General features: G+C 38.7%; 3 protein-coding genes and 1 long non-coding RNA gene across 4 annotated transcripts; 1 reads left to right on the forward strand and 3 right to left on the reverse strand.

Annotated features, from left to right (window-relative positions):
- Positions 1-9,516: 9,516 nt before the first annotated feature.
- LOC138899973 (uncharacterized) lies at positions 9,517-14,067 on the reverse strand. The gene is made up of 7 exons (XM_070186675.1): positions 13,903-14,067; positions 13,380-13,479; positions 12,893-13,120; positions 11,068-11,717; positions 10,627-10,770; positions 10,300-10,357; positions 9,517-9,758 (listed from the first exon to the last, which is right to left on the reverse strand). Exons 1-7 carry the CDS (start codon positions 14,065-14,067, stop codon positions 9,517-9,519), a joined length of 1,587 nt encoding a protein of 528 aa, XP_070042776.1.
- A 7,139-nt stretch (positions 14,068-21,206) lies between these two features.
- On the reverse strand, positions 21,207-28,811 carry LOC104113510 (uncharacterized). Its single transcript, XR_011411762.1, has 3 exons — positions 28,496-28,811; positions 22,167-22,407; positions 21,207-21,496 (listed from the first exon to the last, which is right to left on the reverse strand). It is a non-coding gene; the product is annotated as an uncharacterized lncRNA (long non-coding RNA).
- A 123-nt stretch (positions 28,812-28,934) lies between these two features.
- LOC104097949 (chloroplast sensor kinase, chloroplastic) lies at positions 28,935-35,609 on the forward strand. The gene is made up of 9 exons (XM_009604580.4): positions 28,935-29,465; positions 32,043-32,204; positions 32,284-32,580; positions 32,890-32,955; positions 33,069-33,137; positions 33,283-33,375; positions 33,780-33,973; positions 34,421-34,694; positions 34,930-35,609. The coding sequence occupies exons 1-9, from the start codon at positions 29,001-29,003 to the stop codon at positions 35,182-35,184; spliced, it is 1,875 nt and encodes a 624-aa protein (XP_009602875.4). The 5' UTR covers positions 28,935-29,000; the 3' UTR covers positions 35,185-35,609.
- Positions 35,610-36,941: 1,332 nt separating this feature from the next.
- Positions 36,942-46,370, reverse strand: LOC104097948 (protein PECTIC ARABINOGALACTAN SYNTHESIS-RELATED). Its single transcript, XM_009604579.4, has 11 exons — positions 45,901-46,370; positions 44,413-44,463; positions 44,243-44,333; positions 41,650-41,726; positions 41,357-41,445; positions 40,990-41,109; positions 38,674-38,790; positions 38,445-38,588; positions 38,233-38,356; positions 37,948-38,139; positions 36,942-37,658 (listed from the first exon to the last, which is right to left on the reverse strand). The coding sequence occupies exons 1-11, from the start codon at positions 46,228-46,230 to the stop codon at positions 37,299-37,301; spliced, it is 1,695 nt and encodes a 564-aa protein (XP_009602874.1). The 5' UTR covers positions 46,231-46,370; the 3' UTR covers positions 36,942-37,298.
- Between the last annotated feature and the right edge of the window lie 25,719 nt (positions 46,371-72,089).

Consider the following 72,089-nt stretch of genomic DNA (forward strand, 5'->3'; position numbering starts at 1 on the left):
TGTAAAAAATCCTCCAATAAGTGAAGAAAGTTATTTTTCTAATTTTTATCGAAAATGACTTCCATACAAAAAAAACTTTTCGTAAAAGAAAATTAATAACTCTTGTCGAGTTCGGATTTTTTCCTTCCGGTTTCAGTTTATTTGGTTCGGTAATTTTGGTTTATTCGGGTTGAATATTAACTAGTTCATAGAGTCATAGACTGTAATATTCTTAATTGAAGTACTCAATGAAAACGTTCTAAACTCACCTGACTGTTGACAAAATCTTTGTCCAAAATCATATATCAACTAAGAGAAAAAAGGTAAATAAAATAATACATTTAATCATTAAAAATATCATGTGTAACATCCCGTACCTTAACGTTAGGATTCATCAAAGTAATAACACATGAGTTGGAAGGTATTAAGGTTATACATAAAGATATGGACGTAAGACCCCGTAAGTTTGACGAATTTTGGAACTTCTATATATTGGCTTGATATGTATTTTCTTTGAAGTAAACCATTTTTGGTAAAAGTTGATAAATATGATTTTATATGGTTGTGATAAGTTTTAAGTTATATACATGACATGTAGGAGTTTATAAATGAGGTTTTATTTATTATAAGAGTAGATAGTATTTTATCATAAGAAACGTTATTCTTTTTCCGTTTTGAGAATTTATAGTACAAAAAAAAAATGTACTCTTGAGGTTAAAGTGGATTTTTTTTTGAATTTGATAAAGTATGTATTTTTCCGTAAATATTTTTATGAAATATTAGTGTGTGTATTAATTTTATAAGATACCCATAATTTATTTATATTTTAATGGATATATTTAAGTCCAGCCATATAGAGAAAAGAATTGAAAAATAAAAAAGGGAACCAATAGAAATGTTGACACCTAGAAAAGATTCGTGTTCATCCCTTTTTAGTTGACTACATTTTCCTTTATCCTTGTTGACACGTAGCAAACATATTTTATTTATCTTTTGTTAGGTGACACATGGCAAATATTCTTAGTTCTCCTTCGGTGACAATTCATGAATTATCACCGGCATATATGCACATGACAAACACATAGGGATGGGGTCCCTTACACTTTATTTTCAATCCATATCATGAATTTATTTGGGGGAGTTGTAGAAAGGGGAAAGGCAAGAATGAAAAGGTGAGGGGATTTGGGAATTTCACCACCGGTTAGGAGAAAGTAGAACTCAACCAACTTCCTTTTGCTAAGGAGAGTCTATTTTCACGAAAAAGAAAAAAGAAAGAAAGAAAGAAAGGGGAGAAGCGCTCTAAAAAAGAAACCATCCTTGAGCGATCGCATAGTGCAAGAATTGGTCATGGTTGTTAAAAGAAGAGGATTTACTTTAAGTTGCTAAGGACAGACTCAAGGTATGTTAAGGCTAATCCTTCCTTCATTTGGCATGATCCACGTAACGAAATATAAACGTAATGTTATTCCATAAATGCTTCTACTCTTAGTAGTTAAGGATGTCTACACTATTCATTCATGTAAAATGATATTCAAGCATGTCTAAGTATGTTCCTAAGTATCAATTGATGCATACGATAAAGATGTTAATGTTCATAATGTAGTGTTATATGCATCTTCATTTACCACTGAGCTACGGCCGGTCGGGCAGTCATGCATCTTTATTTACCACCGAGCTACGGCTGATCGGGCAGTCATGCATTTACCACCGAGCTACGGGCGGTCGGGCAGTCATGCATTTACCATCGAGTTACGACCGATTGGGCAGTTACGCATTTACCACCGTGCTACGGCCGATTGGGCAGTCATGCATTTACCACCGTGCTATGGCTGGTCGGGCAGTCATGCATTTACCACCAAGCTACGGCCGATCGAGTAGTCATGCATTTACCACCAAGCTACGGTTGGTTGGGCAGTTACGCATTTATCACCGTGCTACGGTCGGTCGGGCAGTCATGCATTTACCACCGTGCTACGGTCGGTCGGGCAGTCATGCATTTACCACTGAGCTATGGCCGGTCAGGCGGTCATGCATCTACCACCGAGCTATGGCCGGTTGGGCAGTTACGTATTTACCACCGTACTACCGCCGGTCGGGCAGTCATGCATTTACCACCGTGCTACGGTTGGTCGGGCAGTTACCACCAGTTGGGCAGTAATACATTTACCACTGAGCTATGGCCGGTCGGGCAGTTACCACTGATCAGTTGAGCAGTCATGTTACGATATAGATAATAGTCCCAAAGAGGCATTATATATGTAAGTATAATTAGTATGCATATACGGTGGCACTTCAAAGGTTCAGGTTGATTCTTATATCTCATTCATTAATATTGACTTATTGTTATGTTTCAAGTCTACCTTACATACTCGGTACATTATTCGTACTGACATCCTTTTTGTTATGGACGTTGTATTAATGCATGCAGGTGTAGGAAATCAGTTTAACGAGCCATCATAGTAGACGAGGTTAGCATTCAGCGAAAGATCAGTAAGACTCCACTTCATTTGTGTCACAACCCAAACCGATGGGCTATGACGAATGCGCGAGTCCTACCTGTCGAACACCTCTAAGCATGCGTCTAAGATATAAATATGAATTAAGGGTAGGTCATGAATAACATCTGTCAATAAACTGCCGAATCACATGAATAACATACGTGAGAAAAACATGTCCAAAAGATATATATACATATACATACGGAATACGGTAGGGCGAGCCGACAAGGCTGCTATAGACAATTATATATCCAAAACTAGAAGCTGACAAGGCCACATACTATCCAACTATACATGACTGTCTATAGACCTCTAATAGAGTGTACAACTGTACAAAGGACGGGACTGGGCCCCATCGTACCTGTCACGACCCAAATCGATGGGCCGCGACGGGCACCCGGTGCCTTACTCAATCGAGTACCAACATAACGTATCTTTTCGTATCATGCTATCATAGGTAAATGAGACGGAAGGGTTGCCGTGGGATAACTAGAATAAAACATGTAATACCAACTTATACATAAGACATATGGGCCTATAAGACCAAAATGACCACTCGTACACTGAACATAGGCCGACAAGGCCATACAATCTTTTACGTACATGACATATGTCTACAAGCCTCTAAGAGTAGATAAATGCTATAAAGGTTGGGACATGGCCCCTCCATACTAAACAATACACGTCCAAATCATACTAACCAAATAAGCAACTTCGGAGCAAATGAAGTGCACCAACATCTTCCGTTGAGCTGATAGCCTACTTGGAGGACTCTCGACCTATCTATCGGGACCTGCAGGCATGAAACACAGCGTCCCCAGGCAAAAGGGATGTCATTACAAATAATATACCGAGTATGTAAGGAATAAAAATCAATAAATAATAGACATAAGAGAAACATGGAATAAAAGACTCAACATGTATGCCTGAATAGCTCTGTGAATCATTTAATATTATAATGTCATGCATATGTGTATAAATGTCATACCATGCATAGGTATATGTGTTCATAACATCATCAAGCCTTTGAGGGCATCCCATCATATCATCTCGGCCACTGTGGGCAAAATCATCAACGTATACCAGCTAATCAGGTGGTGGTGCGTATATAACGCCATAATATTTTTCCATATCCCATATACATATAATATACGCGTATATAACACCATCTGGTCATAGGTCAATGTACATATATAAATGCATGAAATGCATAAGAAATACGTTAATAAGATTTCTCGGAATGTCATAAAATCAATATGCCTTTCGGATAAACTCTATCAACTACGTATTTTTCTGAGACCCATGAATATAAGATATAATAATAATTCACATGGGGAATCAAGAACATAGACACCCCTAGTATTTCTATGAATAGAGTCATTTAAGAAAGTTGCATATTTTGCTAGTTTCTTTTGTATCATTTGGATCATGCCAAAATGAAAGAAGGGATAGCCTTAACATACTTGAGCCGATTCTCTTGACAATCCCTCTAACACACGTCTTTTGTGAAAAACACGTAACGGCGGATCGAGGTAGGGGAAAATCCGTATGATATTCTTGAGAAAGATTGTACCGTATTTTCATAAAATTGCATCTCACGCATAATAGGATCTTGTATAAATTTGTTGAAGCCTCATCCGCACTTTGTAGTCATAAGCCTTCATTTTGTGAATTTAGAGAGCCTTTCTTAATAGCATCTTTCAACCAAAAATGAGATAAGAAATCTCTTAAATTTGTTGGTTTTTATGGGCCCTACTTGATAAGAATGACTTGGCCACAAAGTCCTCTAATTGTACCACTAAGTTACATGACTTAAGAGTCACATATTTGGGCTTTAATCAAGACCCCTTGGCCGCCACGTTAAAGTTCCTTAGGCTTTATCCAAAAGATCTTAATTAATTAACCACTAATTTTTTAATTAACTTGTTAATTTCCCATCAATCAATAATTAACCAATTACCCACATAATTAAGAATTATCTCAAATTACTTAAAATACTACTCACTTTTAACACGCTTTATACATCTTACTATCATGGTCATGTGGTACCTTGTATGGCACAAGTCCATAAATATCGGGTATTATAGCTCGGACCGTATTTTTATCCCAAAAGGTCAAACTTCGACGAAACTCATTTTCTTCGATTCGCTTACCCTCTCACCTTCACAAATTTACTCATAACTTATTTGAAATATCATAATGCTTATAATCTCAAAATAATCTCATTCCCTAGCTTACGTCGATTAACTTACGACGAAACTTTAACGTACGAAAATGCGGGATGTAACATCTCATTTTCGAGCTTTCATCAATTTACTTATGGCGTACTTTCACGTAAGAAAAGATGGGGTGTAACATCATTCCCCCCTTTGGAACATTCGTTCTCGAATGTTGACTTATGCACTAATCATTTTCATAATTTATGTCTTCCGAATAGTTGAGTACTCTCCTTGCCATATAGGAAACTATTCGGTGAATAATTATAAAGGCCAATGCATTCCCCCCTTTTAGGCCCCTTTCTCACACCACGACTTGTGGTCGGAATACTTCCAATCTAGTAACTGTTGCTACCTTCTATCATGCAGCCTGTACGACTCTGGCCTTGTTTGTGCGCCTATGCGAGTCTTCCCTCCAACTTTTAGCCAATCTCTAGGCCTCACTTTGTGAACATATGCATAACTATTCCAAGTTGTACCTCTGGACGTCTATGGCTTTACTACTTCTAGATAGGTCATACTATACATAACTCTTACTTCGGTTTATTGTTACTGAGGTTTGCTACCAAACTCCAGGTTACTCTTATTGCTTATCTCATATGTATAAATCTAAGTCCTTTAATGCTTCCTCATTACTGTTCATCTTAAGAATGACGACCTAATCTCATCTCATGCTTTGTAACTTTTATCCATCCATTGTTGATTCACCTTAGTATTGATCTATAATTTACCACTGATAACTTGAAACCTCTTACGTAATCACTAGGGCTCACGTTGCATCGAGGAACATTTGAAGTGATTTTCCTGATCCACCTGGGGGCGATACCATACTTCCATAACCGTATTTCATAGCATCCCAATGTGATTCACCTTATGCGGGTATTTTAATCCTGTACAATTCATGAAATCCCCCTTTTTTTCAAATCTTTACTCAATCGAAGGCCCAAGCGTCATCCTTTATCTATCACAATTACACCCTTATTCTACTACCAGGGTATCATCCCATCTTTTCTAAATGCTACTAGTCTTAGATTCCTTTGAGTTCTTTCAGGCTATACTGAGCTTTCTATATCTTAGAAAAAAGATCAACTCTCTTGTTTTCTTGGGCTAAATCCCGAGGACTTATCCATTTTTGTCACCTTCTCACTCACCCTTTCTTATCCTTACTCCTGTCTTCCTAAAACCTTGTCGCTTTACCATATTTTAGCTTGCGACCTACACATATCTATTTATATTATTCGCCACCTTCCTTCAACTTGCTTGCACCATAGATTTCCTTACGTTATTCTGGAACATCAAGCGAGATATCACATCGTCTCTAACTCCTCTTTACTATCTTAATTATACCTCTTGGTACCTAAAAACCATAGGCTGGAAGATATGCCACTAATGACACCGCTATCATTCCTGGATACTGAATCCCACTGCTTCTAGCCTTCTATCCGAAGTATGGACTATTCACAACCTTCTGCATTTGAGTATATTATACGTTGTTCACCTTTACCTTACTTACCTTAAAATCTCGCATCACATCTTCTATCTCTTTCATGACCTCCCTTCCACATAGGTATAATTCACATCCACAACTTGAAGCTTTATTACAATACTTGCACCTCTGGTGCATACGCAATTCGGTGGGAGCTTCATACTGAATTCTTATGAGGCTAGTACTTTTCTAACTAGCTTTATCGTAGAGCCGTTATAGAATATGGCTGTTGTACTATCTCTCTTGTACCTCTGATATTAAGAGTGATTCTGCAATGTTCTCAATCATGATGTCTATAATTTTCTGGGTCCAATAATCAGACTCTTGATTTACTTAGGTGAGGTAACTCTTTAGTTTCCTCTTCCTTCTGATCAGCCTTTATGTAGGCTTAAGCTATCTTCCGATCTGCAGCTCCTGGTATTAGTTATTACTTTAGCCTTTCATGGACGCTATGGAATATCCATGATACCATCATCTAACAATTCAATCCTTTGTCTATGACCTGTACTCAATTCTTTCTTTTAACTTATATCGGAGTCTTCTGCGGCTGTATGATTATCAACATATATGCTGCATGGATAATACTTTGAAAACTTAAGTTCGTTCATAACGTAACCAACTCTAGATCTTTGATCGAATAATTCCTTTCGTTCCATCTCAGCTTTCTTTAAACATAAGCTATTGCTTTTCTTGGTCTTTCTGCCCCTTGTTGTGTGCATACTTAGCTTATCTTAGTTCCCATGTATGTCGGAATTTTCGTGCAACTCATATGATCTCGAATATTACTTTTGATTTTACTTCCAGTTCATTAGTAACGATAAGTGCCACTTTCTTATGGAGTGCATACAATGTTATTGTGAGACTGTTGTTACCAGACCATTTCCTCTTTAGGTCACTGTGCTTAGGTTGAAGCCTTCTTCCTTATTTTCTCAGCTAGTCTTTCGTTGTAGTACTTAGGGAAGACCCTCTGACTCTTGTAAAGCTGCGAGCTTATTACATCGTATACCTAATAAAATTTTTGATATTCGTACTCACCTATAATTATCCTTAGTTACTTACCTCCACACTCATATGCTCGTACAGTTGCTTCTGAACTGAAGTTTTGACTGTCTTTCCAGTGAGACTCTCTTTTATTTCCGTAACATTCATACGATACCTTTAACTACCCCAACTCCTATCTGAATATTTGTCAAGGGTCACGATGTCGTACCTGCGAGACTGAATTTACTATATTGGGTTTTACTTTGTTTATCTTGCACGATCTGCTGATTTATCTATAACTTCTTGTCTATCCATAACTAGGCTCTTCTTGAATCAACTACTAACTACTCGTTGGCCCATTCTCACATCAATATTCTGCGTAATCTTTCTTGGGTTATTTACTTTGTCTTAACTTACCTCTCGCACTGGCTCCTTATTTATCCATAACATCCCGGGCAGGAACCCTTACTTCCTTTCCTTGACGTCGTGCTTGCATAATGTTCTGGAATTGTGGCCTATATGTAGGATTTGGATAAGTGCAATCTCCTTCCTTTCTCATTTTTTATCGCATTCTTCCTTTACCATTCCATAGTTATTAGAACCATTTAATTCTGACTTAACGCCACATCACTCCATATCCCTCCCCCTTTAGGGGAGTATTAAGATTTAGTGCTACGATGATCTACGTATAGATGTTTTACCTCTTCATCTTAGGCGTCTTTTACCTCTTCATCTTTGTGAATCCTAAAATATTTATAAAGTCATGCATGTACGTATAAATGTCGTATCATGCGTAGGTATATGTGTACATAACATCATCAAGCCTCTGAGGGCATCCCATCATATCATCTTGGCCTCTGTGGACGAAATCATCAATGTATACCAACTAATCAGGTGGTGGTGCGTATATAACGCCGTAACATTTTCCCATATCCCATTTACATATAATATACGTGTATATAACGACAACTGGTCATGGGTCAATGTACATGTATAAATGAATGAAATGTATAAGAAGTAAGTTAATAAGATTTTTCTAAATGTCATAAGATCAATAATCCTTCGGATAAACTTTATCAACTACGTATTTTTCTGAGACCCATGAACAGAAGATATAATAATAAAACACATGGGAATTCAAGAACATAGGCACCCCTAGTGCTTCCACGAATAGAGACATTTATGAAAGTTGTGCGTTTGCTCGTTTCGTTTGTATCATATGGATCATGCCAAAGGAAAGAAGGGATAGCCTTAACATACCTGAGCTGATTCTCTTGAAAATCCCTCTAACACATGTCAATTGTGACAAAACACGTTACGGCATATCGAAGTAGGGAAAATCCGTATGATATTTTTGAGAAAGATTGTACCGTACTCCCTTAGAGTCGCAATTTCACGCTGCTATAGTATTATGCAGTTTCATATGAATTGTTTTGAGGCTCCATCTGTTACTTAGCAAGCATAACACCACACTTTAATGAGGTAGGAAGATATCTTATCATTGTGGGTTCATAAGAACTTTTGGTGAAGCTACATCTATTACCTTACAACATATACCTTTCCCTTTAATGACATATGTAGGTATCTTTATCATAGGTGTGGGCCTCACTTTATGTGATGACTTAGCCAACAAATTCCCTAACTATGCCACCTAGCCCCTATCCAAAGAGTCATTGTTACCCAAATCCCTTGCTGCCACGTTAGGTCTCCATTAAGCGTATCCACAAATTCTAATTACTTTGTTAATCTCCCACTAAAAAATCAATAATTAATCAATTATCCACATAATTAATTCTAGCACACAATTTACTTAAATACTAATACACTTCATATAACTTACTATCATGGTCATGTGGTACCTTGTATGGCACTAGTCCATAAATATGGGGTATTATAGCTTGGACCATATTTTATCCCAAATTGACAAACTTCAACGAATACTCGTTCTTTGATTTGTTTACCCTCTAATCTTCACGACACTCACTTATCACCTGTTATAAATAGCATAAGTGCTTATAACCTCAAAAATAATCTCATTCCCGAGCCTACGTCGATTAACTTACGACGAAACTTTAATGTACGAAAACGCGAAATATAACATCCTTCCCCTCTTAAAAACATTCGTCCTTGAATGTTTAACTCCCCGGGACCTATATAAATTTTGGCAGAGTCGCCTTTGTAACAGTACTACTACCAACCCTTCCTGTAGAAACTCAATAACTCAATGCCATATAGGGCCACAATCATCAATAACGACAATGGCCTCATACGACCAATGACAATAACTAACACAAGAATCCATACACGCACCTTAAAGCTGTGATATCTAAGTCGGATCCTCCTTTGGAAGAGGAAACTAGTGAGGATACCTAGACTTTATGTCTTCTTCGGCTTCCCAAGTCATTGCTTCCACATTATTATTTCTCCAAAGTACTTCCATCGAAGCTACGTCTTTAGTCCTTAATCTCCGAACCTGTCTATCTAGTATAGCAATAGGAGTTTCCTCATATGATAGCTGCTCTGTGACCTGAACAACGTCAACTGACACAACTCTGGAAGGATCTCCGATACATTTACAGAGCATAGACACATGAAAGACTGGATGTACAGACTCCAAGTTAGAAGGCAAGTCTAACTCATATGCTACCTGGCCAACCTTGCGTATGATCTTATATGGTCCAATGTACCGAGGGCCAAGTTTTCCTTTCTTACCGAACCCCATAACGCCTTTTATTGGTGATACCTTTAGGAATACCTAGTCGTCAACCTGAAACTCCAAGTCTTGTTATCGATTATCCGCATAAGACTTCTGACGGTTTTGAGCTGCTAATAGCCTTTCCTGTATAAGCTTAATCTTCTCGATTGGTTGTTGTACCAGCTCTGGTCCTACTAACTTAGTTTCCCCAACATCGAATCATCCGATAGGTGACCTATACTTTCGTCCGTAAAGAGCTTCGTATGGATCCATCTGAATGCTGGAATGATAGTTATTATTATACGCAAACTCAAAAAGCGGTAGATGATCATCCCAGCTACCCCTGAAGTCTATCACATAAGCCCATAGCATATCCTCAAGTGTATGAATAGTACGCTCATCCTGTCCGTCTGTTTGGGGATGAAATATTGTACTAAGACTTACCTGAGTTCCCAATCTTTTTTGGAAGGACCTCCAGAAATTGGCTGTAAACTGAGCTCCTCTATTCGAGATAATAGATATAGGGACACCATGAAGTCGTACTATCTCCTTAATGTAAAGCCTTGCATAATCCTCTGCGGAATATGTAGTCCTAACAGGCAGAAAATGGGCTGATTTTGTAAGTCTATCAGCAATCACCCATATAGAATCAAACTTATGCTGGGTATGAGGTAAGCCTATGATGAAATCCATATTAATTACTTCCCATTTCCAAGTCGGAATCTCTATAGCCTGCAATAATCCACCGGATTTTTGATGCTCAATCTTAACCTGCTGGTAGTTAGGGCATTGAGCAACAAACTCTGCTATATCCTTTTTCATTCTGTCCCACCAATATATTTCCTTGATATCATGATACATCTTTGTTGCTCCTGGATGGACAGAATAACGAGAATAGTGAGTCTCTCCCATAACCTGTCGGTGCAGCTGTGCAACATTAGGGACACATAATCATCCTCGATATCTAAGGACTTCGTCTCCTGTAATCTTAAATGGTGTCTTCTCCTTCTGAGGGGTTGTATCTCTGTAATGAGCTAACACATGATCCTCGTACTGGCGTTCCTTCACTTCAGTTACTAAAGAGGATGTTGCCGTGTCCTGAATAGTAACTCCGGTATCACCTGAGTCCAGTAATCAAAATCCAAGACTAGCTAGCTGATAAATCTCATGGGCTATCCCCCTCTTCTCAGGCTGTAAATATGATAGGCTAACCATAGATCTACGGCTTAGGGCATCGGCTACTACATCCGCCTTCCCTAGATGGTATAAAATATCAACGTCGTAGTATTTCAGTAGCTCCAACCATCTCTTTTGACGTAAGTTCAATTCTTTTTGCTTGAAGATATACTGAAGGCTTTTATGATCCGTATAGATATCAACATGAATGCCATACAAATAGTGCCTCCACATCTTTAGTGCATGAATCACCACGGCTAACTCTAGATCGTGGGTCAAGTAATTCTTCTCGTGCTTTCTTAGTTGTCTAGAAGCATAAGCTACAATCTTACCATGATGCATCAATACACAACCCAATCCAACACTCGAAGCGTCACAATAGATAGCATAACCATCGGTTCCCTCTGAGAGTGTTAGAACCGGTGCTGAAGTTAGTCTGTCCTTTAATGCCTGAAAACTCTGTTCACAAGCATCGGTCCACTGCAACTTATCTCCCTTCTGAGTTAACTTTGTCAATGGTGTTGAAAGAGAAGAAAATCCCTCTACAAATCTCCTATAATAACCTGTCAAACCGAGAAAGCTATGAACCTCCATCGGTGTTGTAGGTCTAGGCCAAGTCTTTACTGCCTCAATCTTTTGTGTGTCAACCCCTATACCTTCACCTGAAATAATATGCCCAAGGAAAGCTACAGATTTCAAACAGAATTCACATTTAGAGAATTTTGCATACAACTTCCCTTTTTGTAGAACTCTGAGCACAATATGCAAATGATCTGCATGCTCAGTCTATGAACGAGAATACACCAATATATCATCAATAAATACAATCACGAACAGATCTAGAAAGGGCTTGAACATACGATTCATCTAATCCATGAATACTGTTGGGGCATTGGTCAAACCGAATGACATAACACGAAACTCAAAGTGTCCGTATCTGGTTTTGATTGTTGTCTTCGGAATATCTTTCTCCTTAACCCTTACCTAATGGTACCCGGACCTCAAGTCTATCTTCGAGAAATAATTGGCACCTTGCAACTGATTAAATAAATCATCAATCCTCGGGAGCGGGTACTTATTCTTGATCATCACCTTATTCAACTGTCTATAATCAATACACATCTGCAAGGAACCATATTTCTTCCTCACAAATAATATAGGTGCTCCCCACGGTGATATACTAAGTCTGATAAAGCCTTTTTCAAGCAAGTCCCTTAGTTGTTCCTTCAACTCTCTCAGCTCTGCAGGTGCCATTCTATAGGGAGGAATGGATATTGGCTGAGTATCTGGTAATATGTCAATAGAAAACTCAATTTCTCGCTTTGGCGGAAGATCCGGAAGCTCATCGAGAAAAACATCGGGAAACTCATTAACCACAGTGATAAATTGAATGGTTGGTGACTCTACTTTCACATCCCGTACCCGAACTAAGTGATAAATATAGCCCTTTCTAATCATCTTCCCTGCCTTGAGATAGGAAATAAACCTACCTCTCGGCGATGCCGTATTACCTTTCCACTCCAACATAGGCTCCCCTAGAAACTGAAATCGAACCATCTTTGATCTACAATCAACGTTGGCATAACAAGAAGCCAACCAATCCATACCTAGTATAACATCAAATTCTACCATATCTAACCCAATTAGGTTTGCTACTGTAGATCAACTATGAACTACTACTGTACAATCTTTATATACTCGCCTAGCTATCACTGGATCCCCAACTGGTGTGGACACCTCAAAAGGTTTAACCAACTCAGGTTCTATTCCTAACTTACTAGCAACCAACAGAGTGACATATGATAAGGTGGAACTTGGGTCAATCAATGCATATACATCATATGAGGAGATAATAATATACGTGTAACAACATCAGGTGACAACTCCTGATCATGTCGACCTGCTAATGCATAAATGCAGTTCTGAGGACCGCTCGAGCTAGATGCTCCACCTCTGCCTCTACCATGACCGATTGGTGCTTGTGAACCTTGCCTAGGGGGGCATATTGATGATGACGAACCAACTACAGATCTTGCTGGCTGAACTATGCTTGCACTACCTCTCGTTGAACAATCTCTCATAACGTGACCTGGATAACCACAAGTATAACAAACACCCAACCCCATACAACACTGCCCGGCATGCTGCTTACCACACTGGGCACATCATGGCAAGGTCGGCCTCATCTGACTTGACTCACCCCTATACTGAGAATTTGAGGCCCTGGAATTCTAACTAGGCCCTGAATATGTGGAACGATCAAATCTCCTACCGGCAAACTGAGGGGGTGCGCTAGCCGATGGCTGGATACCTCGAGTATTGTTGTCTCTGACCACCTCGAAACTCACCAGAAAGACCCGAAGATCTCGCTCTCTTACTCTGGCCCCTATTATGCTCACGATCGGCCATATGCTTCTGCTTATGCTCCTTTACACCCTGAGCGTATGCCTGAATACAAGAAATATCCATGCCTAGTTAAAGTGAGACTGACATACAGTCGTTAAGAAGGTGCGGCTCCAACCCCATAACGAACCGATGAACCCGATCCTCCATCTTAGCTACAATAGTGGGAGCATACCTATCCAAACAATCAAACTGAAGGTTGTACTCCCGAACACTCATATTACCCTACCGAAGGGTCAAGAACCTATCAGCTCTGGCGCGTCTAAGCTCTGGTGGCAGATAATGATGAATAAAAGCCTCTATAAACTCATGCCATACCGCTAGAGGGGCATCCTCACCTCTGCACAACTCCCAAGACTCGTACTAATTAACTGCAACATCCTGAAGTCTATAGGAAGCTAGCTTAACTGACTCAGTCGTAGTGGCCTTCATTAACCTCAAATTCCTCTGCATCCTATCGATAAATACCTGAGGTTCCTCGTTTGGATCTGCTCCAGTGAATACCGGAGGGTCCAAATTAATGAAATCACGAACCCTCACACTGATGGCCCTATATGCATTACCAATACCTACTTCCTGATGCCGAGATTGTGCGGCTACTAATCGAGTCAATAGCTGAATAGCATCTCTCATCTCCTGCCCCGGTTCATCTGGCTTAGGAGCTAGGTTTACAGAGGCAGGCGCTGGAGCTGGTGCCCCTCAGAGCTTCTCTGGAAAGGGCGAGGTATGTGAAGTTTGAGATGAAATATCACTATGAGACTCTCCCCGAGCCCTGGTAACTCGTGGCGCTCGACTAGTAGTCTCATCAGCCACGGATTTGCCCTTCTGGGCGTCTGTAGCCTTCTTAGGCATCACTGAAAACATAACATATCGTTAGGGAAATGAATCCTTATATCGCACGATCTAAGATAAGAAAGAAGGATAACATCCTATATGTCCTGTAGCCGCATGTTTATAAATATTGTGCACAACACACTCATAAACAAGACTCTACTAGACACAGTCTGTAGACAACCCTAGGACAGAACTGTTCTGATACCACTTTTGTCACGACCCAAACTGACGGGCCATGACGAGTGCCCGAATCCTACCTGTCGAACACCCCTACGCATGCGTCTAAGATATAAATATGAATTAAGGGTAGGTCATGAATAACATCTGTCAATAAACTGTTGAATCACGTGAATAACATACGTGAGGAAAACATGTCCAAAAGACATATATACATATACATGCGGAATACGGTAGGGCGAGCGGACAAGGCTGCTATAGATAACTATATATACAAAACTAGAAGCCGACAAGGCCACGTACTATCCAACTATACATGACTGTCTACAGACCTCTAATAGAGTATACAACTGTACAAAGGATGGGACTGGGCCCCTTCGTACCTATATCTACATACAAAAATAGCATACCAAAACTAATAACAACTCTGGATCAAGTGGAGAATACCAACTCTCGCTAATCAAGGATCCTAAAAAGGGGGACCGTCAGCCTGTCTACCTGCACCTGCAGGCATGAAATGCAGGCCTCAGAAAATAGGGGCGTAAGCATGAATAATGTACCGAGTATGTAAGGCATGAAATTCAGTACATAAAAGACATAAAAGAAACATGGAATAAAGGAATCCACTTGTAAGTCTAAATAACTTTGTGAATCCTGAAATATTTATAAAGTCATGCATGTGCGTATAAATGTTGTATCATATATAGGTATATGTGTACATAACATCATCAAGCCTCTGAGGGCATCCCATCATATCATCTCGCTCTCTGTGGGCGAAATCATCAATGTATATCAACTAATCAGGTGGTGGTGCGTATATAATGCCGTAACCTTTTACCATAGCTCATATACATATAATATACGCGTATATAATGCCACCTGATCATACATAAATGTACATGTATAAATGAATGAAATGCATAAGAAGTAAGTTAATAAGATTTCTCGAAATGTCATAAGATCAATATGCCTTCGGATAAATTTTATCAACTATGTATTTTTCTGAGACCCATGAACAGAAGATATAATAATAAAACACATGGGAATTCAAGAACATAGGCACCCCAAGTGCTTCTACGAATAGAGACATTTATGAAAGTTGTGCATTTGCTCGTTTCGTTTGTATCATATAGATCATGCCAAAAGGAAAGAAGGGATAACCTAAACATACCTGAGCCGATTCTCTTGACAATCCCTCTAACACATATCAATTATGACAAAACACGTAACGTCGGATCAAAGTAGGTAAATATCCGTATGATATTCTTGAGAAAGATTGTACTGTACTCCCTTAGAATCGCAACTTCACGTTGTTATAGTATTATGCAGTTTCATATGAATTGTTTTGAGGCTCCATCCATTACTTAGCAAGCATAACACCACACTTCAATGAGGTAGGAAGATATCTTATCCTTGTGGGTTCATAAGAATATTTGGTAAAGCTACATCTGTTACCTTACGACATATACCTTTCCCTTTAATGACATATGTAGGTGTCTTTATCATAGGTGTGGGCCCCACTTTATGTGATGACTTAGCCAACAAATTCTCTAACTATGCCACCTAGCCCCTATCCAAAGAGTCATTGATACCTAAATCCCTTGCTGCCACGTTGGGTCTCCATTAAGCTTATCCACAAATTCTAATTACTTTGTTAATCTCCCACTAAAAAATCAATAATTAATCAATTATCCACATAATTAATTCTAGCACACAATTTACTTAAATACTAATACACTTCATATACCTTACTATCATTGTCATGTGGTACCTTGTATGACACTAGTCCATAAATACAGGGTATTATAGTTTGGACCATATTTTATCCCAAATTGACAAACTTCAACGAATACTCATTCTTTGATTTGTTTACCCTCTAATCTTCACGGCACTCACTTATCACCTGTTATAAATAGCATAAGTGTTTATAACCTCAAAAATAATCTCATTCCCGAGCCTACGTCGATTAACTTACGATAAAATTTTAACGTACGAAAATGCGAAATGTAACAATTCGGAATGCAACCGAGACTATAAGTCATCGTGTTAGAATTTTACTGCAGACTTATGGATAGGTCGGTGCCCTATCCCATTTGATGTCAAATACTCTTAGAGGATTTGCAGACACATGTTCATTATGTATAGTATGTCAGAGGCCTTGACGGCCCGTTTGCATTCATATTGTGTGTACGATGGATCGCTGCTATAGCATTTGCCCACCTATAGTTATGCATTACGAGTTGTGACCATGTTTTCCCATGATGGTTATAGACAGAATAATTTTATCCAACTCGACCTATGTATGTTCTAGTTTTGGTCGAACGATCATGAGTTACAGAGTGGTTCGCTCGAGCCAGTAAGGCACCGGGTGCCAGCCACGCCCCCCAGGGTTGGGGGCGTGACAAAGTGGTATCAGAGCAGGTCGTGTCCTAGGAAGTCTACAAAGTCGTGTCTAGTAGAGTCTCAGTTATGAGTGTGTTGTGCGCTACACTTATAATTGGGAGGCTATAGGGAATTTAAGAAATTTTACCCTTCTCTCATATTCCAGATCGTGCTATAGAGCGACGTTTTTAGATTACTCTGTTTCGTTTGAGTAGGACTATACGATAAGCAATCATAGAGTCTTTATCAGATCAGACATGTCGTAGATATGTAAGTCATGTGTTAGAGCCTAGAGTTACGGTCTAACATTCGAGGATGAATGTTCCTAAGGGGGAGAAGATGTAACATCCCGTACCTTAACGTTAGGATTCATCAAAGTAATAACACATGAGTTGGAAGGTATTAAGGTTATACATGAAGATATGGATGTAAGACCCCGTAAGTTTGACGAATTTCGGAACTTTTATATATTTGCTTGATATGTATTTTCTTTGAAGTAAACCATTATCGGTAAAGGTTGATAAATATGATTTTATATGGTTGTGATAAGTTTTAAGTTATATACATGACATGTAGGAGTTTATAAATGAGATTTTATTTATTATAAGAGTAGATAGTATTTTATCATAAGAAACGTTATCCTTTTTCAGTTTTGAGAATTTATAGTATTAAAAAAAGAAATGTACTCTTGAGGTTAAAGTGGATTTTTTTTTGAATTTGATAAAGTATGTATTTTTTCGTAAATATTTTTATGAAATATTAGTGTGTGTATTAATTTTATAAGATACCCATGATTTATTGATATTTTAATGGATATATTTAAGTCCAGCCATATAGAGAAAAGAATTGAAAAATAAAAATGGGAACCAATAGAAATTTTAACACCTAGAAAAGATTTTTATTCATCCTTTTTTAGTTGACTACATTTTCCTTTATCCTTGTTGACACGTAGCAAACATATTTTGTTTATCTTTTGTTAGGTGACACATGAAAAATATTCTTAGTCATCCTTTGGTGATAATTCATGAATTATCACCGGCATATATGCACACGACAAACACATAGGGATGGGGTCCCTTACACTTTATTTTAAATCCATATCATAAATTCATTTGGGGGAGTTGTAGAAAGGGGAAAGGCAAGAACGAAAAGGTGAGGGGATTTGGGAATTTCACCACTGGTTAGGAGAAAGTAGAACTCAACCAACTTCCTTTTGCTAAGGGGAGTCTATTTTCACGAGAAAAAAAGAAAGAAAGAAAGGGGAGAAGCGCTCTAAAAAAGAAACCATCCTTGAGCAATCACATAATGCAAGAATTGGTCATGGCTGTTAAAAAGAAGAGGATTTACTTCAAGTTGCTAAGCATAGACTCAAGGTATGTTAAGGCTAATCCTTCCTTCTTTTGGCATGATCCACGTAACGAAACATAAACGTAATGTTATTTCATAAGTGCTTCTACTCTTAGTAGTTAAGGATGTCTACGCTATTCATTCATGTAAAATGATATTCAAGCATATCTAAGTATGTTCCTAAGTATCTATTGAGGCATACGATAAAGATGTTAATGTTCATAATGTAGTGTTATATGTATTTTCATTTACCACCGAGTTACGGTCGGTTGGGCAGTCATGCATCTTTATTTACCACCGAGCTACGGTCGATCGGGAAGTCATGCATTTACCACCGAGCTACGGCCGGTTGGGCAATTACGCATTTACCACCATGCTACGGTCGGTCGGGCAGTCATGCATTTACCACCGTGCTACGGCCGGTCGGGCACTCATGCATTTAATACCGAGCTACGGCCGGTCGGGCAGTCATGCATTTACCACCGAGCTACGGCCGGTCGAGCAGTTACGCATTTATCACCGTGCTACAGTTGGTCGGGCAATTATGCATTTACTACCGTGCTACGGTTGGTCGGGCAGTCATGCATTTACCACCGAGCTACGACCGGTCGGGCAGTCATGCATTTACCACCGAGCTACGGCCGATTAGGTAGTTACGTATTTACCACCGTGCTACGGCCGGTCGGGCAGTCATGCATTTACTACCGTGCTACGGCTGGTCGGGAAGTTACTACCAGTTGCAGTTATACATTTACCACCGAGGTATGGCCGGTCGGGCAGTTACCACTGATCAGTTGGGCAGTCATGTTACGATATGGATAATAGTCCCAAAGAGGCATTATATATGTAAGTATAATTAGTATACATATACGGTGGCACTTCAAAGGTTCAGGTTGATTCTTATATCTCTTTCATTAATGTTGACTTATTGTTGTTTTTCAAGTCTGCCTTACATACTCGGTACATTATTCGTACTGACATCCTTTTTGTTGTGGACACTGCATTCATGCCTGCAGGTGTAGGAAATCAGTTTGACGAGCCCTCCTAGTAGACGAGGTTAGCATTCAGCTAAAGATCGGTAGGACTCCACTTCATTCGGAATGTAGCCGAGTCTATATGTCATCGTGTCAGAGTTTTACTGCAAACTTATGGGTAGGTCGGGGCCCTGTCCCATTTGATGTCAAATACTTTTAGAGGCTTTGCAGACACATGTTCATTATGTACAGTATGTCAGAGGCCTTGACGGCCCGTGTGTATTTATATTGTGTGTATGATGGATCGTTGCTATAGCATTTGCCCACCTATAGTTATGCATTACGAGTTGTGGCCATGTTGGCCCATGATGGTTACGGACAGAATGATTTTAGGCAACTCGACCTATGTATGTTCTAGTTTTGGTCGAACGATCATGAGTTACAGAGTGGTTCGCTCGAGCTAGTAAGGCACCGGGTGCCAGCCATGCCCCCCAGAGTTGGGGGCGTGACATCATGTTACTTGCTTAGTATTAATTGTTGAAATTAGAGAATACAACAAGGACTAATCCAACATATGCAACAATAATACAAGAGTAACGGAGTAAGAAACACCCCAAAATCGTTGAAATATTACGTAAACTGCTTGGCAACTTGCAAACTAAGAATTAAAATTTGCATCCTACCTTATTCCTCCATTTTCCTAAAGTACATGGGTTTTACTGCCAACCTCAACAAGAATGCCAAAATAAGTTTTGTGTAACTTAGTATATTAATCAATAATATCTGTAATGTGTAATTTAGTATATATTTCGGTACGATATTGGTATTTCGATGTTATTTTTTTAAATACCAAATATCATACATAATATCAAATTATTTTAAAAACTTAAACCAAATACCAAAATACTGAATACCATATACCAAAATTTTCGACTCCAGTATAATAATTCGATATTTACCATATTATACACCGCCCTAGCTAAAAATCATTTCCCTTGGTCAACTTAAACATTAGAGATTCAGAGCTTAAAGAGCTTTTAATCGAATCTTGAAGGAACTAAGGCACACGAGTCGTGAGCTAATAATTGGTTGTGCATCGAGAACAGGGATGGATGCGGCCTTTTGGCTATCAGTTCAACTGAATCCGTAACTTTCGATACAAAATATGAATTTTATTTTTAAATCTTATTAAAATCTCAACCCCATAATTTTAACTGTACAATGAGTTTAAGACTAAAAATCTTAAAAGCTGAACCCACTAAATTTAGTGGATCTGCCTATGATGGAGAATCCAATAATGGAACAGGAACAATTTAAATCCAGCTTTGGTATTTGGTATTTAAAATGTATATCAGTTTTGTTTATTTAACTCACACAGCATTATGCAATATCTATCAAGTTGTCCGTCTGTCTCCTTGTTTTGTAAACCAAGGAGGGAAACAAATCCTTTTAGATTCATGTCCGCTCCTTGATTTTTCTTATTTTTAAAATGATTCCATAAATCAAAGAGATTGCATAAATGGATGAACTGTCCTATAATATAATCCAAATGCTGATTTGAAAATCATATAAATCATGTTGTTTGGTTTCCTTATAGAAAATCAGATATTACTGGATCAGATCTGTATCTGTATCGCAAATCGCAATAAATATTTAAACTCCTGCCTCTCTTGTAGGGGTGTGGCACATCTTCAATTAATGCATCATTTGACAATTAAAAAATGGTTAAGCTTTTCTCTTTTTTATTTTGTCTAATAATCTCTAGTAATAATTGAAATTTTCTAATGCAGCTATGTTTGAATTCTTTTCTTGGACAAAACTTTTTGGCATATAGTTTAGGCCTTGATAATATATATTTTAAGTTTAGAAGCATAAAAGCAAAAATAATGGATATGAGTTTTCTTTTATGAAAAATTACTAGTGGAGGGATAGCCCCAACGTGAGCAAAACTATGTTGTTTGTAATTCTACACAACACCTGCTGATACATCCAAAAACATGTATAGCTTTGTAGCAACACCTGCTGATACATATATGTGTACGATGGTAGAAATTAGAATTACTATAAAAAAAAGATGATAAACTATTATGCCAAATCAGTTGATGCAACACTGAAGTTTGACTAAAAATTCAAAAGTACTCTTTGAGCACTAAATGAGCTAAAAAAGAATTCGAGAAAGGAAAGTTCCATCACAGTTAGAGAGACTCGTATAAAATACATATGAAGGTCGAGAAACAGGTCGAACGTGGTTGGCATTCCATTAACAACTGAAGCAGCCACAAGGTTTCCAGTGACCCTGAGAACACGCCAATTTCTTCCATCAATTTGTCCATTTGTATGCTTTCCTCCTGTTATATGCCAGAGAAATAAGAAAATACCAGAGGAATCTCAGCAATCAAATGGATGATAAACAAGAGCAGACTGATCTGAAAGAGCAAAGATCAACTTCAACACATCCTTAAGTCTAGTTTGAATTTCAAAATTGAAAGATCACCAAGAAATAGATTAGTCTAAAAACATACATCTCGTGGCGTAAAACTCGGAGTGTCTAAAAATCTATATTTCTAATTAGCCAAAAGAATTAACTCCAACTAAAACCAACACGTGCATGGATTTCGCTGCACAAATTGGAAGAGGAGAAACTGGAAATCTATAGCTTACTTTAAGTTTAATTGACTGTACTATCCAATTGATGACTTTTAGCATGAAGTGAACTACTTCAGTGGTAGAATTTGTCGGGAAGCATTATGAAGCAAAGATTCTCAGTAAAGTGTGCATTATGAGGCAAAGATTCTCAGTAAAGTGTGCAGTGTATCACACATGAAAATTGCCCTGGCACTCATCATCATACTAACCAGATAAAATAAATTTCCATGCGTCTAGCTGCTCATGCTTATCTTTCAGAATACAAAAAGGCAGGTAAAAGACTTAAAGGTAACAATATTTACTCGTAGTAGATGCAGTTAGCCTGCAATTTAGAGAGGTAAAGCAATTTAAAGATAGAGCTACTTTCAATACCTGAAGGTGGTGTAGCTTACATTCACTCAATCAGTTCAGCAAACTTCAACGTCTCATAAATCGCAAACTGATGGAAACATTGAACTACAATGTGCGTTAACTAACTATATCTGACTTCGGAAAGAAGAACCAGATTTTTATCTCATAATCAATAGGCAACAAATATTACATGTTCCAACAGACTAAATATGTTTGTCATTGCACGTCGTCATCCCTTGTGCCTTTGTGTAGAGTCTGTAGCCTAGCACAGAAGAGAGTAAAACCATAAATTAGGATGCTTTTCATTTATGTTTTCCTAGCACATCTCATGATCATCAGTTGTCACAAAATTGAATATTGTCAAATAAAATAATTAAATTATCAACAGATTTGATCATGTGGATTTGCAAAACAAGTATAGCAAAATATATCTCACCTATAGGCGTTGAATGCCTCAAACATAATTCGGGTCTTAATACATAATAAAAAATTCTTACGTTTCTTCATACTTTCATGCTCTGTTATATTATTCCTTAAAGCTCTCCATCATAAGAAAGAACATTTAAAAAGAATATTCTTGTGCCAAGTCTTTTTATTAGTGAAAAATGTAATTTTCCTTTATCTCAGTATTTCCCAGCCAGAGGCACACTTGAATTTACCAAAATAATTCACCAGAGAAGAAGAAGAAGATGAAGGTGAAGAAGAGCAAGGGAAATATACACAACAAATATCTTTAAAGGAACTTAACCTCTCAAATTAACAAAGCTCAACAAATTTTGATAAGTTAGTTGTCGTTAGCTAAAAATCGTTAAACTTAATGCAAAAAAGTATTCAAAGAGCTTGTAATCACTACTGATGTAACACCCCAGAAAATTTCGAAGTACTTAAGCGCTATTAAGAAAGTTGATGTGCGCTAATTATATTATTTTGTGTGTAGACAAGGACTATTATATGAATGATATCAATTGATCATGATAATATATGTATGATGTGCATTAAGAATGGTTTATGGCCTAAGAAGAGCCCCAAGGCTAAGTCAAGTTGAAAATTTTATGATGGGATAAAATTTCAAGTGAGTTCGCACAAGATCCTACTTCAAACGCATGCTGCTACCAAACTATAACTACTTAGGAGATGATATACCTATCAAATTAAACCCTTTAAGTCTAGTTTCCAACGCTTCAAACCGTTCGTCATTTGGACACTCCTACAAGAAGTTATGACCAAATTATCAAAAGCTGGAAAAATGAGATTCTGCTACCAATTCTGCGATCGCAAAACAATTATGCGATCGCGAAAGTGCTTCTGCGACCGCAAACTGGTCGCAGAATGGACCAGTACAACCTAGTTTTTGGCACCGATTTTACGGTGCATTTTGCGACCCGCATAGCCATTCTGCGGTCCATTATGCGACCGCAAACTTGCTTTCGGAGGGTTAATTTTTCTATTTTCATAATCCGACCCCATTGTGATAAATAGGCTTTGGGGTTTATTTTGGGGCAATTATCTGAGGTTTTTTAGAGAAAAGTGAGAGTGTTCTAGAGAGAGGAAGTAGATGAAGTGTTTTGTTCATCAAGATCTTGTCCAAGCTTTGAAATCCAACAAGAAAATTTCACAAGTTCTTCATCTAAGAGGTAGGGTTCCATACCCTAGTTTTTAATTTCGGATTTGGGTAGAAGATGGTTGATTAGGAGTATGATTCTTGGGTATGAGAGTATTATTTATACATGTATGTACCAATAAGGTTTGTAGGAAGATTGTTAAGCTCAAATAAGTAAAGATTGGGTTGTAGAATGAAGGAAATCTTGTAGAAGAACCTTGTAGCCAAATTTGCACACCTAGTGTTTGATAAAATGCTCAAATGAGCTAAAACCATGAATACCTTCCTAATTTGTGTTCAATTTTGTTATGTCTCAAAATAGATTGGAATTGCTAGAATTTCCGGAACGTTGCAGTAATTTAAGGAGGGCTCAAAGCAAGGTATGTTGGCTAAACTACTATCTTAGAATTGAATTCAATGATGTTCTCATAAGTTTCAAGTATGGTTGTCTCAAGTTCCTTATTCTATGTTCCGAGTTGTTCCCAATAAATTTGATTGTCGCGAATAAGCAAAGTGTCGAGAATTATGTATTCAAAACGTGTTCTGAATGCTCCTATCACATTATGTTATCTTTTGAGAATGTGTTCAAGAATGATATGTGTATTAAAATGCTATGTCTTTGAGTTGTGTTTCAAATAAAGGTTATGATGCCAAATTGTGTGAGAAAACTCAATATGCTTAAGACTCTTAATTGTTCATATGTGTACCTAAAGTCTTGATTGGAAATGTCTTATTGTTGATAACCTATAAAGATGGTTGGAAGTGAAATAAGTGAATTGGGGATACAAAGTGTGGCCAACGTGCCAAGAGTGAAAGTTATACTTGTGGCCAATGGTGCCCATGAAATGAGATGATGTGAGAAAGATTATGAAATGAGTTTTGATTCAACTATTCTAAAATTGACTTTGAACATAGAATTGCCTAAAAGCTTATGAACTCAAGTGATACCCATATGTGGCTGTTTTAGCTAATGCTATGTTTAGTGAGTATTTTCAATGTGTTTTGCATTCTTACATATTCGTGAGTGGAAATTGTGTATTGTCCTTTTGGGGAAAAAGTAATTCAAGAAGAAACGATGTGTTACTTGTTTATGATTTTAACTCGTGCTTCGATTGTCAATCATTTTACTCCATTTCTCGGAAAGAAATCCATTGTGTTTAAAGTCTTCATTACTAATAAACCTAAAGTTGTGATTTCCGGAATATTGTATATGTTGATATTTAGGATGATGATCCATGAAAGGAAAGATATGAAGGTATGGAATATGAAATACGGCCATTGTGCCATGAAAGTAGAATCATATGTATGGCCAAGAGAGCCAATGAAATAATAATGTTGCAAGTGGTTGAAAATACAAATTAAGTGATATAAGGTGTGAAAGGTTATGAGATGTACGAATTTGTACTTTTGTTTCCAATGTGTTATAAGCCCCTATGTTCTTGCGAGTAAAGACTATGATTTTCCTAAATGTTCTAAATGCTCTTAATGTTATATAATCACCCATGGCAAGTACAAGTAAGTGATAGTATGAACATGAAATGTGATCGTTGCCTAAATGATAATTTCGAAGTGTTGTATGTCCCAATGGTTTCAACTATAGTTGTATGCTTCTGAAATAATGTATGTAAATGACTTCGATTGTTAAGTCCCCAAGGGTCATGAACCTAGATAATGACCTCAAGAGGTCAAGGGAGTGAATAATGAGATGTCCTTTGTTAAATGATGATGAACCTTAAGAAAAGGAATTGGGCCCATGTGCCATTGAAATCGACTTATTGATTTACCATACATGCGCTAATGTAATGAGTTGTGTTTCTCCATGATGAGCATGAACATGAAGTATTCCAATGATAAGAGTAATTACGACGTTAAATGTAATGCCAAACTATGTTGCTTTGAGTTTATATATGGAATTGTGATTGGGAATGCACCTCCACCCGCATATATTGGGGTGAGGCGGTAGGACCGCTTTGTGTAGGGTTTATGGTATTCTGATACATCTCCACCTGCGTATATTGGGTGAGACGGTAGGACCGCTTTGTGTAGGGATTGTGGTATTGTGGAATACATCTCCACCCGCATATATTGGGTGAGGCGGTAGGACCGCTTTGTGTAGGGATGGTGGTTTTGTGGAATACACCTCCACCCGCATATATTGGGGTGAGGCGGCATGACCGCTTTGTGTTGGGATTGTGATACACCTCCATCCGCATATATTAGGGTGAGGCGGTAGTGCCGCTTTGTGTTGGGATTGTGGTATTGTGATACACCTCCATCCGTATATATTGGGGTGAGGCGGCAGGGACGCTTTGTGTTGGGATTGTGGTACGGTAATATACCTCCATCCGCATATATTGGGGTGAGGCAGCAGGGTCGCTTTGTGTAGAGGTTGTGGTATCGTGATACACCTCCACTCGCATATGTTGGGGTGAGGCGGCAGGGCCGCTTTGTGTGAGGGTGGTTATAAAGGATCCCCGACTTAATATCGATAAATTTGAGTGGAAGCTCTTAATAAATTTGCTTGACGTTAACGGCTATCTAAGCCCATTTATTGTTACCATAATTCATCATATTCATGTTGTATTTCCAAGCCCTTGAATAGGTATATTTATATTGTGTAAGTGAACGTTGTGAACGGTCTATGAGACGCATAGGTGTATAATATGATATGTGAACACTAAGGACGGTCTACGAAATGTGTATGTGTAAAATAAGGGAGGAAGGTGCCACTTTCGTTGGCATTATTTGTACATGTTGATACAATTATATTATATTATGTATTCCACGTATAGTTCATATGGCGCAGTTGATCCTAAAAGAAGGTTAGAAGGATGCAAGTATAATAAGACTTGAAATGTGATTTTATTGGATGTTTCGTAGTTTCTTGATGTATTTTATTTGCCTCTTATTTGAGTTACCGTATTTTCATATGTTGTTTTGACTTCCTTACATACGAGTACTATTCCACATGTACTCATGTCCCTTTTGTCGGGGGCGCTGCATCTTTTAATGGATGCAAGTATACTTCTACAGGATGATATGGATCTTTGATAGGTATCTTCTTCACTACTCAGCTTATGGTGAGCCCGCTACAGTTCTAGTGGGTGTTTGGGTCTAGTTCGTTTTATGTATATAGGTATCCATTGTCATAGAAGCTCCATGTACACTGTGGGTCATGTAATTAAAGATTTGAGTTTTGTCATATATTTATGTTCACAGTATTTACAGCTATTTATAGAGCTGTGTAACCACCACGAGAAAGAAAATATGGGCCATTGAGCCAAGTGTATTTAATATGAAAGTCAAGATCTTATTATGTTATGGTAAATCATGCATGAGTAATGATGAGAGGTTAATGCAAATTAGGCTTGCTCGACTGGGATTACTCGGTTGAGCGTCAGTCGCGCTCCTCGATTTCGGGGCGTGACAACTGAGTTATAGAATGAGACATGTAGAGGTATGATATGTTCGTTTGTACAATCAGTTCTTAGCGTAGATACAGAACTTTTAATGTGAGAGAACTAAATAAATATTCAAAATGTTCACTTTTCTCCGCTTTGTCAATACTATATGTCCCTGCAGTTTCTAATTTTTTAAAGACGTTTGGAGTTATTGCGAATGTAAAGCCTCGGACGGTGACAGTTACCACAAGTTCAATACAAAATATCCAAATTGCTAGAAGACAAAGGCGAATAAAGAAAATGGTCATAATTTAAGAATCTCACAATTTTTAAGTTAACACGAAAGAAGTACATAAGTCACAATTCAGTACAATTAAGGGTAGAGTTAGCTGAGACTTGACTGGAACAACTAAGAGTAGAAGTTATAATTCAACTGAATTTAGCATATAAATCATTCTCTGTCTAATACACAAAAGAAATAATTGTATAAGCTACATATGGGAAAGTAGATTATGAATAAAATTGTGTGACTCCAGGGGTCATGCGGTACTCAAGAAATCTTCAAGAAATCTTCAAAAACCAATCTTTCTAACACATAAACATTTGCAGGAACTTATTTAGATTTATTGGCAAATATGAGGAAGGAACAAAACTTTACGGAGGAGCATGGAGTGTTGCATACAGAAACTTACTGGATGATCACAATCAACCAAAATTGTTACATAAAAAACATTTCCTACCTTCTACTATAATAGTAAAAGGAGAATGTGATAAACATGGGCATGTTCACTTTAGCTATAGATATGTCGACACTTTGCTAAGTTCCTTCACTATCTTCTTGCTGTCTTGCACTTAGTCCTTTTCTTTGTTTCATTTTTTTTTTTTTGATGAATTTTTTTAGTAATAACAGATCAAGTACCAAGTTAGTGCTAAGGCATTGTACAAAAGCGATATGAATCCTTCAAAAGTGTAAGGATTCCAAAATTTTCAGCAAAGCATCACTATGGGTAGGAAAGTCTGCAGTAACAAATAACATAAACAGTCAGATTTGCCTTTTAATCCCCAGAGGAAGTTGGGGAAGGGTGTTGCGGCAAAGATTTTTAACCCCAAATTGACATCTCATATCAACCGTAATGTGGATCCTCAAAATTAATTGATAAAGCTCCTATATATATTCGAATACAGCAATCCCCATACCACATAATTGTATCAGTAAATAACAAAATTGAGCAAAGGGTACGCATAAAATTATGGCAGGTAACAAAAACGATCAACTTTTATATATTATAACAACACCCACGTGAGATAATATAAAAAAAATAAAAAATAAGCAAGCATATAAAACTTACCCTTTTAAGGAGGAGGCAGAAAACTCTAAGAAACTGAGCGTTCTATGTAAAGTAGTAATGAAAAAGAATAGATATGTTGTGGATAGAACAAATCCATAAGTTGAGATTTTATGGTAAGACTTGGAGATAAAACAGAGATATACATGATAGGGAAGAAAACAGAGGAGGAAGCCACAAACAGAAATAGAGCAAGCGGTGGGAAGATGACGATTCCCCAGAAAACAGCGCAGGCGAAAAACAATTTGCTAAGCACGCGTCAAAGTGGGAAGCAAAAGGGCAGCACGTGTATAATTTTGTAAGGGCAGGAGGCCCCAGGGGATTTTCCTAAATTTTCAACCACTTCAGTATTAGGGGCAAAACTGAAATAAAATGAAATTTTATGGTGTTTTTGTAAACTCACATTGACCAATAGCGGAATGGCATTGGGCCAATTTCCTCCATGTGTGGACATTGAGCCACACAGCATTCGCATTACAATCATCCATCCGATCTCACAGTAACGAAAATGCTGCTCTCTGCATTTCCTCCGCAGAATCCATTACCATTATCCAATCTCACCCACCCACCTCCACCCCCACCCCCACCCCATCACCACCAACCTACCCTCCTCTTCTCCCCTACCTTCCACAAAGCAGCAATTACAGTTACTCACGCTTCTTCACAGAGACTACCACCACTTGCTCTCACCAATGCTGCCGCTACCTCCTCCACCTATACTTCTCTCCGGCACGTCAGTGGCGCGTGCTCCGACGATGATTCTGACGGCGACGGCGACAGCGACGGTATGGTTTCGTCGGCGTCAGCTGTTGCTGCGGCCATACGGAATGCTTCGACGTCACCGGTGGAGTTCGTTCAGAGGATTGAAAAGGATGACGGAGGCTTGGTATTACCGAGTGCTGATTTCAAGAGACTTTGCGTTGAACAATTCGACCTCTTTCGCCGTATTGTCCATCCTCAGTCTGTTCTTTCCGTAAGTAACATTTACCTTTTGTTCACTGTGTTTTGATTAATGCTTTATTCAGTAGTTCAAAGATAATTTTCTACATCTTTTTTTTTATCACAATAACATTCTAATATTCTAACATGACTATTTAATTTCATTAGCTTAAGAAGCTTTATGTTTAGGTCTTCATGAATTTAAACGGTTCTTACCGTAAGAAACTCTATTTGCTTTTTTGTTTTTGATTAATGCTTCTTCTTCGGAGTAAGATAATTTTCTATATTTTGTATATCTATGTTAATTTGCCTAGCATAAGAAACTTTATGTTTCGATTTTTGTTGCTGGTTGTTCTTTGGCAATTTGTACTGTTTTGAGCTCGTTGTGCCTGTTGTTAGGTCTTCCATTTCCAGAATTAAGCTGCATTAAGGTCTAAGATAAGTGAAACTTCCAGATAAGTTTGTATGGCTTGCCAATTAATGCTATTGCTCCTTTTTCTCTGCTCTTCGAAAATTACATATGGCAACCTGTAGAACTTAGTTCAGTTTGTTTCGCTCTCTGGACAGCGGACTAGCCTTAAGTCTGTCTAGTGGCACTATTATAAGAATGCAACCTGTATATTCTGTTTCTGAGAGTATGAGCTTCCACCAATAGGCATTAGGTAGTGAAGTGGTGCTTAAGTTCCTTTAGGAACTATTCTTTCTTCTCTGAAAATTGATCCGTCTATGCTGCTTCAGTTTAACTGAGCAGTTTCAGTCCGAGGATAAGGAACTCAAATGTAGTTGCATTTTAGAGAAGAAAGGCATCATCTCTAGTCATTGCAACTTCTATCTTTTAGAAAAAAGGAAAGAAATGATGCTCTTGTTAGATTGGGAGATGCTCTTGAGATTATAATCCTCTTTAGTTCTTTGTATCAAATATTGTGATTTGTTACACTCTTTCTTGCTTTGATTTTAGATTAAAAAATGTAGCCTAAATTTTTGGCACATCCAATTTACTTGGAGTAAGATCCAACAGAGTAAAATGATCACAGAGGGCCCACGGGATGAGATGCCATCAACTAGGAAAAATTGGTGGATCCATTGATAGCTTGGTGGTGAAGGTATCTTCTGGCAATACTCTTGAACATACTTTTGCTAGGACTAGGACCCTATCAACTGGTCCTATTTCCAGCATCCTGAATGCTCAGTCCTCTCTCACTAATAAGAATGCACATGGCTTTTGTTCTTTCATTTGCACAAGTGTTCTTTAACCCGTTAGAATACTCTAAAAGTATTAAAGAACAACACAAATCTCCTCACAAAGCAGAGGTTCACTTTCCTTGAACTTTCCCCAAGAAGGCTAGATAGACTGTAACAATGGGTTTGGATGATCAACATAAGCTTTCATTAGGAACAGCATAAATGAGTGTAAGATTGAAAAGAAAAAGGGATGCCTGATGTTAAAATGAATACACCCTGGGACAGCATGGCTGGAACATCACTTTCAGAATAAGACTGAATGATCGGGAATTAGTGGAGAAAATTGCTGATTAAGTTTGGAAGTTTTCCAAGTACATAAAGAGTATGAAGACACCCTTCTTTGGAACAACTGCAAGAATGAGATTTATACTGTCAAGTATGCCTATCCTTTGATCTCAAACACAGGTCAATACGTAGATCGATGGCCATGTAAGAATATATGGAAAGTTAAAGCTCCCTTTAAGGTGGCCTGTTTTTCATGGCTGGTGGAAGAGAAGCCTGCCTAACCCAAGAGAACCTGAAGAGAAGGGGATTCCAGCTCTGTTCTAGGTGCCTGCTCTGTGGCAGAGCTCTGGAAACCAATAGCCATTTGTTTCTACACTTCCCCATCACTAGACAATCGTGGCAACTGTTCCTTAACATTGTGGGCCTCACATAGGCCATGCTTGCAACCACTGTTGATTTCCTAAAAATCTTGGAACAATAATAGAGGTTCTCTGAGGCAGAAGACATGGTGGAGACTGATACCTGCCTGCATTTGGTGGACAGTACGGAAAGAGAGGAACTTAAGAGTTTTTGAAGATAGATACAATTCCCTCCAAGATGCTAAGATGAATTGTATCCTTTTGTTTCATTTTTGGTGTAGAGAAAGTCATGTAGAAAGTAAGAATCTTTGGTAGACATGTTAGGCTTTTTGTAATTAAGGTGGATCATACTTGATCCAACCCTCCATGTACATATGGCTTGCACTGCCTTAGTGCTTTTTATTATTACATTGCTACCAGTCTCGGGAAAAGGTTGAAAAGAAAAAGAGATTTCTAACCATTTTATTACCCTATAACACTAAAATACAGACCAATAAATGAGACCAAGTTATCTATTCTTACTATAATACTTTGTTTAAATTTTATCTCACGATGTATCATTTGATTACTCTAACATCTTCCATGTTTGATTGGACTTCATGTGTTGTGAACATAGGTCTCTAACCTATTTTTCTTTAGGATTTTCAAAATGATAGAAGACCAATAGGACACAACCAAACTAAAGAGAAAAGTACTTCCCCCTCACCTGGCTCTTTTGGAGATATAAGGTTGAAACACTTTTGCCTTTTTAGTTACTTTCCTTGTGCTAATTTAGTGAATTGCAGGTTTATGTAAGACCAGCAGGTAGTTATGTAATGGATCAGCTAGAGTTGCGTCGCATTACTTTACATCCACGTGTTAATGCGACTGATCTTGTGATTCTAACTGGTAACTTTAGCATTCCTGCGGGCTTAAGAGCGACTGAAGCAGCTCTTTCGAGACAAGAGGTACATCAGTTTCTCCTTCAAATTTGTTTTGCACTGAATGTATGACTTTACTGTGTTTGACTAGTCTTATTCATCTTAGGCAGAATTACTTCCTGAGCTTGGAGCTGTGGTGTTCCCTATGGTAAAACACCCATTTATTGTTGGGTTTTTAGTTGCGGAACTCCCAAGAACTGCATTTGATAAGGGTGGGTTTAATGTGAAAGCATGGCCTGGCCAGGAGGAGTTTTATTCCTTGCCTCCTAGCACGGATTTGAAATCGTTGAATATCCAAACTTCAACTGACCACTCCTTTGAGATGTTAAAATTCACAGCTGAGCAAAGATTAAATGCTATAAATATTTCCCGTTCACTTGCAATGGCTTATGTCATGGATCAGGTACGAACACTGATATGAAAAAGGTGCTAAGTATATATTATGTCTCGAATTCAATTAATTCATTTACATCCCTTTATGTATAAATATTTCCTTGAAATATGCAATTACTATAACATCCAAAAACTCGTAATAGTATTATCTAAAAAGTGGCTAAAATATTGACGATATAACACCACTTCTAACTTTTTCGTATTTGTTGCCATGAAATTTCTTCTTTGAGCATTTTGTTATTTAGTTTTCTTGTTTTCTCTTTTTTCCAGTCTTGCACAATAATTTCATTTTAGAATTAACTTATTTTGTCCTTGTCAGAAAGCAATTTTGCTCCAACAGTCCACCTGGCAAAATAATATCAGGATGAGCAATTTGGTTGAGCAAGTAAGATTTGCACTGCGGCTGCACCCATATATGCCATCAATTTAAGGTGGTCGAAATGTACAGCATACAGATTTCAGAACATAATAGATTTTTTATGAATCTTTAATGTGCAGATTCGGGGTTCTCTTTCCAGTATTCGAACTTTGAGTAAGATGTTATCTACTCAGATTAGAAAGAGTGAGGTATGTGGCTCAAGAAATTTACACCCACAACCTTTTCTTTATCCTGCTTCATCTTCTTTTTGCCCCCAAATAATTGTTACTTTTTGTGAGATTTTGATCAATTACTTTTAATGATGGATTAATCTGCACATATGACCTATTGCAGATTTCATATGATATTGTTCAAGACATCTTGGAGCAAGGTGATTGCTTGAGTGATACTCTTAAGGGACTCCAGGATGCTGTTTCCCTAACAAAGGTACTTCACCAACTGCGCCTCACTCTCATTGTTCTTGACTTTTTGTATGTGACTTTGACTGAGAAAGGAAGGAGAAAGATTGAAGCAAGCCTCTTTTTCAGTTTAAAAGAGCTAGAATTTTCTGGGAAACTTGAAAGGGTACAAACTTGAGTCATTCAATACTAAGAGCAAGTTGGGAGTTCCATAAATTCTAGTCATGAACTAAAATCTCTCAACCCTGGAGGATATTAGTAACACTAGAAGATTGAACTTCTCAAACATCAATTAGAATACATTGCAACAGATATAGTTCCACATTAAGAAGGTCCATCTAGAGTTCGTCAGCTCTTGTTGACTTGCCTACAAGTGATTTTGAGAATAACAAAGATAAATTGTTGAATATTATGGGCTTATACATTTTTCAGGCTAATATAATGCGCTATAGTGAAGAAACATTGAAAAAGATGCCTAAATCAACTCATCCTGATCGTGAGTCGGTGAGGTCTCAGTTATCCAGTAGCTTGTCTGAGAAGCTAGAATCTCTCTTTTTAAAATCCAAGGATCTAGAAATGCCAATGCCACCTCTTGCTCTAGCACCTTTACGCCAGGAAGGAATCAGGTAAACTTTTGTTTCTCAAACTTTTTTCGGTTTAGAGACCTACGGATCTGGAAAGTACAAATTGCATTATGTCAACTTCAAAAAATGCTAACGCATACGACAGCATAATAACATACTAAAAAATTTCAATCTTTCCCATTCTCTTTCTTCAGCCATCAACTTACCGAGATTTTTGCTTGATGGCTCTCCTTTCCCTCCTGTTTCTTCCTTAAAGTTGCCCTGTATAGATGCTTCTTCTATTGGTTGACAAGTCTAATGAATACTCACTTAGGCAGCTACGGATGGCTGTTTTTTGTTTTCCTAATTTGATGCCAAATGATGACTTTTGAGTTTTGATTGTGTGCTGTCTTGTGGAACAACTCTTTGGTTTTGGAGATTGTTAATAATTCCTTTTTTTTTCATTTCATTTTTGTTGGTCTTTTTCCTCTTCACCTCTTCGCCCAAAAGACCATGCAATGTTTCTGATGTACTGGTGGATTTGGTGGGAGCAGTGGCGCCTTTAGCACACGAGCAGAGGAGAGCTGTTTTACTTTCTGAGGTTCCGAGATCTTTACAGGTGCCCATTGAAGAGCCTGCTTTACGACAGGCATTGGGTAATCTGATTGAGGGTGCTTTATTGCGTATACAAGCTGGTGGAAAGGTTGAAATTGTTGCCACTGGAGCACCTGCAGGGGGTGCTCTTGTTATTATTGATGATGATGGCCTTGATATGCACTATATGGTAAAGTGTCATGAACTCTATTCTATATCGTGATCATTGAGACAATGCCTTGATACAAAGATGATACATTGTGGGACTTAAAATGAAAATAGGAACTTAATAACAGTAAAGGAATTTATAACTTTGAAAATAGACAGATGATGGGCATTGACATGAACTATATGCTCATGATTGATTTTATCATCTGGCTTGTGTGCTAGTTAGTACTGAAGTATTTTCTCCTCATTTTGTATAGACACAGATGCACTCTCTAGCACCTTTTGGGGCAGATCTATTTTCTGAAGATAAGGTAGAGGATAACATGACATGGAATTTTGTGGCTGGACTAACTGTTTCACGAGAAATATTGGAGAGTTATGGATGTGTCGTGCGGGTGATCTCACCAAGATTAACAGATGCTGCAATTGGAACTGGGGGAACCCGTATAGAACTCTGGTTTCCCTCTTTATCTTCTTCATCTGTCGTAAATGGCCCTTCTCATGAGGATTAACAAATACTGGGAACTCCACTGTCATTTATTCAGTTGTTGAAAGAACATGAAACATACAACAAGGTTCCTGCTTAATCCTCTGCGGATGCTGAGATGGAAAAATCTAAAAGAGCATGTACTTTTCTGATTCATCTAGAGACACAAATCTGCCAAATTACTAACTTCTCCCCTACTGGAATTATGTGGAAGGTATAGCTAATGATACTAGAAGGCTCCTTTTGGGTTTGTCAACCGCTTTCTCTCGTTGTTCAAGCCTTCTACAGAAAAAACAATGCAAGAAGACCCTTTTGTATATATTTTAGCGTAGTAGCTGTTCCCTTTTATGGTCTATTATCTGTTGTGTTGCTCACAACATTGTGATTGACTATGGACCGTTACATGGACAGAATTCGCCAGTTGTATAGATCACTATCAGTATACGTCTACAGATGCTCCAGATGAAACTATTTACATTGCTGGGACTTTTATTGGATAGAAACTAGCAAATACACACGCACATTCTCTCTCTTGATCTCTTAGCAACTTTATGTTAAAAGAAGTGAGCACCCACTATCTTAAAATCTTGGATCCGTCACTGACCACCACCTCTTACAATAGCATTCCAACTAAGGCGTAACCTAGTCTATAATCCAAAACCATCCCAATTTATGAGTAATCAATGATTATACATTTCTAAATCACAACCCCTACTTGTTAATACAAATAACAAACATGACTTCCAATTATACTCCATCAAATAAGAAATGTCAGTGTTCATGAAAAATCCAAAAACAGAATCAAATCGAAAATCAAATCAATTGACAAAAAGAAATAATCAATTTTTTGGTTTGATTTGGTTGACTTGGAATTTTAACCAACTAAATTTAGTTTGGTTTAAATTTTAAGAAATAAATAACCGAAGAAATCTAATCATTATAGTAATACCTTTTTAAAAACGTTTTAATCTCACACACACACACACACACATATATATATATATATATATATATATATATATATATATAAAATTCTTAAAATGTTAGTCTAGCTCTTTGCCTTTATAATAATCTAGTTCTTTATCTTTTATATTCTAATTTAATTAATAATATTATTTTGCTAAGTCCAAAAATCTATTTCATGTTAAATAAAATTAACTTGTCTATGCTATTTAATTCGATTAGCATCAAAATATCTTAGCAAATGTCAGACTTTCTCAAAGAGTAATTGGTTTGATAATGTTATGTTGGAATGTAATCGCCAAAATGTGTGCTTGGTAGTCTCATAAAAACCAACAAAACATCGAAAAACCGACAAAAACCATATTAACTGATTTAGTTTGATTTCAATATTTAAAAAATCGACGTAATTGATTTAATTTCTTTCTTGGGAAAACCATACCCAAATCGGACTAGTTACTAGCACAAGAAAGCACTCTTCAAGTAATGGATCAACCTGAACAACTCAGTTTTGACCCCCACAAAGGGACACAATATTCTTCTCTTCTTTCTTCTTTCTATTTTGATTGTGTTTCCAATGACAGGGAAATATACTGGATAACGATCCCACTATAAAACAATCAAAGATTGGAAATCTCACATGTATATCATTAACCTTAAAGTTAAAACCCTCTAAACAGTGAAATTGTCCACTTGAATACAAATGGAATTTTCTCATTTGGGAGTGGGTGGGGGGTGTAGCTGACTGATTGTTCAAATGAAGACATTTGAGTATCTCGTGATGCATGCACCATATCCCCCCTGGGATGCTTGAAATCTGAGTTGTGTTCAAACGAAATGAAAGACGCTTTTCTATTACTGCAATAATATACATTATATAATGAAACAATTGAGAATAAATTAATATTCCAGAATACAAAACTGCAGTGGTCCGCGCCCAAAGAAAGATCACAACACAGGTGGTCAATGCAGGGTAGCTAGACCACTCCTAAAGGCAGTTTCTGCAACTCTGTGTTAATACTCTTATCCACCCAGAGGCTACATTCCATCCATTATGTAATCCCATGTGCAAATTGCCTTGTAGGCTGTGTTAACGGCAAAAATTTTGCAATTCCCTGTGCACCAGCTCTAGAAGGATGCACTAATTTAGGGCTGTTCTTCACAATAAAGGTTGTTCATTCAGGCTCTACACATGCAATTGCTCAAAGGATTCTCCCAAAGATCATAATTTGGAAACGTTTCTTCAGGTAAACCAGTTCTGGTCTGGTGGGTTACGACAACATCTTCCACAAAGCTAGCCCATCCCATATATGGATCCCCAAGGGATTTGGACATCAGACCCTTGTCCGGTTTAATGGATTTCTGACGATGACCCATGTACCTACGATATCCTATGATCAATTTGGCGAAGTTTCCTCCGTGTGTCATCACAAATACATCAGACTTCAAGCAGACTAGGAAGTCAAGGGCTGCTAAGCTTGTCACATGCTTCCTGAAACCATCCAATTCTGGTTTTGTAGCTAGTTCCTCTTTTGTAACCTATTACAGATCCCAAAATATAATTTTAATCAATATAAAATCACGCAAATCCTTTCACCTGGTACATTAAAGTATGCTGGGTAAAACATGTCTATAGGATTATTGACACTAATTTAAAGGACAAAAGTGAAAATTCCAGAAACTTTCAGGGGTCTCTTACAGAAAATCCTTCCACCCATGTTTCTTTTAAAAGTGGCCATAGTAGTCAACAAGATTAGCTACAAGTAAATATAATCTGAGAAAGATATAGATAAAGGTTCCTTGATCAGAGTTTACGCAAGTAGCTTACAAGATTTGGGAACATGTTCCTCAGCGGTGCCATGCGGTTCTGTCCACCATAGACCTGTCCAGAAGCAACATATATTTGAGTTTCTTTAGGATAACCCATGGCCCGAAGCAGCACAGCTACTTCACCAGGCTCGAGAGGGCATCGTCCTTCCTTGCGCTTTTGCAGGGCCAATGCCCACAAATGAGCACCATCCTGCCAGCCAAACAAACAGAAAAGAAGATAAATATATCACAAATGCATGGTCACTGTCGGCTTTATAGGGATAATGATCATGAGCTAGGTAACCTTAAACCGGCGAGGCCATTCTTTCTTTCTGTATGCAGCCATGAGAGCTTTCTCTGACCTTGTTCCAACAAAATCACAGAATGATAGACCCACCATTCCCTTCTCAAATCTCAGGTGAAGAGCCCTAGTTTGACAAAACATTTTAAGCTCCATTATAAATCAGAAGAAACGATACAGCATGTTTAACAGCAGTTACAAGTACAATAACTCACATGAAAGGATTTGAACTACCAGTGCGGTTTCTCATCCTTGAAACAAGTTGATCAGCCATCTGCTCAATCTCAGGAAGGAACTTCAGAGCATGATAGTTGACCCTGCACCTCAGCCTGTTTATCTCTGGAGGAACATTGTCATACCTGAATGATACAGCGAGTAGTTTATCAGGTCAATACCAGTTAAAGGAAAATCAGGACAATTAGAGGAGTATGGAAATCTAGTTACCCAAGTCGATCGACAAAAGGTTTTAAAGACATTATCTTCTTCTCCTTGATGCGTAGTAAAACATTATCTATGTAGAAGTCTGCTGAAGCGTACTTGGGAATGTTCTTGACTGTACGCCTGGCAGGCATTGTACAAGTTTTAGAAACACAAATGCAAAACGTAACACACTGTTATAAATGAAATAGCAACTATATTCTCATGTTCAGCAACTACTTGGAACAATAAAAATGTTCCTCCTATAAGAATGTAATCTAAGATTGCAAACTTCATCCTATTAGAATGTTTTACACAATGAAGACAAATAATAATTCAACAATCTTGCTTCCCATCTTGTCCTTCATGAAGCAATAAAAGATCTATCAGACAGCGCTGATGGGGTTTCTATATCGTTAGAAAATAAAAGGGCTTTCAGCACAAAGTTGACAAGGTATAACATATTTGATACAAGTGGGCGTTTGGATATAAGAATTGTAAAATTCCAAAAAAAAAGTGAAAAAAAATTTCAAGTGAAAATGGTATTTGAAAATTAGAGTTGTGTTTGGACATGAATATAATTTTGGGTTGTTTTTGAAGTTTTGTGAGTAATCTGAGTGAATTTTGAAAAATAGCTTTTTGGAGTTTTTCAAAAATTCGAAAAATTCCAAATTGCATCTTCAAGTGAAAATTGAAAATTTTATGAAAAAATACTGATTTCGAAAAAAAGTGAAAATTTTTTGAAAAAAAGGGAAAAATTTCTTATGTCCAAACGGGCTCTAAATGTGACGGATGAATTTTGGCTAGAGCTTGAAATTTGATAAAATTACAAGTAGGGCAAAATGTTGTAACATTAGTGCAGTAATATGGTTCATGTAAGATGAGTTTGCGTATCTGACATCTGTTTAAATCAATTACCGATAAATGTAAGATTAAACACCAACAATTATAGTGTACACTAACCATGAAGTGCTCTCTCTCTCTCTCACACACACATGTAAGACTAAACACCAACAATTATAGTGTACAACTAACCATGACGGCATGAAGCCTATTAACTCTCTCTCTCACACAGAATTACATCGTATCAAGAAATCAAAAACTAAAGAAGCCATTTGTGTCATCCCTTGTCATCCTATTACCTACCCCTTCCTGAGAACGGCTTTATTTCAAGAAATCAAATCCTAAAGAAGCCATATGTTTCGACTCCTTGTAATCTAGCCTATCCAATCAATAACTAAAGAAGCCATATATATCATTCATTGACATCTTGTTATACAGCGTATCTTACACTTCCGCAACTCAATTGGGCTCTTGTGAAATTATTTGTTTTTTTATTTATTCATTAATGCAATTATGAAGGCTATTCACAATCTCCCGTCAAGCCCATCCAAATATCTATTCAAACATCTATTATTTCTTTACTTGGAAAGTATTAATGAGACAAGTAATAGCTCTTTTATTTCCTTTTGATTCTCGGTACCTTGAAATATCCTCCTATTTTTACATTCAATGTCATCAGAAAAAAACACAGTGACTAGTTGTCCATGCTGCTTTCAACTCAGTCCTAGGCTTATTCTCCAACTTGCCAATGCCTAACACAGTCTTCAAGTGTGTCCAAACGATATCAGGTAAAGGAGCACGGTACCGCCCAAAGCTGTGAGGCCGCTCTAGAGTTCTCGTGTGATTTATGGTATCAACAAAGCTGATTCATGAGGCCGAGTCCATTTTGGTCATTCTCCTCGTCACTTTGTCTCTTAGACTTCGGCGTAACTGAGATAATTCTAGAAAATCTTGACACAAATCCTGTAGCTGTGGTACCACGGCGATTAGAGAATTTTTTGCTGGGAATAATTACTAATTCGATTTCTCATGGAGAGGCGGATTCTCTTTCTAGAGGCCGTACTAAGGAGCCACGCACTTGAGATCGCACCCAATACATGCAACCATTAAAGCAACATCGATGTTTAACTTGTTACATATACTCTTCACTTACACTAACATACAAATGCCAAATCAAGTGGGTTTTCAAAAGGTACAAGTATTTATATGGAAAGGATCGTTCGAAAACAAAAATCAACTAGAAACCGAATACATCACTATCAGATCCAAATCCATATTCAGTATTTCCTACCTAAGTCAATGTAACATTAGAACTACATCACGATAAAGGCGGCTGGGGATTTTTTATGAGGTAAACTTGAATTTGTAGAGCACCATGTTGATTAAATTTGTCAGGGAATTCATACTTAGGACTAGTTTGAAAAACTATACTTAGAACTGCTACCATGAAAATGAAACTAGCAGCCAAAAATTTAAATGTAAACAAGCAAGGGACCATACCTTATGCTTGTGAACAGCTCTGATTTGTCAGTAAACCACTCTGGGATATCTCGAACAATCCGCACATCATCCTTCAGATAGTTAATAAAATGATCTACATCAAAAATGTCCTCAAATTTCCTGCAAATATTGTTAACTCGTATCAAGAATAATCAATGTCTTACAAATCTTTTGGACAATTCTCACAAAACAATGATTTTTACTCTGGAATGCTTTTTTGCAACAAGTAACTGAATACAATAACCATAAACGTCAATTTTAAATTATATGCAGTTTGACTAAAATCTCGCTATGGCGCAATATAAAATATTTACAACATCCCATCCTTATGAGCAAAGAATAGCTGCTTCAGTCAAATTTCCCTTACGTTTGGTCTTTCCATATCTGATCTTGCTTTAATACTGGCAAAATAAGGGTAGCATTCATAATTTTGGCCACTGCAACAGCATTGCATATCTGCAAAGAAATACACGACTGATCAAAGGGGTACAAATCCTTTGAAAAACACAACAGATTTCATAGATCTACAGATAACCTAGCAATTACAATAGACAGTTTTCAATACATTAACCGACTTGCAAAATAAGAAAAATTAAAACTTAACAGAGACAAATATATAAAGATGGCAGACAAAAGCATAGCATAAGACGTGAACCATACAGCGATCCTTTGCTGGTTTAGACCACCCTCAGCGTGTATGAATATATAACCGTTTGTTGCGTTCTCAGATGGAATATCTGCAAATACCAAGCTATATCACTATTTTGCAAACGAGGAAGAAAAAGGATAAGTGATCAGTTATTCGATTTGGACAAAGTATTCCAACAAGCGCAAGAGGTTTGTAGCCATCAATGATACATCTAACCCAAAGAGAGGTTTGATGAATAAATTTTGGCAAACAAGAGAGTATCAGGCAGAAACCTGTTACACAATTTTTTTCAACTTCTTAAGTAATGCTACCAGTTTCATGAATAGGCAAACCAACTCAGCTTTCCCACTTCTCAATGACACACGACATTCCAAAGCCTATTCGTAGAGTTCCACACCTTTGTATCAAGAATGACCTGCTAATTTACTCTACTCTAAATAGCTGTAATTCATTATAAGAGTTTAGGTGGGAAACAACTAGCATTTCCAGGCTCCAGAATGTAATGATCTAAAGAGAAAAACATAAATGGAAGGCGAGAAGACGAAAAAAGTGCAGATAGATTACTTATACCAAAAAGACATAGATAGATTACTTATACCAAAAAGACATAGATACTACAAAATTTAAAGAAAATTACACAAATACATAAGAGAAACCAAAATAGCAAATAGTACTAATGGACGCCTTAGAAAGATATTATATGCTTATAAAAAAGATAAGACGTTATAGCAATAATGGATAATTAGTTGAGAACACTCTTAACAAAGCAGAGGCGCACATCCAACGATGGGATTATACACAAGATAAGCACTGCTTACAATTTCAATAGATCATGCTGTCTTTTAAATTTGGGCTTTCTGGGTTAGTTGTTACAAGGGACTGTAGAATGTTGTCCAACCTAGGATCCTGAACATCAACCACCAACATAGACTAAAGAAGCTGTCATGCACAATGTTTCCACATTATGCTCCTCAAAGTGTTCAATACAAGACGCTCCCAGGGGTTAGCTTAATTGGCAAAGGTTGAGCGACTTGTGTCTTAGGTCACAGGTTCGAGCCCTGCGAAGCAAACTAACTCTAGCATTTAAGTGGAGAAGGGTAGAGGCGTGGGCTCATCATTCGAGAGTTTCAAAGGCTGCAGTTGGCCCAAAGGGTCAGCTCCAGACGAATTTCTCGGTCATAAAAAAAGTGTTCAATATGAGACAAAAGAAACGGCTTAGGATCCAACTCAATACCAAAACAATAAGGAATAAGCAGGAGCGCTGCGTTTGAAAAGACATGACAAATTGACAAGGGCAGTGCTAGAATACCTTTCAGAAAATGATGCTAGAGGAACTTCCCCTTTCATCAGTGTGAAAGGAAAATGAAAAGCTCACCACTGAGTGCAGTAAAAGCAGAAGGATTCTGCATTTTGTGTAACCACTAATATTAAAATTTGAACACAAAATGGATTGTGAAAAAGCTAATGCTGGTAAGGGCACGGTACAAGGAGGACTTTAGAGCATGGCAAGCAGTTCAAATCACATAGAAAGAAGTGAAACTGGAAGGAAAGGGCTTCCAGCCCAAGAGAAATTTTTTGAAGAAATTGGACCATTTATTAAGATGTCGGGAAGGAGACGGAGGAGTAACTCTTGTTTGAAGACAAAAGAATAGTTGCACGTTAAGGAGTTCAAGATCCAGTATTGGAGGGAGGGATTTTTTTTATAACCGAGAAATCCCTGAAGGCCAGTAGCGCACGGTTAGAAATTCAATGGATAATAGGCCTGCCCCTCTATCCTTCTCCGTTGGAGGGAGGAATATTGCATTATAAACATTTGAATCCATGTGATTTTTAAGAAGAAGGATCTCTCAAAGCTTTACAAGCAGCCCCTCTCTTTTCGGCGGGTTGTTAACAATAGTATTTGAAATCTCACTTACTAACCAAAGGAGGAAGGTTCAACTCATGCACATATCAGCCACAATTTCACTAACCAATATTTTCACACTTAACTCTCTATTAAATCTCTGAATTACCATTGGAGGAACTTTTACTTCTGTCTACTCTTAAAGTTTGATAACTTCTCTGATCACTCCATGAACATCTTAGAAGAGGACTCGTCAAAGTCTAATCCAATTGGCCTAACAAATCAAATTATTAACAACAAAAATAAATTAAATTAGTAACGGCAATATTCTTCAATTGCATAAGATGACACAACTTGCCATTTCTGAACGAAGTTCACCTTTTAGGTTGCATACCTTGTTCTTTTGTCCATTTCAATAATTAAATGACATTTCGGTTCAAACAAGAACATCTGCCACTTTACCTTGCTCTCACTTAAATATCAGGCTTCAGTCAGTTGCAAGGTTCGTCCAATATATTGTTTTTTCTTTTTATCTTTTAAAAGATATTTGTACCTTATACATAAAAGTCGGAGTGTAAACCTAAAAGATCCTTTTCCCTCCTTTTTCCTTGCACCATCACCTCCAGGAAGAGGGGAAAATATGAGGTAACTCCTCTAAACTCATAAACCTAAACAAGAAAGGAGTATATGTACCAAATTCCCCGACCGGAAGATATGACAAGGCAAACATACAGATCTAGATTTAAAGAGCATAAGAATACCTGATATCAGTCCCTCACGTCGCTCCGCACAAGGCTTCCATGAGGTTGTTGATGAATAAGGATTCTCCCACAAGGAAGGAGACTCTTTCACCTGATTAAAGTAGACAGATTGGACGTTGACTATATTAGGATGTAGTAGCAGACAACAAGTAACTCTTTCAAGAACTCACCCGTGGACACTGAAGAGTTATACCATCCTTCTTGCACAAATATGGGGCATTCTACAAAGAAAAATAACATAAACAATGCTTTAAAAACTGAAATTGCTAGAATCAAAGAACATTAAATAGGAAAGTACATCACACATTCTCTCAACAATATTTAGTTTAACCAAATCAAAAAGACATCGTAGCAACTGCACAAAACAATTAATAGTCCCGATGACGAACTCTTTAATCTAGAAAAGCACTCTATCTAATCTAATTCATATCATAAACCTTCCCTTTTATTTCAGATTATATGCATGAAATCTATAACCTATTTCATACTTATGGGAAAAGAACTATTAATGTGGAAAGAGGTAGCTACGCACGTAACCGTTGACAGCTGAGGCTGAAAACTATGTGCTTCAATTTACGTATAAAAAAGAACTATGAGCTTTAATTATCACCACCCTCAAGAACATCGTTAAAAAGCAAACATCAAAACAGATGAGGGGTAAACTATCCGTAGCCGGAGAAGCATAGCCAATCATCCTCCAAATCCCAGGTTCTTTTAAGTTTAACATTCTCTCATCTTCTGACATGTGATGAAGCTAATGATGGTAAACAAACCAACCGTGAGATAAATACAAGGTTTACTAATAGAGAGCATTCCCAGTATCCAGATTTAGCTGCATCAATCTGGTCACTCCAATATGCACTACTCAGAACAAACTATTATATTAACTACATTTCCATTCCGAAGATAGAACTGTTAATTCCATATGATTTCTCTCCTCTTGATAGGAATACGAGATGTCAAATTTAGCAAATCTAATTTAGGATCTTCAAGTACTTAATATTAACTAATTATTCGTACATATAAAATCAGAAGTAACAAGCTTTTTGTTCATATGATTCAATACCACAAACGAAATCTTTTATATGATGAATGTCAAGGAAGAAAGATGCTTAAACGGTCGATTGATATCAGAGATAATATAAAGCAAACTCCAGCTATATGACATGTTAGTGTTCATATAAGAACAACTATAAAAGATTGGCTCGCAATTACCAAATTATGGAATTACTTAAACATACTATGGAAGTTAAGGTCTTAACTTGACCAATATTCATCAAAAGGAATTCCCCTATTATCTCTAGTCGATGCACATTTTCTCTGGTAAACATTTATTGGACGTCAAAGTCCTAACTTGACCAACAGTGATCAAAATCACTTCCTATTATCTCTAGTCGCTTCAAATTGACTAATCATTAAAAAGTCAGCTGTATGAATTCTCTATCCCATTCCGTTCTATTCAGACTCATTCATTACAATACTGGTAAGTAATTTGTCAATCAAGGCAAAACACGTGTTCTCTAAAATACACACACTTTCGCTATATCTCACGCTTGGTTCCTACCCGAACCTAATGTGAGCCTTATCCAAACTAGAACAGTATATATGACTATGCGTGTGAGAGTGTTTGTTTTGAAATTGATAGAATGAAGGCTTACCAATCGATGAACGACAGAGGAAATGGCGACGAGGAGCGAAAGTATGATAAAGACGAGCAGAAAAAGCGAGATCTTTGAATTGTGAGGATGAGACCTCGAGTCATCGGGGAAGAAGAAAGGGAAAAGAGGTTGAAGATATGAAGAGAAGAGTGAACGGAACCGATCTCGAGGATAATAACGGCCACGGTAATCGTCATCGTCATCGTCAACGTTAGGAGCCCCGTTGTTGTCAGGAACCAAAGGAGATGAAGAAGCAACGACGTCGTCTCGCTTCCTAGGTGACGCCGTTACTCGGTTTCCGATCGAGCTTGAGTGGCGTAGCTCCGCCATTGCTCGCTTCGGACTGAACGCCAGTTTGCTTCGCCGGTCGCCGGCGAGCAGTTAACTTTAACAGAGTAAATGAGAATGTTCTAGAATTTGGCTCCGGCAAACGGCGATGGCTCTTGGGTTGTTCAGTTACTGTGTGTGTGTGTGTGAGAGAGAGAGAGAGAGAGAGAGAGAGAGAGAGAGAGAGTGTGTGTGTGTGTTCAGAGTTCCAGATCGGTGATCTCTTGCCTTCTTTTTTTCTTTTTCTTTTTTCCAAAACTTCTTACCTTGTTAGAAGAGTGTGTGTTTTGACGGGTAAATGTTTCACATAAAGTCCTTGATATTTAGAAAAGTGAGATCTAACCCCTTAAATGTGGAGAAGTTGCAGAAATGCTCATTTAATCATCTCCATCTGGTTGACCTGTGCCTCAAAAAGAATATAGGCATTTCCTTTGATTTTTTTAATCTAGGTATTTCATTTTAATGACTCGACTTTTGGATCCACATAAAATAAATCTTATGAAACTAGTTTCAAATTCGCTATACCGAGTCATATTGTGAATGATTTCATAAAATACTATAAATATTATCAAAATAAAGATTTCAGTAAATAATAATACCTCAAAGAATAAAGTGCTAGTTTTTGTAAATGATTAATGTTGATTGTTGTATGATGACTTGTTTGTCATAATCGAGATGATTGTATATTATCTAAATCTACGAAGATGAACAATTACATTTTAATTAGATACTTATGTTTTCTTATTTACTTTGATTTATAAATTTACATGCAATGAAGCATATCTCAACTAATACTTTCTTATAGATGATATTCCTGATGTATTTTGTTTTCATCCATTTTGATTTTTTTTGTAATTAAGAATTTTGTTGGTCAGTATTATTATTCCTCTGGATATTGCAATGAAAAATTGGACATATAAGAAAATATGTTGTCACAACCCAAAATTCCAATCCGTCATGATGGCGTCTAACACACCGACTAGGCAAGTCGAAACATAATAACGAAGGCAACATAATAATAAAATTCATAGAAATAGCATAGCCCGATGTCTCAATACCATAAAAACCGCTAATACAATGTAAATCCCCCCAGAAACTGGTAAGTACGAAGTCATGAGCTACTACAACGGAATACAAGTCTGAAACTGAGCAATAAATACACTGTCTGAACTATAACAACAATATGAAAGGAAAGACAAGTCAAACTGCGACCAAGAATGCAACTCTATCTCGCCTCTAGCAGATAGTCCGAAAAGCAACCTACTGCTGATAGTTGGTCCCCATACCTAGATCTGCATAACTAAGTGCAGAGTGTAGTATGAGTACAACCGACCCAATGTACTCAATAAGTATAGTAAATAAATATGGCAAGGTAAAAGAAGCACAAATTATTAATGATACTAGATATCACCTGTGTAGTTTCATCTTTAATTTTCGGTACAGAACAATATTGAAATCAAATCATCAAGTTTAGCAAAAAAAAATCTATGTGTGTATGTGTACAATTTCTCAAATACTCTGCTCAGACAATATCTTGGCATATAAAGGTGATATGCAGTTAAATCAGATAAATAATCAAGGAAATTTGCAAGTAAATATGAAATGCAAAATCCAACAACACACTGGCCAGATTCCCTCACTTTTCCATATCCGTTCCAAACCACTGATCAGTATTTCCAATATTCGCGTGTACACCATCAAGAGAGAAACACGAGAGGGTGACCCTAGGGGGATGGATCTGTATCCACACGCTGCACAGATAACTCATGTGCTAATAATAGAACCCGCACGGACAACTCACATGATGCACGGACAACTCATGTGTCAATAATATCAATATATGTATCCGCACTGACAACTCACGTGCTGCACGGATAACTCACGTGTCAATAACACAATCTGTCCGGTATGGTCACAGGCACAACAACACAATCCGCCTGGCGTGGTCATAGGCCTCCAGTCCAAACATATCATGTAGGAGCAATTTAACAAGTATACATGTATGTGATGAATGAATAACAAATCTCATGCTCCTGAACTGGTATAAATGATATGCTAAAGTGTAGGCATGTGCAAAGTGTGCTATCATAACTCGAATCGGCAATTTTATCACTGAAAAATATTTATTAAGTTTATTAAGGGATTAAACCTCTATGTAGCCTCAAACATAGCTCAAATAGTTCACACAAAATGTTACAAATATGAGAAATATCATAGCTTAAAGCTTAACAGTCAATTATTGGCTTATAAGAGCCCGAGCACATCCCCAACATGAATAAATAATCCCGATGCCCACACATGGGTTCATCCCCATGCATGTGCGCAACCAATAGCACGTAGCTATCACAACACTTCAGGCAACTAGTGCCTCAACCGAGTTTAAATAAGATACTTACCTCAAACCAATTAAATCACTCCGCTAGCAAGCCTTTCCCACACGCATCGACCTTCGAAAGGCTTGAATCTAGCCAAAAATAATGTAATACTAACAATAAAAGCTATAGGAATTGAGTCTAAATGATAAAACTAAGATCTTTAACCAAGGTCAAAAAGTCAACCCAAAAGTCAATCCCGGGCCTATGTCCCGGAATCCAACAAAAGTTATAAAATTCGAACACCCATTCAATAATGAGACCAACCATGCTAAATTTATTCAAATCCGACCTCAAATCGTCTTTCAAATCCCTAAAATTCGGCTTAAGAAGTTTCATCATTTCTCCCCAAATTTTCCAACTCAAATCACTAATTAAATGACAAAAAAATGATGGATTCATGTATAATAGCCAAATTCGAGTTAGAGCCACTTACCCCGATGATTTCCTTAAAAGTCTCTCGAACAATCACCACAAACCGAGCTCTCCAGGTCCAAACATCTAGTGTGCATATCTTTCTACAACCTCCTCCCATGGAATATCTTCACCTAACAACCACCTTCTACACCAATGATTCACCTCACAACTTCAAATTAGCACATGCATGCCTAACACTTCACTCCCAACCCATAAATATTATCAATTAATTCATTTTATAATCTCTACAATACCAACACAACCTAGGTTAGGCACTTATGGCTTCCAATCACCATCCCATAAGTCATAACACATATTTCATATATAATTAATCACCATAGATTAGTTAGAGATGATAGACATACCTCTTGTAGTGAGACTCTTGAAAATCCCAACTTGTAGTGTTCTTGACCAATTTGGGGATTTGAATGGAAATCTATGGATCTTCAAGATTAGTCCTAGTTAGTATAAGTGTTTAGGAGTAGTAATCAACTCAAAATTTCTCCAAAAACATTACCTTGGTTCATGGGAGGGAAGTGTTGGACGGATTCCCCTTGATATGCAAGCCCTAGCTCAAAGAAATGACTTAGTCCCTCTCTCTACCCCACCTTGGGGGTATTTATATGGCTCCTACGTGCGCAGTCGCGCACCTGGGCAAGTTACCGTGCATCTGGCCGTGCACACAAGGCAGAATACCCTCCAATATGCGCGGCCGCGCATCTGGGCACGCATATGGCATAGGTCCGGTAAAATGGCCATAACTTTCTGTAGAAATATCCAAATAACAAACGGTTTGATGCGTTGGAAACTAGACTCAGAGGGCCTTAATTTGATAGTTATGTCACCACCTAAGTCTTTATATTTTGGGAGTTCTATTCATTCAAAGTCGGGTCTTATGCTAATGAAAACATCCTTTCCACTTAATGTATCCAACTTGTTCCACACAAGTTCTTGCCATTTACAAAACTCCTTAGTATGTTCCAACACACCTTAAACACATATTTTCATATCAAAATTATGTAGTTCTATCCCATGGGTCTCCTTTAATACTTGAATACATTATTTCCGAATACCGTTGGCTCACTTTAAAATCTTAAATCATTAGGAATTTGTTTTAACGGGACCTTACATTCTCCCCGGCTTAGGATCATTCGTCCTCGAATGAAGGTCAAAATTCACCATTAGCACCCAATGTGACTCAGTTGCTATAACACCTACCAGCAATTCCAAATTTTTGACTGACTCCCTAAATTTCCAAAAATTTCGCCAGAGTATCCCCTATAATTGGGGCCTATCCACCTGCTAGAGAATCCCAAAACCACCCTAACAACATATTCATAACTCAACAAAGCATCGCAGTATATATCAACAACACTAATCTCAACATTAAGGGCATTACATTAATAGAAGTGGTATCTAGACATAAGTTGCACATATTTAAATCATAACACATAACAAGTACCCTTTTGAACCACAACCATTTGGTTATACAGGCAAGTGAGAATACTTCCTTTACTTTGACGGAGGCAGATCTCAATTTTCGGACTTATCTAATAGGGATGACAACTAGGTGCCTCTTATAAGCCAATTACCCATTAACTTCACCTTCAATAGTTTTCACCGGGACGATAGGCAAAGGATTTCCAACAACCTTCTGGAACCTAGATACATGATGCATCGGGTGCATGGAGGATAACGATGGGAAAACATCATACTCATAGTTTGGCCTATTTCCTTCAATATTCCATAAGGCCTAATGTGACTACACATACTTTACCTTCCTTAACAATTCACCCAATATATTCATAGAGAAAATCTTGAGAATAACTTGTTCACTTTCTTCAACTCTAAATCCCTACGCCGAACACCCAAACTAAACCTTTGGCGACCTCCAACAATTACTCTAAGATGTGCTAGCATACATATGACCATAAAATTTCCTATCCAATATATTTGATCACGGGATGATGCTTCTTCTTTGACATGTTTGAATCTTCAACCCCCGTAGGTTTACTATAAATAGGACCAACGAGGTTCGAGGTTGGGCTGGAATTTTTCAAGAATCCATCAATGTGCTGAGCAGCCCATTTCAGGAGTTTATATCCTAAGAGACATGAAGGTTACTACCAATACTGCTGATATGGTTAATCATTATGATGGCATCATTGATTCGATAAATGAGACATAGAGTTGCCTAGTAGGCATTGATAATGTAGGGGACATGTTCATGATTATGAGATTTAAAAAAAATGAATCATTTTAGACATGTGACATATAGAAGGCATGGTCGGGAGGATAAAGACATTAGCGTCAGTTATTCTTGGAAGACTATGAGTCATGAGAAGGACAACAACAATTGTTTCATTCCATATGTGCCTTGTTCGGCAATAGTAGGCCTCAAAGAGAAATAGCCAAGTACGTGACACCAGTCGCCTCTTGGAATGTAGGAAAAATCAGTTTAACTCGAAATGAGAATATTCTGGCACCCTGAATGTGATATGGGTTTCAAAATACATGTAGTTGCATTACGCTCTTAACATTAACTAACACAAGGAATAAATATGCCACAAGCCCATGCGGATGAAAAATTAAGTTAAACACTTGTGAGATTATTATCATTCAGACAACTTAACCCTTCACAATAGTTGATCCTATATGAGAGGACTAGAGATACAACAAACTTGTCTTTCAAATCAATATGCTCATGATATGTGCTAGAATCTTAAACATCCACCTGAGGTTGGGAGGGAAAGGTCGCGGTAAGGCTACTTAACTTTCAGCCACACACAAGGGAAACCATGTAGCTATGACATCTTAATGTTGGGATGAAATCATGTACTGGTTAGAGAGAATGAACACTTTGCTATGAGCTAGACACATTTCTGCCATAATAACTTTCAAGCTGCGATATCAGGCCACTTCATGGGCAACTACAATACTAGAAACAACATGATCTACTTACTGCGAAAAGATCTAATTGGACACGAAAGTCATACTGAGATGGGCAAACAAAAACATCTACCTATGACGAATTTGTGAAAATCTCAAATTTCTCAGAAACTTTATATAGACAAGTGACCATTTCAATTGACATGTACACATATGATAGGCTCTGAGATATGCTCTTATGTTGTTAGACAGTGAGAAAGGTTTATGATAATATTCACAAAGGAGTATAGTGACTGTTCAAACCATATGAGCCACATATAACAGAGAGAGAAAGAGTGGCTCAAGAAGGATCTCAACACTAGGCTGTTTTACATTGGATTTGATACAACATAGGTAAACTTTATGATGGTACATGCACAAGCACAAATGAGCAGATGTTATCCATTTGAATAAAAGGTTCTATAAGAAATTCATCAGGTATAGTCTCTTGTTTAGAATTTAGGGAAGCAAGTGGGAAGTATTAGCCTAGGGTTATAACTCAATTCAAGGAAATAATTATAGAGCTCAATCCCACCAGAGGTTGTAAATAAGAGAATTGTGATCAAGAGGCTTCACGAATACTGTGTCTCGTTCAAAGAGTAGGTACATGCAATGTTTTGTGATTCAACGTTTTGGTTAAGACTAGATTTATGTAGGCTCTCGATATAGATGTACATATACAACAAGGAAAAGCATGTGGTGTTTAGAATGATATACTAAGGAGTGACTTACTTGGTAACTTTAGATTGATGGGGCAGTGCCTTAATTGATGCCCCTCGACTCCACATCCGTAACATACATTTGTACCATAGTGACATACCCCCGAATGACATCTCCTATACTTCACGCAATGGGGATGAGGTCCACTAAACTGACTCGCCCCACTGACCTGATATTTACCCTTTTTGCATACGTCATAAGCATTTGCATTATCCTTCCTCCAAGCCTTCACGATGGGAGTAACAATCTCTATACCAGTTTGTTGTGTGGGCTTTTGGAATTTCCCAAGCCTACCACCCCTAACACGCTCCTGAGCATACTCACAACACGACACAAAATGTTCCTTCCCGCACATCGGGCAAACCGGAATGGGTGTACCCAACCTAGGGCATTTGTTCTTCTTGTGCCCCCTCTTTCCACAACTAAAATACATTTCAAGAGTCATCCAACATCTCCCCAAATGGCGCTTCTTACAAACCAAACAATCTGGTTCATTGGTACTAACAACCCTCTTTCGTTTCTTAGGTGCCCTCACCACATGATTTGGTGGCGTGGGGACATTAGTAGGAATAAGGACACTTCTCTTAGCAACAAGTTCTTTCAATCCCTCCACGGCTCAACACATTCTCCCAACGAACTCTCGTGCAATCTCCCCCAAATTCAATGCTAAGGTCATTCCCTCATTGCTGCTTCGAACCCGTGGATTACTCATCTGGAAAATGAGACATGACAAAGAAATTAGCTTCCTATCTTGAGCTCTATCGCACGATAGGGAGTATTAAATAAGGATGAAATTCCTAAATGTCCAAGTAGCCTCCTCATTATAGATATGGTCGACAACACACCGATAAGAAGGACTCTACTAGACACGCTCCGAGACATCCTAGGACACATTAAAACATTAGACTCTGATACTAAGTTGCCCCGACCTTGGGGAGCACGACCGGCGCTCAACCGAGATACCCCGGTCAAGCAAGCATATACAATACCTTCTACCCAACTCACCCATGAATAAAGAGAATATATATATATATATATATATCAATAATTAAACATGAGAGGATTTCATGAACAATTCCAATTCCATCACCAACAGTTACTTCTTTCATAATTTCCAATATATATATATACAAAATTATATTTTGAAATGGGACGTGTGATACAAATACAACATATCTAGTTGACTCTTCCAACACCACCATATAACCCACACTATGTCTACGAAGCCTCTAAGTATAACCGAAGAGTAGTATGGAAGTTCCGGCGATAAGGCCCCGGCTATACCTCAAAATATAAAGTATAATGTCAAATGACATGAAGCCCGGAACAGAGTAGGGCTCACCAAAATCTGCTGAATAGAGAGTAACTGCTAACGAGGATCAAAACCGCCCGTTGACGAACCACCTGCATCCATTGAAGATGCAGCGCCCCCGAAAAAAGGACGTTAGTACATATGGAATAGTACTAGTATGAAAACCAAAACACATATTCAAGTACTTAGAAATACAACACGAATATGATGAATCATGGTAACAATAAAAAGCTTAGTTAGTCGTTAAAGCCACAACAAATTTATTAAAAGCTTTCAATAACATTTATAAATTCTTAAGTTGGGGATCCTCTACAGCTACCTTTACACAAAGCGGCCCTGCCGCCTCACCCCAATGTATGCGAGTGGAGGTGCAATCACGATACCCTCAACGCTACACAAAGCGGGCCTGCCGCCTCACCCTAATGTATGTGGGTGGAGGTGTTTCACAATACCACAATCCCTACATGAAGCAGCCTTGCCGCCTCACCCCAATATATATGGGTGGAGGTGTATCATAATACCATAATCCCTATACGAAGCGGCCCTGCCGCCTCACCCCAATATATGCGGGTGAAGGTGTATCACAATACCACAATCTCTACACAAAGCGGCCCTGCCGCCTCACCCCAATATATGCGGGTGGAGGTGTATCACAATACCACAACTCTAGATTCCCAAAACGATAATAATTTGTACAAGGGGTTCTCTTCCAATCAACCGTTTGGCACGTTTGGCCTTAGCGAGGGTAGGTTCATAAGGTTTCATCATATGGGAAATAAGTGTTTGATTACATTGATTTCATACAAGGTTTTCTTCCCAAGAAGGGGGTAAAACATAATTAAGTCACAATAGAAAATCTTTAACACATCATTCATTCTTGAAATACTTTTTCCCAAAAAGGGCAATACAGAATTTCAACTCATGAACATATAGGAGCTCAAAATACTTTGGAAATACTTACAAAGCATAGCATTAATTAAGACAACCATATTTGGGCATGACCTGAGCACATAAGCTTTTAGGCACATCTATTTTCGAAGTCAATTTTGGACAGTTGAATCAAGGCCTATTTCATAACCTTTCTCATATCATTTTATTTTCTCGACACCATTGGCCACAAGTATAACTATCATTCTTGGCACGTTAGCCACACTTTATATCTCCAACCCATTTCTCTCACTTTCAAGCATCCTTATAGATTATCAATAACAAGGCATTTCTACTCAAGACTTTAAATACATATTTGAGTAACTAACCAAATTAAGGGTCTTAGGCACATATGATTTCTTACACAATTCGACATGCTAGTTTTCATTAGAACCACATTTTCAAATCATAACATATTAATACACAACCCATGCTTAATCACCTTCTCAAATAGTAACTCAACATAACAAGTACATTTGGACTACAAATTGAACGCATATACCTCTTGACACAAGGCTTATTTGGAATAATCAATTTATAATGAGCAACATGGGACTTACAAGGCCGTTGTGGGGTTTAATTAAAAAAAGGGAGTTTAGCCAGCATACCTGGAATTCGCCCCTTAATAATACTACGACGTTCCACCACACTAAACAACTTTAATCTACAACAATGCAACATAATTGTACCAATATTAGCAAGATTCCTATACTTTAAGTCATTTAGACTTTTTATCAAACAAATAGTATGCATATCTTTCAACAACCTCCTCCCATGGAATATCTTCACCTAACAACCACCTTCCACACCAATGATTCACCTCACAACTTCCATTAGCACATGCATGCCCAACACTTCACTCCCAACCCATAAATGTTATCAATTAATTCATTTTACAATATCTACAATACCAACACAACCTAGGTTAGACACTTATGGCTTCCAATCACCATCTCATAAGTCATAACACATATTTCATACATAATTAATCACCATAGATTAGTTAGAGATGGTAGACATACCTCTTGTAGTGAGACTCTTGAAAATCCCAACTTGTAGTGTTCTTGACCAATTTGGGGATTTGAATGGAAATCTATGGATCTTCAAGATTAATCCTAGTTAATATAAGTGTTTAGGAGTAGTAATCAACTCAAAATTTCTTCAAAAACATTACCTTGGTTCATGGGAGGGAAGTGTTGGACGGATTCTCCTTGATATGCAAGCCCTAGCTCAAAGAAATGACTTAGCCCCTCTCTCTACCCAACCTTGAGGGTATTTATAGGGCTCTACGTGCGCGGTCTCACACTTGGGCAAGTGACCGCGCATCTGGCCGCGCACACAAGGAAGAATACCCTCCAATATGCATGGCCACGCAACTTAGCGCGCATATGGCCATAACTTTCTGTAGAAATATCCAAATAACAAACGGTTTGATGAGTTGGAAACTAGACTAAGAGGGCTTTAATTTGATAGGTATATGACCACCTAAGTATTTATATTGTGTGATTTATATTCATTTGAAGTCGGGTCTTGTGGTAATGGAAACATCCTTTCCACTTAATGTATCCAACTTATTCCACACAAGTTCTTGCCATTCACAAAACTCCTTAGTATGTTCCAACACACCTTAAACACATATTTTTATTTCAAATGATGTGCTTCTATCACATGGGTCTCCTTTAATACTCGAATACGTTATTCTCGAATACTGTTGGCTCACTTTAAAATCTTAAATCATTAGGAATTTTTTTTTAACGGGGCCTTACATTATTTATCAAAGACTTCTCTAGAAATCCATCCCCTTTAAACTACACACTTTCTTTGTAAGTATTATGTACTAATATATGGTAATTAAAACAATTATTCCTAAATCTAGTCTAAGTCCTATGGAGCTACTTCAGGTCCACAACCACAACGAGAGGATGAGACATTGGGTCTCTCCACGTGGACAAGAAGAGTGGAGAGAAATGCTGACTAATCTAAGTGGAGAATGGGTCAATTGGAAGCTGTCATGGTTAGGAGGGAGGGCAATCCTAAGGACCCATTAAAAATACGTCATTGAGCTGATAGGACTTGAGGGCATCCAACCATACTCACCCATGTGGGTTCTCAGATAGTTCGGGTTGATCCGGATAAGGATAATGCTATATGAGGATGAGTACAACGGACAGATTCCAATACCAAGGATAAGAAGGCTCCTATAATAGTGGAACGATCTGGTCACAATGCTGCGGGGTCAAAACTCGAGAGGCACTCCGGAGTATTATGTATGTATCAACTAGGAAAATGAGCTAGCCCGACCAAGTAGAGAGGGTATAGCCTGGCTGGAGCATGCACTGGCTGCTTTGCAAATCTACCATGAGATTCTACCACATTACCTTGTGACTACCTCGATGCACCATCAAGTGGTCCCGGGATCCATTGATCACATGCTGCCACCTGTCGAAGATGATGACCGAGTGGTGGAGTGCATCCAGATAGAGTCCAAGACACAGGCAGAGTAAGATCTAAAGGAAGGGTCTGAGTTCAACAATGACGAAGAGGAGTTTGAAGAATATCCGGAAAAGGATCTGGAGGAAGAACCAAAAGAAGAAGAGTGGATGGGGAATGATTCCGGGGATGGTTACTATAAGTTGGTTGATTTCCCCTTCTTTCCCACTTTGTATCTTTATCTCAGTTTTCTTATTTTCCCTAAGGGCAATTTATTTAAGCCCATGCAGTTCTATAAATGTCAGAAACATGGGTGTAATCTCTGTTCCCACCAATCTCAATCCAAACATTATCAATGAATACAAAACTTACTTCGGATCTGAATGTGTCAAGTCTAATTGTTTGTCAAACATTCGCGATTTAGGCCCACCTCCGGCAATGAGATGTCCCATAAATATTAGGAAGACGCGCTTGCTTGAATACGTGAATTAACTGCTCTGTGTGATCTTCAGTTGTATAAATGAAGAAACTGACTTCTGTTTCTTTTTTTTTTTTTCGTTTCTTACTTTATTATTAATCCAAAAAATAAAGTTGGTTTATGTCGACCTGAAATTGGTAGAACCGCCGTACAACTTAAGATCAAAGGGGAAGATGTCTGCTATAGAAACCCAACCGAACATGATTTGGTCATAGCCGATAGCCCGAGGCGATCGGGAGAGAATGACGATACAAGGAATGATGAACACGTGGCCAGGATGGCACAAGCAATTGAGTCTTTAAGGGAGAAAGTACAACATATGTCACGACCCAAACCGATGGGCCATGATGAGTATCGGAGTCCTACCTGTCAAGCACCCCTAAGCATGCATCTAAGATATAAACATGAATTAAGGGTAGGTCATGAATAACATCTGTCAATAAACTGCTGAATCAGGTGAATAACATACGTGAGTAAAATATGTCCAAAAGACATATATACATATACATGCGGAATACGGTAGGGCAAGCCGGCAAGACTCCTATAGACAACTATATATCCAAAACTGGAAGCTGATAAGGCCACTTACTATCCAACTATACATGACTGTCTACAGACCTCTAATAAAGTGTACAAGTGTATAAAGGACATGACTGGGCCCCATCGTACCCGTATCTACATACCAAAAATAGCGTACCAAAACTAGTAACAACTCTGGATCAAGTGGAGCACATCAACTCTTGCTGATCAAAGATCCTAAAAAGGGGGACCGTGAGCCTGTCTACCTACACCTACGAGTATGAAACGCAGCGTCCCTAGGCAAAAAGGACGTCAGTACGAGTAATGTACCGAGTATGTAAGGCATGAAAATCAGTACATAAAAGACATAAAAGAAACATAGAGTAAAGGAATCCACCTGCAAGTCTAAATAACTTTGTGAATCCTGAAATATTTATAAAGTCATGCATGTGCGTATAAATATCGTATCATGCATAGGTATATTTGTACATAACATTATCAAGCCTCTAAGGTCATCCCGTCATATCAACTCGGCCTCTGTGGGCGAAATCATCAACATATACCAACTGATCAGGTGGTGGTGCGGATATAACGCCGTAACATTTTCCCATATCCCATATACATATAATATACGCGTATATAACGCTATCTGGTCATAGATCAATGTACATGTATAAATGAATAAAATGCATAAGAAGTAAGTTAATAAGATTTCTCGGAATGTCATAAGATCAATATGCCTTTCGGATAAACTTTATCAATTACGCATTTTTCTGGAGACCCATGAACAGAAGATATAATAATAAGACACATGGGAATTCAAGAATATAGGCACCCCTAGTGCTTCTATGAATAGAGACATTTATGAAAGTTGTGCGTTTGCTCGTTTCATTTGTATCATATGAATCATGCCAAAAGGAAAGAAGGGATAGCCTTAATATACCTGAGCCGATTCTCTTAACAATCCCTCTAACCCACGTCTTTTGCGAAAAGCACGTAATGGCGGATCGAAGTAGGGAAAAATCCGTATGATATTCTTGAGAAAGATAATACCGTGCTCCCTTAGAATTTCAACTCACGCTGCTTATAGCATTTTGAAGTTTCATATGAATTTTTGGTGAAGTTTTATTCGTTACTTAGCAAATCTAGCGTCACACTTTAATGAGATAAGAAGGTCTCTTAAAATTGTAGGGTGTGGCCCCTACTTTTGCGGCTTAGTTTTGCCCAAAGATCCCCTAAATGTGCAACCTAGTCTAATGAACCAAGAGTCATTGTTACATAGCCCCTTGCTGCCACGTTAAGGTGAGGTCTCATTTAAGCCTATCCACCAAAATCAATTACTTTGTTAATCTCCTCAATAATTAATCAGTTATTCATATAATTAGGTAATATCTCAAATTACTTAAAATACTAATCACTTTTAACACACTTTATATACCTTAGTATCATGGTCATGTGGTACCTTTTATGGCACTAGTCTATAAATATGGGGTATTATAGTTTCGACCGTATTTTATCCCAAATTGACAAACTTTAATGAATAATCATTCTTTGATTTGTTTGCCCTCTAATCTTCACGACACTCACTTATCACTTGTTACAAATAACATAAATACTTATAACCTCAAAATTAATCTCATTCCCGAGCTTACGTCGATTAACTTACGGCGAAACTTTAACGTATGAAATGCGGGATGTAACATCCTTCCCCCCTTAGAAACATTCGTCCTCGAATGTTTAGCTCCCCAGAAGCTATATAAATTTTGGCAGAGTCGTCTTTGTAACAGTACTTATACCAACCCTTCCCGTAGAAAACTCAATAATTCAATGCCACATAGGACCACAATCATCAATAACGACAATGGCCTCACACGACCAATGACAATAACTAACACAAGAATCTATACACGTACCTTAAGGCTGTGATGTCTCAGTTAGATCCTTTTTTGGAAGAGAAAATAAGTGGGGATACCTAGACTTCATGTCTTCTTCGGCTTCCCAAGTCATTTCTTCCATATTATTATTTCTCTAAAGTACTTTCACCGAAACTACGTATTTAGTCCTCAATCTCCAAACCTGTCTATCTAGTATAGCAATGGGAGTTTCCTCATATGATAGCTGCTCTGTGACCTGAACATCATCGGCTGACATGAATCTGGAAGGATCTCCGATATATTTACGGAGCATAGACACATGAAAGACTGGATGTACAGACTCCAAGTCAGAAGGCAAGTCTAACTCATATGCTACCTGGCCTACCTTGCGTATGATCTTATATGGTCCAATGTACCGAGGGAAAAGTTTTCCTTTCTTACCAAACCTTATAACGCCTTTCATCGGTGATACCTTTAGGAATACCCAGTTGTCAACCTGAAACTCCAAGTCTCATCGTCCATTATCCGCATAAGACTTCTGACGGCTTTGAGCTGCTAATAGCCTTTCCTGTATAAGTCTAATCTTCTCGATTGCCTGTTGTACTAGCTCTGGTCCTACTAACTTAGTTTCCCCAATATCGAATCATCCGATAGTCGACATACGCTTTCATCCGTAAAGAGCTTCGTATGGAGCTGTAACACCCCAGAAAAGTTTGAAGTACTTAAGTATAAAGTCCGGTAAAATTTGCAAAGAAAATAATGTTTCATGGTGCCGTAGAATGAGGCAGTTAATTGGCTCAGTTGGAAGAAACTATGCGGTCGACTATGCGACCGCATAGTAGTTATGCGGACCGCATAGTGACCGCATACACAGACAGTTCTTTTGGCTATTTTGTAACCAACTATGTGACCGATATGCAGTCCGCATATCGGTTATGCGATCGCATACCTTGTTCCGGAGCTCCATTTTTGAGTTTTTAAAACCCGACCCTATTTCGTTAAATACACTCTTTGGGTCATTTTTGAGCTATTATCTGACATTTTAGAGTGAGAGAGGGTGCCCTAGAGTGAGAAGGTGTTCTCCAATATTTGTTCTTCAATTCTTGCTCAAGTTTTGGAAGACTAAGAAGGCAAGCTCACTAGGTCTTCATCCTAGAGGTAAGATTCTATACCCTAAACCCTAATTTCGAAATCATCTGAACATGGGTAATTCGCAAGATAATGTTTGGGCATGAAAGTTGATTATTTTACATGCATGTGATATCAAGGGGTGTAGGAAGATTGTTGAACTAAGTATGGTAAAGATTGGGCTGTGGGATGATGGAATCCTCCATAAAAGGGACCTTGAAACCTTATGCACACCTTATGTTTGATAAGATGCTCAAATGAGCTAGAAACATGATCATCTTCCTAATTGTGGTTCAATTTGTTATATTTCTAAAATATATTGAAGTTGCTAAGAATTCCGGAACGTTTTAGAGTTTAAGGAAGCTCAGTTGAGGTATGTTGGATAAACTCTTCTTTAAGAATTGGAATTCTCGTTATCCTTGCAAGTACCGAGATGTTGATTATAAATCGAGTATTCCGATAAGTTTTGTGATTAAGATATATGTTCAATTCATATTTCAAATGCTCTTTTCATATTGCATTGTAAATTGAGGATGTGTCCCAAACTATGGATTACGTATCCACATGTTATAATTTCTAGTCGTGATTTATGTGAAATTTATTATTCCAAGTTGTGTAGAGATTGCGATTGTGATACACCTCCACCCGCATACATCGGGGTGAGGCGGCATGACCGCTTTGTGTGGGAATTATGGTATAGAGATTGTGATTGTGACACACCTTCACCCGCATATATATTGGGGTGAGGCGGCATGACCGCTTTGGGTTGGGATTATGGTATTGTAGGACTGCACCTCCACCCGCTTACAATGGGGTGAGGCGGTATGACCGCTTTGTGTATGGTTTTGGTATTGTTGTGGCACCACCACCCGCATACATTGGGGTGAGGCAGCACAACCGCTTTGTGTAGGTTCTTGGTACTGTGGTTATACATCCACCGCATACATTGGGGTGAGGCGGTAGGGCCGCTTGATTAGAGTTATGGTATTGTACGTACACCTCCACCTGCATACACCGGGTGAGGCGGCGGGGCCGCTTTGTGTGAAGATGGTTATAGAGGATCTCATCTTAGATCCTATAAATGTTGTTGATAGCTTTTAATAAGCTTGCTACGGTTGAGACGGTTATCTATATTATTATATTGCCGCACTTATTCATCATAATTACCTTGTATTTCTAAACTCTTAAATTAGTGTTTAGTTTTCATACTAGTACTATTCAACGGTACTAACGTCCCTTTTGCCGGGGGCGCTGCATCTTTAAATGGATGCAGGTGGTTTCACAGCAGGAGACATTGATCAGTGATAGCAGTACACCTTCTTCCCAGCTGACTTGGTGAGCCCCACTTCATCCCGGGATTATGTATCTTTTGTTCTTTATGTATTATGGTTGAGGTATAGCCGGGGCCTTGTTGCCAGCATTATCATTGTACTCTTCTTTATCTATAGAGGTTCCGTAGACATAGTGTGGGTTGTGTATTGGTATTGGGAAAGACAAACTATGCTATGTTGTGGTTGTATTACTTGTCCATTTGAGTCTTTAAAAATGGTGAAACTTATGGTAAGAATTTGGTAATTGCAGACATGACCACTTTATTGTTTAATTAAGGAAAACATATATTCTCTTTATTCATGAATGAGTTTGGGTAGAAGAAATCTAACAGGCTTGCTCGGTCGGGTTCACTCGGTTGAGCGCCAGTCGCGCTCCATGGTTTTGGGGCGTGACAAACTTGGTATCAGAGCCTAAGCTTTTAAAGTGTCCTAGGATGTCTCGGAGCCGTATCTAGTAGAGTCTTTATTATCGGTGTGTTTCGACCACATCTATAATTAGGATGCTACATGGGCATTTAGGAATAATACACTTCTTTCATGTTCTTGATCGTGCGATAAAGCTGGTTGTAAGATTGTTCCTCCTTTAACTCCTACGTTGCTCTAATATTTCAGTACATGGCACCTAAGAAGAAGGCAACTGGCCAAAGAGCCAATGTCACCCCAAGAGTGTCAGTTGACCCTATAATTGATGATGCGGTTGAGCACCCGAGGAGTGAGAATATTCCTCCAGTTACTACACTGCCTGACTCTACTATAACTGATCAGACCGCACTTATCCCTACACCTACAGAAGGTGCAACGGTTCTTCCAACTGATATTCCAATTCCACCTCCAGCTCCAGCTTTCGATTCTGGTGTGTCTGATATTGATATTAGGGGAGCCATACAAATATTGACACAGTTAGTGGCTTCTCAGGCCCAGAGATCGAGTGCTGGGCCTACTTCTTCCAGTCATCCAGGGGAATCTGCTAGTTCCAGGGTGAACAAGTTTCTTCAGTTAGATCCTCTAGTGTTTACGGGTACTGATCCCGAGGAGGACCCCCAGGACTTTATTGATGAGTTGCACAAAACTCTCCGGGTTATGCATGCTACAGAGACGGAGGGAGTAGAGTTGGCCTCCTTCCGCCTGAAAAGGGTGGCCTATTCTTGGTTTGAGTTGTGGGAGGAATCCCGTGAGGAGGGAAGCCCTCCGACAAGGTGGGGGTGAGTTCATAGATGCCTTTATGGATCATTTCTTGCCTTCCGAAACTAAGGCAGCTCGTGCCGCTGAGTTTGAAAGCCTAAAGTAGGGTAGTATGAATGTGTGGGAGTACCATATGGAGTTTGCGCGCCTGTCTAAGTATGCTATTCACATGTTTCCCACTATAGAGGCTAGAGTACGCCGGTTTGTACAGGGCCTTAGCCCCTTGGTTATCAATGAGGCCTCTACAGCTGCCTTGAATTCCGATATGAACTATGGTAAGATGGTGGCATTTGCTCAAGCCACAGAGACCCGTGAATTGAAGAATAGAATAGAGCGTCAGAGTAGCATTAAGGCCAGGTTCGCGGGCAATTTTGGTGGTTCTTCCAGTGGTGGTGGTGGTAGGTCGGCGTTCAGGGGAGCGACATCAGGCCTATCCCAATCATTCGCCCAGTCTTCGATGGGTGCACAGTCATCTGGACCCAGTCAGGGCAACAAGGGACCCCACCAGCAGGGTCGGCCCGACAGAAGGTTTCACAGCGGAGGTTTCCATGCCCTAAGTGTGGGAGGATGCACTTTGGGTCCTGTTTCATGGACCTATCAGTATGCTATGGGCGTGGTTTGCGGGGTCACATTCAGAGAGATTGCCACTCATCCCACCAAAATATGGGCAGAGGTGCGGCACAACTAGCTAATTCTGCAGCTACTACATCCACAGCACCTCCAGCTCGAGGCACCCCAACGCCTGAGGGCGTGGTGCAGCTAGGGGTGGTGCACAGAATTTGGGAGGACCCAACAGATTTTATGCTATGCGGAGACGTCGGGAATCAGAGGCTTCTCCAGATGTTGTCACAGGTATACTGACTGTCCAATCTCATGATGTATATGCTCTTATTGATCCCGGTTCCACTTTGTCATATGTCACTCCTTATGTTGCTATGGAATTTGGGATAGAACCAGAACAACTTCATGAGCCATTCTCTGTATCTACTCCGGTTGGTGAGTCTTTTTTAGTCGCATGGGTTTATAGGGATTGTGTTGTCACGTTGCCCGATCGAGGCACCGTGGCCGATCTCATTGAATTGAAAATGGTCGATTTTGATGTGATAATGGGGATGGATTGGCTTTATTCTTGTTTTGCCAAGCTTGATTGCCGAACCAGGACTATTAGGTTTGAATTTCCAAATGAGCCAGTTATTGAGTGGAAGGGTGATGATGTAGTTCCAAAGGGTAGGTTTATTTCCTACCTTAAGGCCACAAAGATGATAAACAAGGGATGTATTTACCATTTGGTCCGAGTTACGGACGTCGATGCTGAGACACCTGCACTTGAGTCTGTGCCTGTTGTGAATGAATTTCCAGGAGCCTTTCCGGATGAACTCCCTGAGATCCTACCAGACAGGGAGATTGATTTTGGGATTGATGTGATGCCAGACACATATCCTTTATCTATTCCACCCTACAGAATGGCACCGGCAGAATTGAAAGAGCTAAAGGAACAACTGAGAGATTTGTTAGAAAAGGGTTTTATCCGGCCAAGTGTGTCGCCTTGGGGCGCACTGGTCCTTTTTGTAAGAAAGAAAGATGGGTCACTGAGAATGTGTATTGACTATCGGCAACTTAATAAGGTCACAATCAAGAATAAGTACCCGCTGCCAAGAATAGATGACTTGTTTGATCAATTGCAAGGTGCCAGGTACTTCTCCAAGATTGATTTAAGATCCGGGTATCACCAGTTGAAGATCAGGGAGCGGGATATTCCGAAAACAGCTTTTAGAACCCGGTATGGGCATTTTGAATTTCTGGTGATGTCTTTTGGGCTAACAAATGCCCCAGCAGCCTTCATGGATCTTATGAATCGCGTTTTCAAGCCATTCCTCGACTCTTTTGTGACAGTGTTTGTTGACGATATTCTTATATATTTACGAAGTCGAGAAGACCATGCCGATCATCTTAGGTTAGTTCTGCAAACCCTGCATCAGCACCAGTTATATGCAAAGTTTTCAAAGTGTGAATTTTGGCTTAAATCAGTCATATTCTTGGGTCATGTAGTTTCTAGTGAGGGAATTAAGGTTGATCCTCAAAAATTTCAGCGGTGAAGAATTGGCCGAGGCCTACAACTCCAATAGAGATTCGCAGTTTCTTAGGCTTAGCTGGATATTATAGAAAGTTTATGGAGGGGTTTTCTACTCTTGCCTCTCCATTGACTAAATTGACGCAGAAGGCAATTAAGTTCCAATGGTCAGATACTTGTGAAAAAAGTTTCCAGGAATTGAAAGCAAGATTAACTACGACACCGGTGTTGACTCTACCAGAGGGTATAGATGGATTTGTGGTATATTGTGATGCTTCAAGAATAGGGCTTGGATGTGTATTAATGCAACATGGGAAGGTAATAGCTTATGCTTCTAGGCAACTAAAGAATCATGAAAAGAACTATCCAACACATGATTTAGAACTTGCGGTAGTGGTATTTGCATTGAAAATTTGGTGTCATTATTTATATGGGGTCCATGTTGATATATTCACGGACCATAAAAGCCTTCAATATATTTTCTTTCATAAGGAATTGAATCTGAGGCAGAGAAGATGGCTTGAGTTACTCAAGGACTTCGACATTGATATTCTATATCATCCGGGAAAGGCCAATGTTGTGGCTGATACTCTTAGCCGGAAATCTATGGGTAGTTTGGCTCACTTGGAGGCATATCAGAGGCCATTAGCCAAGGAAGTTCACCGATTGGCTAGTTTGGGAGTTCGTCTTACGGACTCTAGTGAAGGAGGGGTAATTGTGTAAAATAGGGTTGAATCATCGCTTGTTGTGGAAGTTAAAGAGAAGCAATACAACGATCCATTGTTGGTGCAATTGAAAGAGGGGATTCATAAACATAAGACCATGGCCTTTTCTCTTGGCATGGATGATGGAACATTAAGGTACCAAGGGCGACTCTGTGTTCCAAATGTGGATGGTCTCCGGAAAAGAATTTTGACTGAAGCTCACACTTCTAGGTATTCTATGCACCCAGGTTCTACAAAAATGTATCATGATCTTAAGGAAGTCTATTGGTAGAATGATATGAAGAGGAATGTGGCAGACTTTGTAGCAAGATGTCCGAACTGTCAGCAAGTGAAGGCCAAATACCAAAGGCCCGGTGGGTTGGCACAGAACATAGAAATTCCAATGTAGAAATGGGAAATGATTAATATAGACTTTGTGGTAGGGTTACCGCGCACTCCGCACAAGTTTGACTCAATTTGGGTGATTGTGGATCGTCTCACGAAATCAGCACACATTTTGCCGGTTAAGTCTATCGACACAGTAGAGCAATATGCTCAGTTGTATATCAAAGAAATAGTCAGGTTGCATGGCATCCCAGTTTCCATCATTTTTGATCGGTGGTCCGCATAACCATTATGCGGTCGCATATGCGACCGCAAAACTTGTTCTAGAGCTTCATTTTTGGGTTTTTAAAACCCGACCCTATTTCGTTAAATACACTCTTTGGGTCATTTTTGAGCTATTATCTGACATTTTAGAGTGAGAGAGAGAGTGCCCTAGAGTGAGAAGGTGATTCTTCAATAATTGTTCTTCAATTCTTGCTCAAGATTTGGAAGATTAAGAAGGGAAGCTCACTAGGTCTTCATCCTAGAGGTAAGATTCTATACCCTAAACCCTAGTTTCGAAATCATTTGAAAATGGGTAATTAGCAAGATAATTTTTGGGTATGAGAGTTGTTTATCTTACATGTATGTGTTATCAAAGGGTGTAGGAAGATTGTTGTGCTAAGAATGGTAAAGATTGGGTTGTGGGATGATGGAATCCTCCATAAAAAGGGCCTTGAAACCTTAAATCACACCTAGTGTTTGAGATAATGCTCAAATGAGCTAGAACCATAATCATCTTCCTAATTGTGGTTCAATTTGTTATATTTCTAAAATAGATTGAAGTTGCTAAGAATTTCGAAACGTTTTAGAGTTTATGGAAGCTCAATTGAGGTATGTTGGCTAAACTCTTCTTTAAGAATTGGAATTTCCAATATCCTTGTAAGTTCCGAGATGTTGATTATAAATGGAGTAATCCAATAAGTTTTGTGATGAAGATATATGTTCAATTCGTGTTTCAAATGCTCTTATCATATTGCATTATAAATTGAGGATGTGTTCCAAACTATGGATTATGTATCCACATGTTATAATTTCTAGTCGTGATTTATGTGAAAGATATTATGCCAAGTTGTGTAGAGATTGTGATTGTGATACACCTCCACCCGCATACATTGGGGTGATGCGACATGACCGCTTTGTGTGGGGATTATGGTATAGAGATTGTAATTGTGATACACCTCCACATGCATATATATATATATATATATATATATATATATATATATATATATATATATATATATATATTGGGGTGAGGTGGCATGACCGCTTTGTGTAGGGATTATGGTATTGTGGCACTGCACCTCCACCCGCTTACAATGGGGTGAGGCGGTACGACCGCTTTGTGTATGGTTTTTGGTATTGTTGTGGCACCACCACCCGCATACATTGGGGTGAGGCGACACAACCGCTTTGTGTAGGTTCTTGGTACTGTGGTTATGCATCCACTCGCATACATTGGGGTGAGGCGGCAGGGCCGCTTGATTAGAGTTGTGGTATTGTACGTACACCTCCAGCTGCATACATCGGGTGAGGCGGCGGGGCCGCTTTGTGTGAAGATGGTTATAGAGGATCTCATCTTAGATCCTATAAATGTTGTTGATAACTTTTAATAAGCTTGCTACGGTTGAGACGGTTATCTATATTATTCTATTGCCGCACTGGTTCATCATAATTATCTTGTATTTTTAAATTCTTAAATTGGTGTTTAGTTTTTATACTAGTACTATTCGACGGTATTATCGTGCCGGGGGCGCTGCATCTTTAAATGGATGCAGGTGATTTCACAGCAGGAGACATTGATTAGTAATAGCAGTACACCTTCTTCCCAGCTGACTTGGTGAGCCCCACTTCATCCCGGGGTCATGTATCTTTTGTTCTTTATGTATTATGGTTGAGGTATAGCCGGGGCCTTGTTGCCGGCATTATCATTGTACTCTTCTTTATCTATAGAGGTTACGTAGACATAGTGTGGGTTGTGTATTGGTACTGGGAAAGACAAACTATGCTATGTTGTGGTTGTATTACTTAACCATTTGAGACTTTAAAAATGGTAAAACTTATGGTAAGAATTTGGTAATTGTAGACACGACCACTTTATTTTTTAATTAAGGAAAACATATATTCTCTTTATTCATGAATGAGTTTAGGTAGAAGAAATCTAATAGGCTTGCTCGGTCGGGTTCACTCGGTTGAGCGCCGGTTGCGCTCCACAATTTTGGGGCGTGACACTTATGATCCGTATAGATATCAACACGAATGCCATACAAATAGTGCCTCCGCATCTTTAGTGCATGAATCACCGCGGCTAACTCTAGATCGTGGGTCGGGTAATTCTTCTCGTGCTTTCTTAATTGTCTAGAAGCATAAGCTACAACCTTACCATGCTGCATCAGTACACAACCCAATCCAACGCCTGAAGCGTCACAATAGATAGCATAGCCATCGGTTCCCTCTGGGAGTGTTAGAACTAGTGCTGAAGTTAATCTGTCTTTCAATGCCTGGAAACTCCGCTCGCAAGCATCAGTCCACTGAAACTTAGCTCCCTTATGAGTCAACTTTGTCAATGGTGCTGAAAGAGAAGAAAATCCCTCTACAAATCTCCTGTAATAACCTGCCAAACCGAGAAAGCTACGAACCTCCGTCGGTGTCATAGGTTTAGGCCAAGTCTTTATTGCCTCAATCTTTTGTGTATCAACCTGTATACCTTCACATGAAATAATATGCCCAAGGAAAGCTACAGAGTTAAACCAGAATTCACATTTAGAGAATTTTGCATACAACTTCCCTTTTTATAGAACTCTGAGCACAGTACGCAAATGATCTGCATGATCAGTCTCTGAACGAGAATAAACCAATATATCATCGATAAATACAATCACGAACAGATCTAGAAAGGGTCTGAACACACGGTTCATCATATCCATGAATACTGCTGGGGCATTGGTCAAACTGAACGACATAACACGAAACTCAAAATGCCCATATCTGGTCTTGAATGCTGTCTTCGGAATATCTTTCTCCTTAACCCTTACCTGATGGTATCCGGACCTCAAGTCTATCTTCGAGAAATAATTGGCACCTTGCAACTGATTAAATAAATCATCAATCCTCGGGAGCGGGTACTTATTCTTGATCATCACCTTATTCAACTGTCTATAATCAATACACATCTGCAAGGAACCATCTTTCTTCCTCACAAATAACATAGGTGCTCCCCACAGTGATGTACTAAGTCTGATAAAGCCTTTTTCAAGCAAGTCCCTTAGTTGTTCCTTCAACTCTCTCAGCTCTGCAGGTGCCATTCTATAGGGAGGAATGGATATTGGCTGAGTATCTGGTAATATGTCAATAGAAAACTCAATTTCTCGCTTTGGCGGAAGATCCGGAAGCTCATCGAGAAAAACATCTGGAAACTCATTAACCACAGGGATAAATTGAATGGTTGGTGACTCTACTTTCACATCCCGTACCCGAACTAAGTGATAAATATAGCCCTTTCTAATCATCTTCCCTTCCTTGAGATAGGAAATAAACCTACCTCTCGGCGATGCTGTATTACCTTTCCACTCCAAAATAGGCTCCCCTGGAAATTGAAATCGAACCATCTTTGATCTACAATCAACGCTGGCATAACAAGAAGCCAACTAATCCATACCTAGTATAACATCAAATTCTACCATATCTAACTCAATTAGGTCTGCTACTGTAGATCGACTATGAACTACTACTGTACAATCTCTATATACCCGCCTAACCATTACTGGATCCCCAACAGGTGTGTACACCTCAAAAGATTTAACCAACTCAGGTTCTATTCCAAACTTACTAGCAACCAACAAAGTAGTATATGATAAGGTGGAACCTCAGTCAATCAATGCATATACATCATATGAGGAGACTGATAATATACCTGTAATAACATATGGTGATGACTCCTGATCCTGTCGACCTGCTAATGCATAAATGCGGTTCTGAGGACTGCTCGAGCTAGATGCTCCACCTCTGCCTCTACCACGATCGATTGGTGCTTGTGAACCTTGCCTAGGCGGGCGTACTGATGATGACGAACCAACTACAGATCCTGTTAGCTGAACTATGCTTGTACTATCTCTCGTCGGACAATCTCTCATAACGTGGCCTGGATAACCACAAGAATAACAAACACCCAACCCTATACGGCACTGCCCGACATGCTGCTTACCACACTGAGCACATCGTGGCAAGGGCGGCCTCATCTGACTTGATTCACCTCTATACTAAGAACTTGAAGCCCTGGAATTCTGGCTAGGCCCTGAATATGTGGAATGATCAAATCTCCTTTTGGCAAATTGAGGGGGTGCGCTAGCCGATGGCTGGGCTGGATACCTCGGGTATTGTTGTCTCTGACCACCTTGAAACTCACCAGAAGGACCCGAAGATCTCGCTCTCTTACTCTAACCCCTATCATGCTCATGATCGGCCCTCTGCTTCTGCTTACGCTCCTCTACACCCTGAGCGTATGCCTAAATACAAGAAATATCCATGCCTGGCTGAAGTGAGACCGACATACAATCGTTAAGCAGGTGCGGCTCCAACCCCATCATGAACCGGTGAACCCGATCCTCCATCTTAGATACAATAGTGGAAGCATACCTAGCCAACGAATCAAACTGAAGACTGTACTCCCGAACACTCATGTTACCCTGCCGAAGGGTCAAGAACCTATCAACTCTGGCCCATCTAAGCTCTGGTGGAAGATAATGACGAAGAAAAGCCTCTGTAAACTCCTGCCATAACGCTGGAGGGGCATCCTTACCTCTAGACAACTCCCAAGACTCATACCAATTAACTGCAATATCCTGAAGTCTATAGGAAGCTAGCTCAACTGACTCAGTCACAGTGGCCTTCATTAGCGTCCTCTGCATCCTATTGATAAATACCCGAGGGTCCTCATTTGGATCTGCTCCAGTGAATACCGGAGGGTCCAAATTAATGAAATCACGAACCCTCGCACTGGTGGCCCTATCTGCATGACCAATACCTACCTCCTGACGCCGAGCCTGTGCGACTACTAATCGAATTAATAGCTGAATAACATCT

This window comes from Nicotiana tomentosiformis, chromosome 10 (genome assembly GCF_000390325.3).
Source record: "Nicotiana tomentosiformis chromosome 10, ASM39032v3, whole genome shotgun sequence".
Lineage (NCBI taxonomy): Eukaryota > Viridiplantae > Streptophyta > Magnoliopsida > Solanales > Solanaceae > Nicotiana > Nicotiana tomentosiformis.

Bases quoted from the DNA above. Each gene is read 5' to 3' on its own strand.
- LOC104097949 (XM_009604580.4), top strand. From the start codon at position 29,001: ATGCTGCTCTCTGCATTTCCTCCGCAGAATCCATTACCATTATCCAAT. The intron at 33,138-33,282 runs GTATGTGGCTCA...GACCTATTGCAG, and splicing joins CTCAGATTAGAAAGAGTGAG to ATTTCATATGATATTGTTCA. The intron at 33,376-33,779 runs GTACTTCACCAA...TACATTTTTCAG, and splicing joins ATGCTGTTTCCCTAACAAAG to GCTAATATAATGCGCTATAG.
- LOC138899973 (XM_070186675.1), bottom strand. From the start codon at position 14,067: ATGAGAGATGCTATTCAGCTATTGACTCGATTAGTAGCCGCACAATCT. The intron at 10,771-11,067 runs GTTAGCCTATCA...CTGCACCGACAG, and splicing joins CCCTAAGCCGTAGATCTATG to GTTATGGGAGAGACTCACTA. The intron at 10,358-10,626 runs GTTAAGATTGAG...TATCTCGAATAG, and splicing joins AATGCCCTAACTACCAGCAG to AGGAGCTCAGTTTACAGCCA.
- LOC104097948 (XM_009604579.4), bottom strand. From the start codon at position 46,230: ATGGCGGAGCTACGCCACTCAAGCTCGATCGGAAACCGAGTAACGGCG. The intron at 38,791-40,989 runs GTATGGTCCCTT...AATGCCTGCCAG, and splicing joins GAGCTGTTCACAAGCATAAG to GCGTACAGTCAAGAACATTC. The intron at 38,357-38,444 runs GTGAGTTATTGT...TTGTCAAACTAG, and splicing joins GGTAGTTCAAATCCTTTCAT to GGCTCTTCACCTGAGATTTG.